The sequence below is a fragment of the Panicum hallii genome, chromosome 1 (assembly GCF_002211085.1).
Source record: "Panicum hallii strain FIL2 chromosome 1, PHallii_v3.1, whole genome shotgun sequence".
NCBI classification, from domain to species: domain Eukaryota; kingdom Viridiplantae; phylum Streptophyta; class Magnoliopsida; order Poales; family Poaceae; genus Panicum; species Panicum hallii.
In genome coordinates, this window is record NC_038042.1 from 37,146,414 (window position 1) to 37,218,306 (window position 71,893).

At 48.2% G+C, this 71,893-nt stretch overlaps 1 protein-coding gene and 1 non-coding gene across 2 annotated transcripts; one reads left to right on the plus strand and one right to left on the minus strand.

The window, feature by feature from the left end:
- The first annotated feature begins 32,753 nt into the window (after positions 1–32,753).
- Positions 32,754–32,861, plus strand: LOC112879191. The gene has a single exon (XR_003226013.1). It is a non-coding gene; the product is annotated as a small nucleolar RNA R71 (small nucleolar RNA).
- Positions 32,862–36,717: 3,856 nt separating this feature from the next.
- LOC112873243 (protein MAK16 homolog) lies at positions 36,718–40,873 on the minus strand. Its single transcript, XM_025936547.1, has 9 exons — positions 40,419–40,873; positions 40,226–40,335; positions 39,163–39,281; positions 38,981–39,078; positions 38,004–38,091; positions 37,788–37,922; positions 37,608–37,695; positions 37,390–37,502; positions 36,718–37,020 (listed from the first exon to the last, which is right to left on the minus strand). Exons 1-9 carry the CDS (start codon positions 40,475–40,477, stop codon positions 36,973–36,975), a joined length of 858 nt encoding a protein of 285 aa, XP_025792332.1. The 5' UTR covers positions 40,478–40,873; the 3' UTR covers positions 36,718–36,972.
- Positions 40,874–71,893: the final 31,020 nt, after the last annotated feature.

Consider the following 71,893-nt stretch of genomic DNA (forward strand, 5'->3'; position numbering starts at 1 on the left):
CCGCATCGCCCAGCTACCCCCGTACCCCTGCGCCGCCGTGCCGCCGCTCGACCCGAGGGAAACGCCGCCGTCGACCGAGTTCCTGCACCACCAGAACACCACCCCGGCGCCGCCAATCTTCGGCCCCTAACCGTCGTCGCAGCACCCCGGTGTGGTAAGGAGCATGCCGCGCCCGTTTCCTGTCCCCTTCCCCCTCTGCGTGAGTGCATCCCCCTCGTTACCATGACCCCGTGCCGCCCTCCGCCGTGGGGAGCCCTGACCCGAGCCCTAATTATCTTTCTTGAGCGCCTAGAAGTGTTCACCGCGTCGTGCTCTACCTCTAGGGCCAGACCCCGTCCAGAATGGAGGCCGGACGGCCGAGATCGGCCAACGCCGGCGAAGCGCCACCGCGGGAGCCGAGCTCCGGCGACCCCCCGCCGCTCCAAGCGCCGTTGACCCGAGCCGTGGAATCCGAGCCGCCCGATCGTGATCCAGCGTTTCTAAATAAAACGTACCGGTTCGGCCTTGCCTTTTTGCTAAAGAACCCCTGCGCTTTTCAAGAATCAACCCGCAGTCCTATGCCATTCAAAAGTATTTACGTTTTGGTCCTGTTTCTTCTGTTCAGCCCCCTGTAGTTTTTCAAAATCAAACCCGCCGTCCAGCCCTAAGGTTTTAGCGTGTTAGACCCTACGTCTAACCTTTAATTACGCTTAGGCCCCTGGTTTTTGTGCAGAACCCCTTAGAACTTTCTGTTTTCTCGCAGAAAGGCCCCTGGACCTTGATTTAGCCCTAGATTTCGCGTCTTAGCTCCGTTTTAGGCGATTTTCACGCTCACGCGATCATTGTAATGCGTAGAATAGTATAGGCTAGTTTTGTGTGCTGTTCTATTGTATTGGTGTACTGTTTTCTTATAGTTTGCTTTTGTTTGTGCATGTGTGTATGTGTGGACCATGCTTGATGATCGTGAGTAGACGTCGAGCCTTCGGAGCAGTACCAGGAGCAGCCATCTTCCGAGCAGTTCGAGCAGCAGCCGGGGGAGTACGAGGAAGGCAAGTATAACATGAATATCCTATCACTTTTAAATACAATTTCATACTGCATTTTAATACTGTATGCCTATAAGGACTTTCTAGCCACCTTATCCTTTATATAAATACCTTGGGTTGCATTTTGGTTAGTTGTGCAAGGTGCTGCGCTCTCACACCCCTCGGTCCTTTTTAATTAATTGGATTAATGGTTATATGCAACTTAATTCTGAGAGTGGCCCTCTGTGCTGTGTGCTTAAGCGGCTCAAGTCTCCTTAAAAGATGTTTTTGTTAGGAACATGGTTTAGGGGGCTAGCACGGTGCTTAGTGCTTGGTTGGCCACTCTCCATAAGGACCGGTTCATAGAGCGACAACCTGGGATAACTGCGCAACCACAAGACTGGAATGGGATGGTCTTGACTTACTAATTAGGTCATTTTGGTTCGGGAGTAGCTTACCAGCGTGGGCAAGAGGGGTGGCAAGCTTCAATGGTCCCTGCTCCTCCGGCTTGGTCTGTGCTGTGTGTCTTGTACCCCCGGAGGTGGGCCCCATCATCGCTGATCCAGAATCCTTAGCGGTTACACCTTACCAATGTGATCCTTTGTAACGGTCTCATAGTGGGCTTGCTAGCCATCTCACCTAAGGAAGTGTGATGAACAACTAGCGTAGCTCACGACTTGTGGGTAAAGTTGTGCAACCTCTCGAGAGTGTAAAACTGATATACCAGCTGTGCTTACAGTCATGAGCGATCCAGATCCTCCGTCTGATTAGTGGGTTGTACCTTGGTGGTGTTGGCTTGGTTTTCAGTAGTCTCATGATTAATTTTGATTGATTATTATGTAACTTGGGTTATGGTAATTCACCCACTTGTAGTAATTAGCTTTAATAAAAATTTGCCAAGATTAAAAGCTAATGCAGTTGAGTCAGCTAACCTTAGAGCCTCATAATTTGTGTTATACTTGTTGAGTACAAGTTGTGTACTCACACTTGCCTTCTCTATTCTTCTGTTCTCTCTTGGATATCTTCGACTGCTGCTCAGTACCAGGCGACGTGGAGAACTACATCAGCGGACTCGACGATTTCTAGGCGTTGTCTCCCAATTGACGTCCCTGTGGCGCCCTGCTCTTCATGTATTCATTTTACGCTTCCGCATTCCTTGAACCGATTCTTGATTCAGTTGTAATAAGATATTCATTTTATAATTTATACATTTTTATTCATGACATGTGTTGTGATATCTTGATAATCTGTTGTATATATGCGTGACTTGATCCTGGCGCATATATGAGGTCTCGATTTATGTTCTTATAAATCGGGTGTGACAGATTGGTATCAGAGCCGTGTCGACTGTAGGACGAAGTCTAGATAGAAAAGGTCGAGTTTACGGATTTCCGTTCGCCGCCTTGCTTCCGCAAAACCCAAACATCCGTTTCTGCTTCTATTCCTTGAGCTCTAAACCTCAAGTTTGCCGATCCTCTCTGCATTTTCTGAGAATTAGTCTGATAAATTCAGTAGACGTGCCCTGTAATTTTCTGTCTGTCCTCATAAGTCTAGGATGCCTTTGCAAAAAATACGCTAGAGCGTCTGTTTGTTTTAGTCGAGTGGAGTGATAAACTCGGCTAACGTTTGAATATTGAATGTTTGTGATTGTGCAAAATGTTTGATTTGGATTTTTGGTTGATTGCATAGTTTAGAAGTTAAACTTGCTCATGCAAATTGACTTTAATACAAACCTAAACTAAGTAATCAAAATTGAGTTAGAACGTTGGGGGTAAAACAATACACTCTTTTCTCCCTATTTTATCCTATCAGAGTTTTCCTTCCGGAAGTTGTACAATATCTATCTCTTATGAATTTTGCTCTGCTGCAAACAGATGGTGAACACAAGGAGCACCGGCACCGGTTCTAGCCAGCAGGGGCAGAACAACCAGAGTACTGACCAGCCGCTGCCGATGCCTCCACCTCTGACTCCGGAGCAGTTCTTCCAGCTCCAGATGCAGATGATGGCCACTCTGAACAACACTGTTCAGACGCTGCAGCAGATCCACGCTCAGCCGCCACCGCCTCCACCGCAGCAGCCCCGCGACAGGCGCGCGGACTTTCTGAGGGGTCACCCGCCGACGTTCGCTCATGCGGCTGATCCACTCCAGGCTGACGACTGGCTTCGTTCAGTGGAACGCCAGTTGGATGTTGCTCAGTGCGACGACAGGGAGCGAGTCATATACGCAGCAGGGCAGCTGCGAGGCTCGGCTCTTGAGTGTACCCAGCTCGGGATCGTGACGCTTTCACTTGGGTCCAGTTCCGGGAGCGTTTCCGGCACCACCACATCCTTGCTGGAGTGAAGAAGATGAAGCACAAGGAGTTCCTTGCGCTCAAGCAGGTAAATTAGAGTAAAATCTTTCCGCAATTTCTTTTTGAGCTCAAACCCACCCTTGTTATAAGAAATGCTGAGTAAATTCCATCCTCTTTTCCGGTGATTATCGTTTCAGGGAGCTATGACAGTGACGAGTACCGTGATCGTTTCCTCCAGCTCGCTCGCTACACCCCCGCTGAGGTCGCCCATGATGGCGATAAGCAGGAGCGCTTCAGGGATGAAGCGTCCCCCCATCAGGGTAGACTTAAAAGTGATGCTTTATCAGTCCCAGGAGGCTGATAACACTTTTATTACATCAGATGGTACATCACTGTACAGCTCTACGCGGTAATGGGCAGTGAAGCGCCACTATCGCGAGGATTACAACTAAAACCCACACTACTACACTAGCTACGAAAAGAGGGTCATCAGAGTCTTGTGCCATGCGGAACTCCAGCGGTGGCCCTAACCACAGGCAAGACTGGGTGCAGGACGAAACCCTACTCGACATCTTCGGGGATGTAGTCTGGATCTTCCACTATAAAAGTAAGAATGGGGTGAGTACAAACGTACTCAGCAAGTCCAATCACACCCACGGAAGGGGTATAACAGAATTAAATGCACAGGATAATCCAAGGATAAAGTTATGGTTTATTTGCGGAAAACTCGGGTGTATGCAAGGGTTCGTTTAAAACATTTCCAAAACAAGTTTTCTAGTACCAAGGAGCACATGATGTTGATCCACACAGGATCCAAGTTTTAAGCTGCTACCGGACTCCCCGTCCGCCGTAGCACACGGCACAACTGCCGGACTCTTTCCAAACAACTCACACCAGCCCAACCATTCCCTGAGAGAAACACTAGTTATGTGACCACACCATAACTTGCCCAATACCGTGGGCACGGCTATTCGAATAGATTTTGACTCTGCAGAGGTGTGCAACTTTACGCACAGGTGGGGTACCACAGCACGATCACCTTAGTGTCGGTGCAGATCCCAACAAAGCCATTACCCACCTTAGCTAGACCTGACTAGCCACCACGGGATCCATCAAGGGTTCATTTGACCTGTCTCCGAGGTTTAACCGAGGCATAAGTCACACAGAGCTTTATCCCTTCTCCTTGATCACCCGTTGCTCTCAGCTCTCCTGATGGCTATCAGACTAACTAGTGGGATTTATGCTAAGCCGTTGCCCATACAACGGTCAAGTGGTTTGCATGATAGGAAGCTAGGTGAGATGACACATCAACTCGGTCCTTAGGGGTGACAAGATGGATATCTCCCTTCCTCGCTCAACCACCTAGGTACGAGCACACCAACGGCAAGTCACACAGAAATGCCATCCATCCCGTCTAACTCATCTTTCAAAACTACATTTTATCCCTTCCCACACACACACATTTTCTTTATAAAACCAGGTGGTCAAGGTATGGTTATCACAAACAAGGGTGGCTATCCTACCATGTTTTCAGCAAGCAAAACCATGTAATTTTATAAAACAGGCCACTAGGTTGTGTTTATAAAAACTAGGACAGAAACATGCATCAAAGGGCGGGATTGAACTTGCCATCATCAAATCCTTGCGGGAGGTCCTGACCGAAGCACTGTCCCTCGGGTTCGGGGTCACAGAACTGGTCCTCGTTTGCTTGGTCATAGTCGGGACCTTCCTCGTTCACTCCGTGTCCTACGACGCAAACAACCAGGCACACAATCAAGCGAAAGAACTAAAAGCTTTTATCGTTGAGCTTGAATCGGAAATAATTTAGTTATGGAGATAGGAGTAATATTTTTGGGTGGTTTCTTAATGGCTTGGTTAGAACTATACTAAAAAGGGCATGGTAAAGTTTCGGGTCGATCGGAGGTCGTTTGGCGCATAAAATGATGAGTTAAAAAGGGGTTCAGGGGTTAAACAAGGGTCCAGGGGCTCATTTGTAAATGGTTATGGGACGGAAAAGGACTTGGTTATAAATTTTAGAAACATTTGGGGCATAACAGAAAGGTGCAAGGGTTTATTTGATATTAGATTTGTATGGCGAAGGGTGTATTTCGGATTATCAGACAGGATAGGGTTTCTTTTGCAAAAGGATGTAAAGGGGTGGAAGGGCTCTTGAGGGAATAGAGGAAAGGGGAGGGCCTAGGGGCAAATTTCCCCTTTCTTCTTCCTCCATCGGCAGAAAATAGAGGGGGGGTGGAGGTCCAGCGCCCGGCCGATTCCAGCGGCCCGGGGTGCGGCGGCAGCCGGGGTTAAGGGCAAAAGGGAGAGAGGGGGAAGGGGATTCCATCCCCGGCCTCACCTTGGACCGAGGTGGACCGAGGGGGCGTGCCCACGGGAGCAGTAGGCGGCGGCACTAGGCGGCTCGGCGTGGCGGCGTTGGGGCTAGGAAGGCGGCGGGCAGTGGCGGTGGAGGCTGTGGGGGAAGGGTGAGCGGGGCGGGGGCCTATTTATAGGCGGGATGAGGCGGTGGGGAGGCTGGGGGTAGGTGGAGGCCGGCGAGCGGCGCGGAGCGCCATTAATGGCGCTCGGCCGTTCGCTTGCGTCGTGACGCGGCGTGCGGTGAGGGCGTGGGCGTCGAGGCATCGTCGAGCACGTGGGGGAGGGACGCGGTGCGAGCTCAGGGCAGGACGCAGCAGGGGGAACTGCGGCGGGCGGCGCGGCTAGCGACGGGCGGTGCGGCCTTGTGCGGGGAAGGGCGCGCGAGTGCGCGCATGGCGCGGCGAGGCGCGGGCCAGAGCGGGGGTGCGAGCGGCGGGCGGCACGGCGCGGTGCACGCGCGGGGCGTGCGCGTGGGTGCGGGCAGCCGGGCACAGGGGCTCGTGTGCGCGCGCGAGGGGGGGTGTTCGGGAGCAGAGGAAGGGGAGAGGAGAAGGGAGGAGAAGGGAGGAGGAAAAAGGAAAGAAAAGGGAGGGAAAGAAATGGAAGAAGAAAAGGGGAGGAAAAGAGAAGGAGAAAGAAAAGAAAATGGGGAAAAAGAAAAGGGGAGATAAAAGGGAAAGAAAAGGTGACGCGCGTCGGCGATTTTCGCGGCGGCGACCGCGGCTGGTCGGCCACGTGCGCGCGACATTCGCGCACTGCGCGAGGAGAAAAAGAATCGCGTCGACGCTGATCGCGGAAAGGCGGTCGCGCGTGGTCGTCGGACCGCCGAGCGATGCGGGGTGGGACAGTGGTCAAGCTCGGTGTTGGTCGGAAGGGGTTAGGTCTAGGGTTTTGACGACAAACAGTTTTTAAACGAAACACTCTAGCGCGTGATTTAATTTGGTGAATTTTCAGGGCGTCACAAACCTACCCCACTTAAAATGAATCTCGTCCTCGAGATTCGACTGGTTCCTAAATAGATGGGGAAACTCCTTCTTTAGAGCCTCCTCGCGTTCCCAAGTTGCTTCCTCTACTCCGTGTCTGCTCCATTGAACCCTGCATATCCGTACTTCGGAGTTTCTTGTCCTCCTAGTGACAGTGTTCAGAATTTTGATTGGTACTTCCTGGTATCGCAGATCCGGCTGTAGATCTATTGTTTCCACCGGCACGTGTTCTTCCTCAGGTACTCTTGAACACCTTCTTAATTGCGAGACATGAAACACTAGGTGTATATCCGACATTTCTTCTGGTAACTCCAGTCGGTATGCTACTGCTCCGACTCTCTTCAGAACCCGATACGGTCCAATGTATCGAGGGGCCAATTTTCCTTGTACTTGAAATCTTCGCGTCCCTCGAATGGGTGAGACCTTGAGATAAACAAAATTTCCTGGGTTGAAACCCATCTCCCACCTCTTCTTGTCGGCGTAGCTCTTTTGCCGGGACTGAGCTGCTTTCAATTTCTCGCGGATCTCCGCTACTTTTTCTTCTGCTTCCTTTATAAGTGCGGGTCCTACTAGTGCACGTTCCCCAACTTCTGACCACATCAGGGGGGTTTTGCACTTCCTTCCATAGAGAGCTTCGAATGGCGACATGCCCAAGCTGTCTTGGTAACTATTGTTGTACGAGAATTCCGCATAAGGCAGACTCTGCTCCCAATCCTTTCCATAGGTCAGGACGCATGCCCTCAGCATATCTTCCATAATCTGATTTACCCTTTCGGTTTGACCATCCGTCTGTGGGTGATATGCAGAGCTGAAATCTAATTTGGTGCCCATGGCTTGATGCAAGCTTTTCCAAAACCTAGAGGTGAATTGGGTTCCTCTATCTGAGACAATTCTGCTAGGCACTCCATGTAACTTTACTATGTTTTCCATATAAAGCTTTGCCAGCTTCTCTCCACCGTAATTAGTTCGTACGGGTATGAAATGAGCCGATTTAGTGAGTCGGTCCACTATTACCCATATGGAATCATGTCCCTTCTGTGTTCTTGGTAGGCCTACTACAAAGTCCATTCCTATCTCATCCCATTTCCAAACCGGAATGGGTAGGGGTTGCAATAATCCTGCTGGCTTTTGATGTTCAGCCTTGATCCTTTGACAAGTATCACAATGAGCCACAAATCATGCGATGTCCGCCTTCATTCCATTCCACCAATATCTTTGCCTTATGTCCATATACATTTTGGTGGATCCTGGGTGGATGGAGTAGGCCGAGTTATGGGCTTCGTCCATAATTATCTGCCGGAAGTCTCCATTCTGGGGTACACAAATCCTATCCTCGTACCACAGCGTTCCCTTATCATCCACTCTAAAACCCGGTGCTTTGTTTTCTCCAGTTTGTTTGCAGATCTTTATTAACTCCTGGTCCGAGCGTTGAGCCTCTCTAATTCCATTCTCTAGGGTTGATTGGATGTTCAGCACATGGCTGGAACCTCGAGGAACAATGTGCACATTTAATCGTGCCATTTCCTCCCGCAGATGGTCTTGGGTCCATAGGATTTCCAGCTTAAGGCATCGGCTACCACGTTCGCTTTTCCGGGGTGATAATGGATTTCCAAATTATAGTCCTTAACCAACTCCAACCATCTTCTCTGCCTTAAGTTCAAATCCGGCTGGGTGAAGATATACTTCAGACTCTTATGGTCGGTGTAAATCTCACACTTATTTCCAATCAAGTAGTGTCTCCAAATCTTAAGGGCATGTACTACGGCCGCAAATTCCAAATCATGGGTCGGATAGTTCTGTTCATGAGTCCTGAGTTGGCGGGAAGCATATGCAACGACTTTCCCATCTTGCATCAGCACACATCCTAATCCTTGTCGGGATGCGTCACAATAAACGACAAAATCCCAATGAATGTCCGGCAGGGTCAGCACTGGGGCGGTTGTCAACCTTTGCTTCAATTCTTGAAAACTTCTTTCACAAGATTCCGTCCAGGCGAACTTCTTCTCCTTCTTAAGAAGTTCCGTCATGGGTCGGGCTATCTTGGAGAATCCCTCAATAAATCTCCGATAGTACCCAGCCAATCCAAGAAAACTTCTGATTTCACTAACATTAGTCGGTCGCTGCCAGTTGGAAACTGCTTCGACCTTCTCTGGGTCCACTGCCACGCCTTCCATGGTCAGAATGTGACCAAGGAAAGCTACTCTCTCCAGCCAGAATTCACACTTGCTAAACTTGGCATATAGCCTATGTATTCTCAGCTTCTCCAATACTACCCGCAGGTGTTGCTCATGTTTCTGAATACTCTTGGAGTAGACGAGTATATCGTCGATGAAGACTACGACAAACTTATCCAGCTCGTCCATGAATACTTTATTCATGAGGTTCATAAAATAGGCAGGGGCATTGGTTAGTCCGAAGGACATTACGGTGAACTCAAACTGCCCGTAACGGGTGACAAAAGCTGTCTTAGGGATGTCACTTTCTCTAATCTTGAGCTGAAAATATCCTAACCTTAGATCGATCTTGGAAAAGTACTTGGCTCCTTTTAGCTGATCGAAAAGGTCATCAATCCTAGGGAGGTGGTACTTATTCTTAATGGTAACCTCGTTCAGTGCCCGGTAATCTACACACAACCTCATACTCCCATCTTTCTTCTTAACAAACAGAACTGGGGCTCTCCAGGGCGACGAGCTTGGTCTGATGAAGCCAATTTGTTGCAGTTCTTCTAGTTGCTTCTTTAATTCCGTCAATTCAGAGGCCGCCATCCTATAGGGTCTCTTGGCTATAGGGGAGGTCCCAGGGATAAGGTCAATGACGAACTCTATGTCCCTGTCCGGTGGCATGCCGGGAAGTTCTTCGGGGAAGACATCTGGGTATTCGTTTACTACCGGGACTTCTTCTAAGGGCTTGGCTTCCATGCTAAACACCATTGGGTTAAACTCACTTTCCCGGGTATGGCAGATTACTTGTACTCCTTCGGGGTTTGTTAGGCGTACCACTCTGTCAGTACAGCCGATGAGGCCATGGTGTTGGCTTAACCAATCCATTCCAAGGATCACGTCTATTCCCCTAGACTTAAGTACTACCAAGTCTGCTAGAAATTCTACCCCACTTAGGTTGATCCTTACCCGGGGACAACCTAGTTGGCATTTGATGTCGCCTCCAGGCGTCCGGGTTAATAGGGGTGTTTTTAGTAGTACTGTAGGTATTTTGTGTTCTTCCACAAAACTTGAGGATATGAACGAGTGCGATGCTCCAGAATCAAATAATACTGTTGCCAGAGCTGAGTTGACTAGGTACTCACCGAGCACTACGCCCTGAGCTCCTTGAGCCTCCTGCACGTCAATGTGATTGACGCGGGCTCATCCAAACGATTGCTGGGGCTGCTTCATCTGCTGACTGTTGTCGTTGCTGCGGATGGGTACTCGGTTGGCACCGGTCAGGGCTGGTCTGGGTCCATTCACCGTGTTGGAGAAGGCTGACGTAGCCGGCTTATTCTTGGCATAAGGGCAATTGGCAATGAAATGCCCTGTCTCACGGCAGTTGAAACAGGCATTAACATTGTTGTTGTCGGAGGCGACCAGGCTTGCATTGCTCTGCGGGGCCCTCATGATATTCTGGCTCCCAAGCTGTGTGTGTATGGGCCCGTGGTCCCGTCACTTGAGACTGAGTCCTATACTGCATTGGGGCCTGAGATCTCGGTGCAGTGTAGCTGAAGTTCCTTGGCTTTTGGAAACGGTTCTGTTGGCGGGCCTTACTTTCCAGGAATTTGCATTTGTTATCCTTCCTCTCTTCGGTTTTGGCCCTTTCCGTAAGGATAGCCTTGTTCATTAGTGTATTGAAGTCAGGATAGATCTGTGGGGTAAGCAAGGTCCGGAGTTCTGGGTTTAGTCCCTTCTTGAACATGTCTTGTTTCTTGTCATCGTCGTTCACTTCCTCCGGTGCATATCGGGCCAACTCTATGAACCGGTGAGTGTACTCTTCCACCGTCATGCTTCCTTGCTGCAGTGCGCGGAATTCATCCGCCTTGCGCTTTATGGTGGCCGAAGGGATGTGATAACGGCGGAACTCCTTCACGAATTCCTCCCAAGTGATGGTAGAGGCATCCTCGGCTGCAGCACAATAATTTTCCCACCAGGCTAATGCTGTTCCGGTGAGTTGGTGGGCTGCCAGAAGGACTTTATCTCGGTCCTGGCATTCAAACGGTTCGAGTTTCCTCTGAATTACTTGTAACCAGTCGTCTGCATCCAAAGGGTTGCAGGATCCGGCAAAGGTGGGCGGCTTGGTCCTCAGAAAAGTTGTCAGCTTGTCATTCATGTTCTGCCCTCGTGGCTGCCGGTTAACGAGGGCGTTGGCCAGTGTTTCCAGTATGAGGGTCTGGTTGTGGATTATCTGTGCCAGGTCTCCGAGGGGTGGGGGTGGTGGTAGTTGCTCTCCTCATTGATTTTCTCCTTGGTTCTGGCATACTTCCTGTTCTCCCTGAGGAAGATTTTGTCCAACAGGCTGCGCTTCGGCACCAGCGGGTGCGGGGTTCCGGCTACGGGAGGCCCTCGCGACGTTCCGGGGAGCCATCTGTTGATTGGGTAGAGTGGAGTTATGATTATGTGATGTTTAAGTTGTTTAATTTGTATATAAGGCAGAATCTACCTTCTGCCAGTAGTCACATAAACAAGCAGCACACAACAAACCAGCACACAGCATCACAAACAACAAGCACAAACAACTTCATTACTGCAAGGGGGTACAGCTTGGGGGTAAGACTAGGTCTCGTACTACTCGTCCGGGGTTATGCCTAAGGGCATGACTTAAGCAAAAGAGGCTGGGGGTACATCACTAGGGTGGCGTAGGTTACTTTACTCGCGGGGCGTGCCTTCTTCTGGGGCGGGGAGTGTGAGTAATCCTTGCTCGCCGTTCTCTGGATTCCCATCTGTCAAGGGTTGCGCTGCAGCACCCCTTTCAACAGCGGTAGCAGAACTTTCAGGGTTCTCGGGTGGGGCTTGTGTGTTTCCAAAGAGAGGTCCCCATCCTATGACGGGTGTCCCGAGTAAAACATGGTCTTCTCCAATTGCCGGGACTGGTGTTCCACTTTGGGTCCATTCTTGCATACGCCGGTCTCGGGCCTGCCTCAGGCTCTCTTGGGCGACTGCTTCGCTGCTGACCGCGGCTGCGGCCCTTGCTCGGCTTGGGCGGCTCGGATCTGCTGCAGTCTCATTGCGAGCTCTGCTTGCTCGGCTCGATGGGTCTGTTCTCTCAGAAGGTTGGCTTGCTCATCAAAGAGTTGGTCCAAGGCGGCTAGATAAGTAGCCACTTGGTATAGAGGGCCTTCTTCATGGCGACATCGTTCCAGACTTCTCATGCGTGCTTCCCAAACTAGGGTTCTGACGGCCGGTGGGAAGAACCTCACTGGTGCAGCGGCGAGGTGTCCTTCAAAAATCCGGCATAAATAACGGAGTGCTTTTCTAACGGTCAAAGGGTAGGTGTCCTGGTGCCTAAACCCTGTGGCAGTCACTCGCCACGGCTGGATGTCGGGGTAGCGGTTGCTCCTGGCGATGACCAGGATCACCCTGCAGCGGAGGGTACCATGGTGTTCGTACTCTCTGCTGTAGTACCTTGGGCGTTCCGTAACGCCAAGGCTTTCCAGGGCGTTGATCAAAAGGCTGGGAAAGCCAGGTGCTGCTTGGCAATCGCCCTGGTCCATCCTTCCTCAGCCATCTAAAATAAGGACAGGGTAAACAATCTAGCACAGGTACAAAAGGAAGTAGATAACATTTATTATTGCAACATGGGGGTACAGTTTCCATGGATACATGGTTATTAGGGTAGGGTTCTGGCTTGGAGTGCTACTCCTATCATGGGGATTCTTCCCCGATTCTGATAGGGCGCTTCTTTATTGGGAGGCACCGATCCATCACCTCATCTTCGGTCTGAGTACCTTTATCCCAATGGGTTTCCTCGGGTTCCTCTTCTTCCTCTATCCATCCACTTATTTCTCTACGATTTTCGTATTCCTGCATCTGGGCTTGGAGGGCGGCTAAGGAATACTCAGCGCGTGCGGCTCTTATCTATTGTTCTTCCAGTTCGTGGGTTGCCTTTTCTGCCCTATGGATTAGCTGCTTCAGTTGTGCCGCCTGTTCGCGGTAGAGTTCATCCAAGCCGGTAAGGTAGATGGATAGGTGGGAGACCGTATCTTCTAGGTCTTCTTCTTCTCTTCCGAGTCCTCTCATCCGGGCAATCCAAGTGCGTCCTCTTCCTTCAGTAGGTGGGAAAAATCCCATAGGGGTCCACTGAAGATGGTGCTTGTAGATCACACGCAGTCGTCGCAGGGCTTTACGGGCGGCCTTTCGGTAGGTGTCAGGGAAGCGAAAGCCAGAGGTGGAGATGAATCAGGGGTCCACATCAGGGTAGCGGGTGCTTTTTCCCACAAAGATCATCATGTCGCACTGAAGGGTGCCCTTGGAGGTGTATTCTCGGTAGGCATACTCTGGTGGTTCCATAACTCCGATGCGTTCCAGGCTGAGTATTAATAGCTTAGGAAGGCCGGGCTCTGCGTGGCAGATTCCGTCAACCCATCCATTGGCAGCCATCTGGAACAGGGCAAGGACCAGTGGTGAGTGTTTGTGCAAGAAAAGAGCTATGTTAGAACAAGTCCTAGGCCTAAAAAGGGGTCTCGCTCCTAGGGTCACGTCCTACGGCCAGCCTACGGCTCTGATACCACCTGAACCGTCCCCCCATCAGGGTAGACTTAAAAGTGATGCTTTATCAGTCCCAAAGGCTGATAACACTTTTATTACATCAGATGGTACATCACCGTACAGCTCTACGTGGTAATGGGCAGTGAAGCGCCACTATCGCGAGGATTACAACTAAAACCCACACTACTACACTAGCTACGAAAAGAGGGTCATCAGAGTCTTGTGCCATGCGGAACTCCAGCGGTGGCCCTAACCACAGGCAAGACTGGGTGGAGGACGAAACCCTACTCGACGTCTTCGGGGATGTAGTCTGGATCTTCCACTGTAAAAGTAAGAATGGGGTGAGTACAAACGTACTCAGCAAGTCCAATCACACCCACGGAGGGGGTATAACAGAATTAAATGCACAGGATAATCCAAGGATAAAGTTATGGTTTATTTGCGGAAAACTCGGGTGTATGCAAGGGTTCGTTTAAAACATTTCCAAAACAAGTTTTCTAGTACCAAGGAGCACATGATGTTGATCCACACAGGATCCAAGTTTTAAGCTGCTACCGGACTCCCCGTCCGCCGTAGCACACGGCACAACTGCCGGACTCTTTCCAAACAACTCAAACCAGCCCAACCATTCCCTGAGAGAAACACTAGTTATGTGACCACACCATAACTTGCCCAATACCGTGGGCACGGCTATTCGAATAGATTTTGACTCTGCAGAGGTGTGCAACTTTACCCACAGGTGGGGTACCACAGCACGATCACCTTAGTGTCGGTGCAGATCCCAACAAAGTCATCACCCACCTTAGCTAGACCTGACTAGCCACCACGGGATCCATCAAGGGGTCATTCGACCTATCTCCGAGGTTTAAGCGGGGCATAAGTCACACAGAGCTTTATCCCTTCTCCTTGATCACCCGTTGCTCTCAGCTCTCCTGATGGCTATCAGACTAACTAGTGGGATTTATGCTAAGCCGTTGCCCATACAACGGTCAAGTGGTTTGCACGATAGGAAGCTAGGTGAGATGACACATCAACTCGGTCCTTAGGGGTGACAAGATGGATATCTCCCTTCCTCGCTCAACCACCTAGGTACGAGCACACCAACGGCAAGTCACACAGAAATGCCATCCATCCCGTCTGACTCATCTGTCAAAACTACATTTTATCCCTTCCCACACACACACATTTTCTTTATAAAACCAGGTGGTCAAGGTATGGTTATCACAAACAAAGGTGGCTATCCTACCATGTTTTTAGCAAGCAAAACCATGTAATTTTATAAAACAGGCCACTAGGTTGTGTTTATAAAACTAGGACAGAAACATGCATCAAAGGGCGGGATTGAACTTGCCATCATCAAATCCTTGCGGGAGGTCCTGACCGAAGCACTGTCCCTCGGGTTCGGGGTCACAGAACTGGTCCTCGTTCGCTTGGTCACAGTCGGGACCTTCCTCGTTCACTCCGTGTCCTACGACGCAAACAACCAGGCACACAATCAAGCGAAAGAACTAAAAGCTTTTATCGTTGAGCTTGAATCGGAAATAATTTAGTTATGGAGATAGGAGTAATATTTTTGGGTGGTTTCTTAATGGCTTGGTTAGAACTATACTAAAAAGGGCATGGTAAAGTTTCGGGTCGATCGGAGGTCGTTTGGCGCATAAAATGATGAGTTAAAAAGGGGTTCAGGGGTTAAACAAGGGTCCAGGGGCTCATTTGTAAATGGTTATGGGACGGAAAAGGACTTGGTTATAAATTTCAGAAACATTTGGGGCATAACAGAAAGGTGCAAGGGTTTATTTGATATTAGATTTGTATGGCGAAGGGTGTATTTCAGATTATCAGACAGGACAGGGTTTCTTTTGCAAAAGGATGTAAAGGGGTGGAAGGGCTCTTGAGGGAATAGAGGAAAGGGGAGGTCCTAGGGGCAAATTTCCCCTTTCTTCTTCCTCCATCGGCAGAAAATAGAGGGGGGGTGGAGGTCCGGCGCCCGGCCGATTCCGGCGGCCCGGGGTTAAGGGCAAAAGGGAGAGAGAGGGAAGGGGATTCCATCCCCGGCCTCACCTTGGACCGAGGTGGACCGAGGGGGCGTGCCCACGGGAGCAGGAGGCGGCGGCGCTAGGCGGCTCGGCGTGGCGGCGTTGGGGCTAGGAAGGCGGCGGGCGGTGGCTGTGGAGGCCGTGGGGGAAGGGTGAGCAGGGCGGGGGCCTATTTATAGGCGGGATGAGGCGGTGGGGAGGCCGGGGGTAGGTGGAGGCCGGCGAGCGGCACGGAGCGCCATTAATGGCACTCGGCCGTTCGCTTGCGTCGTGACGCGGCGTGCGGCGAGGGCGTGGGCGTCGAGGCGTCGTCGAGCACGTGGGGGAGGGACGCGGTGCGAGCTCAGGGCGGGACGCAGCAGGGGGAACAGTGGCGGGCGGCGCGGCCTTGCGCGAGGAAGGGCGCGCGCGTGCGCGCACGGCGCAGCGAGGCGCGGGCCAGAGCGGGGGTGCGAGCGGCGGGCGGCACGGCGCGGCGCGCGGTGCACGCGCGGGGCGTGCGCGTGGGTGCGGGCAGCCGGGCACAGGGGCGCGTGTGCGCGCGAGGGGGGGGTGTTCGGGAGCAGAGGAAGGGGAGAGGAGAAGGGAGGAGGAAAAAGGAAAGAAAAGGGAGGGAAAGAAATGGAAAAAGAAAAGGGGAGGAAAAGAGAAGGAGAAAGAAAAGAAAATGGGGAAAAAGAAAAGGGGAGCAAAAAGGGAAAGAAAAGGTGACGCGCGTCGGCGATTTTCGCGGCGGTGACCGCGGCTGGTCGGCCACGTGCGCGCGACATTCGCGCACTGCGCGAGGAGAAAAAGAATCGCGTCGACGCTGATCGCGGAAAGGCGGTCGCGCGTGGTCGTCGGACCGCCGAGCGATGCGGGGTGGGACAGTGGTCAAGCTCGGTGTCGGTCGGATGGGGTTAGGGCTTGGGTTTTGATGACGAACAGTTTTTAAATGAAACACTCTAGCGCGTGATTTAATTTGGTGAATTTTCAGGGCGTCACAAGGGAGGGACTTGATGACCACCTGGAGTACGCGCTCATGAACCACCGCTTCGACAACTTCAACCAGCTGGTTGACGTTGCCCTCAACACCGAGCGCAAGCGCCGGGAGATTGAGGACAAGAAGAGGAAGATGGCTCCTGCTGCGTTGGGTAGCAACACCTGGCCTCGGTATCAGTACCCGCAGCAGCAGCAGCAGCACCAGAGGCAGGTCCAGTAGTACCAGCAGCGCCAGCAGCAGTACCCGCCTCGTACTCAGCAGCAGCAGCAGGCGGGACAGGGCCAGAGGCTTCCAGCGCCTCCGGCACCCTCTGCTCCACCAGCTCCGCGGCAGGGAGTGCCCACTCCTCCTGCCGGGTAGCAGGCTCCAGCACTCCCACGGGTGTGCTTCCACTGTGGCGAGCCGGGACACTACGCCAATGTCTGTCCTCGGAAGGCGCAGGCAGGACAGCAGGGGCGCCCAGCTCAGCCCAAGGCCCCATCCCAGGGCAGGGTGAACCACGTGATGGCTGAGTCAGCGGCTGAGGCTCCCAACGTGGTTATTGGTACGTTCATGGTCAATACTCACCCTGCTACAGTGCTTTTCAATACTGGTACTACGCATTCCTTCATTACTCGGTCTTTCGTTGAGCATCATGGCATTCATACTAGCACATTAAAGAGGGACATGTTAGTATCTTCACCGGGAGGGCAGTTGAGGTCTCATATCTTTTGTCCCAGAGTCAGTGTTGTCATAAGGGGGGTAGAGTTCAGTGCCAATCTCATGGTGCTAGACACCAAGGGTATCGATGTGATCTTGGGAATGGAAACCCTTGTTAGATGGGGTGTCAAGATTGATTGTGCTCAGAGGACTGTCCACTTGTCAGCCCCAGATGGACAGGAGGTCACAGTCAGTGCTTCGGAGCCTTCTGGAATTCTTTGTCAGATGGAGGCTAGACCCACGGATGGTATTCGCGTGGTGTCTGAATTCCCGGAGGTCTTTCCGGATGACTTGCCAGGTATGCCGCCTGATCGTGACATTGAGTTTTCTATTGATCTCTTGCCTGGCACAGCTCCGATTGCTAAGCGGCCCTACCGTATGGCACTCGTTGAGCATGAGGAAGTTAAGAAGACCATCGACGAGTTGCTAGCCAAGGGCTATATCCGTTGTAGCTTCTCTCCATGGGCTTTTCCTGTGTTGCTTGCAGAGAAGAAGGATGGTGCGAAGAGAATGTGCGTCGATTATCGGGATCTGAATGCAGTCACCATCAAGAACAAGCATCCGTTGCCTCGCATCGAGGATCTTTTTGATCAGCTTCAGGGTGCTTGTGTGTTCTCGAAGATTGATCTGCGTTCGGATTATCACCAGCTGAAGATTCGCCCTGAGGATATCCAGAAGACGGCATTCACCTGCAAGTATGGGCTATATGAGTATACGGTCATGTCCTTTGGCTTGACCAATGCTCCGGCTTTCTTCATGCATCTGATGAACAAGGTTTTCATGGATTATCTGGACACCTTTGTGGTGATATTTATTGATGATATCCTGATATATTCCAAGTCAGAAGCAGAGCATGAGAAGCATCTGAGGCTCGTGTTGCAGAGGCTCAGAGAGCACAAGCTGTATGCCAAGCTCAGCAAGTGCGAATTCTGGATTGACGAGGTTCCATTCCTCGGTCATGTCATCTCCAAGGGAGATATTGCTGTGGACCCCGGAAAGGTGAAGGATGTGCTTGATTGGGTGGTACCGCAGACAGTGAAGGAAGTCCGCTCTTTTCTGGGCTTAGCAGGTTATTATCGGAGGTTCATTGAGAATTTCTCCAAGATTGCGAAGCCTTTGACTTCCTTGCTAGAGAAGGGTGTGGATTTCTACTGGACTGATGAGCGTCAGAAGGCCTTCGAGGAGCTAAAGAAGATGTTGACTACGGCGCCAATCCTTACTCTGCCAGACCAGAGCAAGAGGTTCACAGTGTATTGTGATGCTTCGAGGGATGGTCTTGGTTGCGTTCTGATGCAGGAAGGCAGAGTGATAGCTTATGCGTCACGGCAGTTACGCCGGCATGAGCTAAATTATCCCACTCATGATCTAGAGTTAGCCGCAGTTGTGCATGCCCTGAAGATATGGAGGCATTACTTGTTTGGGCAAAGGTGTGACATTTACACCGATCACAAGAGCCTCAAGTATATTTTCACTCAGAGAGAGCTGAACATGTGGCAGAGAAGATGGTTAGAGCTAGTCAAGGATTATGACCTGGAGATTCACTATCATCCGGGTAAGGCCAATGCTGTAGCAGATGCTTTGAGTAGGAAGAGCTATGTTAACATGGCCGTGGCTTTCCAGATGCCTCAGGAGTTATGCGAGGAGTTTGAGCAGTTGAGTCTGGATTTCTTGCATCACACCTCGGGTACATCATTCGAGGCGGAACCCACTCTAGAGGCGGAGATCAGGCAGCATCAGAAAGATGATAAGAAGCTGCAGGAGATTCGTGAGCTGCTTAAGATTGGTAAAGCCCCTCATTTCAGAGAGGATGATCAGGGTACCTTGTGGTACAAGGGTTGGATATGTGTACCGGATGTAGGAGATCTCAAGAAGCTGATCTTAAGTGAGGCTCATGATACGGCGTATTCCATTCATCCGGGCAGCATAAAGATGTATTATGACCTGAAGGAACAATTCTGGTGGTATGGGATGAAGCGTTCCATTGTGGAGTACGTGGCTATCTGTGACACTTGTCAGCGTGTCAAGGCAGAGCATCAGAGGCCAGCAGGGTTATTGCAGCCGTTGAAGATTCCAGAGTGGAAATGGGAAGAGATCACCATGGACTTCATTGTGGGATTGTCTCGTACTCAGAAAGGGTACAACTCTATATGGGTGGTAGTGGACCGGTTGACGAAGGTTGCCCACTTCATTCCGGTGAACACTACTTACTCCGGCGCGAGACTCGCAGAGTTGTACATCTCCAGGATCGTCTGTCTGCATGGAGTTCCGAAGAAGATCATATCTGACAGAGGATCTCAGTTCACTTCACGGTTCTGGGAGCAGCTGCATGATTCGTTGGATACGAAGCTGCGCTTCAGTACCACCTACCATCCTCAGACAGATGGGCAAACAGAGAGAACCAACCAAGTGTTGGAGGATATGCTTCGAGCTTGTGCTATTCAGTATGGTACCAGCTGTGATAAGTGTCTGCCTTATGCAGAGTTTTCGTATAACAACAGTTATTAGGCCAGTCTGAAGAAGTCTCCTTTCGAGGCTTTGTACGGTCGGAAGTGCAGGACTCCGCTGTATTGGGATCAGATTGGTGAGAGGCAGGTATTTGGTCCGGATATTGTTGAGGAGGCAGAATAGCTGGTACAGCAGGTGCGAGAGAACCTGAGGGTTGCACAGACTCGTCAGAAGAGCTATGCGGATGTGCGTCGTCAAGATCTGACCTTTGAGGTGGGTGACCATGTGTACCTGAAGGTCTCACCGATGAGAGGAATCCGCAGGTTTAACATGAGAGGGAAGCTAGCCCCTCGATACATCGGTCCGTTCAGGGTTTTGGAACGGAAAGGAGAGGTGGCTTATCGTTTGGAGTTACCTCCCAGTCTCTCAGGAGTGCACGATGTGTTCCACGTGTCTTAGCTGAAGAAGTGTTTGAGGGTGCTAGGAGAGCAAGCACCGTTAGAAGGGTTGGGTGTACAGGAAGATCTGACCTACACCGAGCATCCGGTGAAGATTCTGGAGGCGTCTGAAAGAGTTACCAGAAACAAGAAGATCAAGATGTGCTATGTTCAGTGGAGTCATCACACAGAGGATGAGGCTACTTGGGAGCGAGAAGATGAGCTGAGGAAGACATATCCCGATCTCTTTGCTAGTTAGCCTATTCGAATCTCGGGACGAGATTCCTGTAAAGGGGGTAGGTTTGTAACACCCTAATGTAACTTTCCTCAATTGTAATGAATTTATTTGGGCTTAAATAAAATTTCCAGGGTTGTCTCTAATTTATCTTGCATTTAAAGTAATTTTATCACACAAGAAAATAAAATTTACTATAGGATCAACTTGTTTGTGCACTCATGCTGGAGCATTGCTTTATTTGTGTTGAGTGTATAGGGTTTGAATTCAAATTTATTTGAATTCAAATAGATTTGTTTGAATAGTTTGAGTGTAGAAAAGAAAAAGAAAAGAAGAAAAGGGAAGAAAAGGGAAAAGCAGCCCAAACTCTCCCTCTCTTCCCTTGGGCCAGCTCTCTCCCAGCAGCCCACTCCCCTCCCCTCTCCTCTCTTCTCTTTCTCTTGGGCCCTTTTCCCTCTCTCCCCTTTCTCCCCGTGTGGGCCAGCCCGAGGCCCAGCTCCTTCCCAGCCCGAGCTCCTTTCTCTCTTCCTTTCCCCTCTCTCGCGCCCACGTGCGCCCCCTCTTCCCCTTCTCTCCGACACCTGGGGCCCGCACGTCAGCTCCTCCCCTCTCCTCCCCTTTCCCCTCCCCTGTTTCTTCCCCGACGGCCGGCCGCCCGCCACTGCCCGTGGTCCCGCCCCGCCACGCCTCTGGGCCCTCCTTCCCGAGCCGCACGCTGGGCCCATCCCCCGCCTGAACCCTTCTAGAAGCTCAGCCGCGATCGGATGTGGTCAAGCCGCAACGCATCCGCGGGAGGCGCGGGGGCCGTTGCGTAAACGACCCGCACGCCGAGGACCGCCCCACCCTTCTTAGCCCGCAGCTCTTTCACGCTCTCCCTCATCCGCTACCGCATCGCCCAGCTACCCCCGTACCCCTGCGCCGCCGTGCCGCCGCTCGACCCAAGGGCAACGCCGCCGTCGACCGAGCTCCTGCGCCACCGCAACACCACCCCGGCGCCGCCAATCTTCGGCACCTAACCGTCATCGCAGCACCCCGGTGTGGTAAGGAGCACGCCGCGCCCATTTCCTGTCCCCTTCCCCCTCTGCGTGAGCACGTCCCCCTCATTACCGTGACCCCGTGCCGCCCTCCGCCGTGGGGAGCCCTGACCCGAGCCCTAATTAGCTTTCTTGAGCGCCTAGAAGTGTTCACCGCGTCGTGCTCTACCTCTAGGGCCAGACCCCGTCCAGAATGGAGGCCAGACGGCCGAGATCGGCCAACGCCGGCGAAGCGCCGCCGCGGGAGCCGAGCTCCGGCGACCCCCCGCCGCTCCAAGCGCCGTTGACCCGAGCCGTGGAATCCGAGCTGCCCGATCGGGATCCAGCGTTTCTAAATAAAACGTACCAGTTCGGCCTTGCCTTTTTGCTAAAGAACCCCTGCGCTTTTCAAGAATCAACCCACAGTCCTATGCCATTCAAAAGTATTTACGTTTTGATCCTGTTTCTTCTGTTCAGCCCCCTGTAGTTTTTCAAAATCAAACCCGCCGTCCAGCCCTAAGGTTTTAGCGTGTTAGACCCTACGTCTAACCTTTAATTACGCTTAGGCCCCTGGTTTTTGTGCAGAACCTCTTAGAACTTTTTGTTTTCTCGCAGAAAGGCCCCTGGACCTTGTTTTAGCCCTAGATTTCGCGTCTTCGCTCCGTTTTAGGCGATTTTCACGCTCACGCGATCGTTGTAATGCGTAGAATAGCTCTAGGCTAGTTTTGTGTGTTGTTCTATTGTATTGGTGTACTGTTTTCTTATAGTTTGCTTTTGTTTGTGCATGTGTGTAAGTGTGGACCATGCTTGATGATCGTGAGTAGACATCGAGCCTTCGGAGCAGTACCAGGAGCAGCCATCTTCCGAGCAGTTCGAGCAGCAGCCGGGGAGTACGAGGAAGGCAAGTATAATATGAATATCCTATCACTTTTAAATACAATTTCATACTGCATTTTAATATTGTATGCCTATAAGGACTTCCTAGCCACCTTATCCTTGATATAAATACCTTGGGTTGCATTTTGGTTAGTTGTGCTAGGTGCTGCGCTCTCACACCCCTCGGTCCTTTTTAATTAATTGGATTAATGGTTAGATGCAACTTAATTCTGAGAGTGGCCCTCTGTGCTGTGTGCTTGAGCGGCTCACGTCTCCTTAAAAGATGTTTTTGTTAGAAACATGGTTTAGGGGGCTAGCACGGTGCTTAGTGCTTGGTTGGCCACTCTCCATAAGGACCGGTTCATAGAGCGACAACCTGGGATAACCGCGCAACCACAAGACTGGAATGGGACAGTCTTGACTTACTAATTAGGTCATTTTGGTTCGGGAGTAACTTACCTGCGTGGGCAAGAGGGGTGGCAAGCTTCAATGGTCCCTGCTCCTCCGGCTTGGTCTGTGCTGTGTGTCTTGTACCCCCGGAGGTGGGCCCCATCGTCGCTGATCCAGAATCCTTAGCGGTTACACCTTACCAATGTGATCCTTTGTAACGGTCTCGTAGTGGGCTTACTAGCCATCTCACCTAAGGAAGTGTGATGAACAACTAGCATAGCTCACGACTTGTGGGTAAAGTTGTGCAACCTCTCGAGAGTGTAAAACTGATATACCAGCTGTGCTCACAGTCATGAGCGACCCAGATCCTCCGTCTGATTAGTGGGTTGTACCTTGGTTGTGTTGGCTTGGTTTTCAGTATTCTCATGATTAATTTTGATTAATTATTATGTAACTTGGGTTATGGTAATTCACCCACTTGTAGTAATTAGCTTTAATAAAAATTTGCCAAGATTAAAAGCTAATGCAGTTGAGTCAGCTAACCTTAGAGCCTCATAATTTGTGTTATACTTGTTGAGTACAAGTTGTGTACTCACACTTGCCATCTCTATTCTTCTGTTCTCTCTTGGATATCTTCGACTGCTGCTCAGTACCAGGCAACGTGGAGAACTACATCAGCGGACTCGACGATTTCTAGGCGTTGTCTCCCAGTTGACGTGTGGCGCCCTGCTCTTCATGTATTCATTTTACGCTTCCGCATTCCTTGAACCGATTCTTGATTCAGTTGTAATAAGATATTCATTTTATAATTTATACATTTTTATTCCTGACATGTGTTGTGATATCTTGATAATCTGTTGTATATATGCGTTACTTGATCTTGGCGCATATATGATTGCTCGATTTATGTTCTTATAAATCAGGTGTGACATGGTCGCACTCAGGGTAGTTTTGTTTCTGCCAAAAGCACGGCAGACCCGCGGCGATGCCCGCACTTGTTCCCAACAAGACCAATCCGTCCGTCCGGATCCTACCTAACTTGTGGAGCGTGCTCATATGAGGAGCAACTTCGAGTACTTCCAGAGTCGTTGCACTCGGAGTAATCTCGTTTTCCTACCTTAAGCATGGCAATTCCGCGACAATGCTCGCATTCTTTCCTAACAATTTTAGACCCGCCTGATCGGGTTGTGGATAACTTGTTAGATGAGTTCTTACTTGGAGCCATGGCTACCTTCAGGGTCGTTGCGCCCAGGGTAGTGTCTACTACTTAGCCTTCTTAGCCTGGATTCCAATTCAGCTAAGGCACACATACAAGTAGAGACATCATTGCAGTATTTATACAAGGGAATGATTACTTGTTCTTTACACCCTAATCCTGCATTACATTTTGAACTATACATTCTGATATAGGTTGGGCCTCTAGGAGGTATCTGTCAAACTGATTCTCGGTGCAGTCCGCCGCCATTCCTTGAGCAAATATTTCCAGCTGCGCGTTTGGCAGGAAGGACTTCACAATCGCGAGGGCGTTGTTGACGCATGTGACAGGAGCCTCGGAGAGGAATTGGAATATCTTCTTCGGGGCCTCGCGGAGCCGCTCTAGCAAGGGCCGAGGGTTTGCTTCGCCTTCCTCCGGTGGATCCACCATGTCCACCAGCTCCCGGGTGGCCCCCTTGAGGTCTTCGAGTTCTTCGCCCAGCATCTTGATTCGCTGAAGGCCGTCGACGAACTGTCGCTCAGTGTCGCCGATCACCTTCTGCAGCCTCTCAACGTCATCTGTACGGTGATAGAGCAGGTTCTTCACATCAGTAAGTAGCTCTTCTTTACTCATTAAGATTCTCCTAAGCTCTGTGGTGGAAAGCTTTTCAGAATCCATGATGAGTCGTACAGTGCAAGTACTCGAGGGAAGCAATGGCTCACCTTGGTGCGCTTTCTTTTGCTCCTTGAGCTGCTCCTGGTGCGCGTGCTTTTGTGCCTCGAGCTCCTTCTTCTATTCCTCGAGTTGTCGCTGGAGCTCGATGTTGACTTTCTCGAGATGCAAGTTCTCCGTCCTCTCATCGTCAACACGTCTTTTCAGGCCAGCAAGTTCTTCGCGGTCACTCACAAGGGTCTTCAGTTTTTCTGATTGTTTTTGGGAGTGGGCGATCACATCCTGCATAAGGAGGGAAATTCAGATAAGCAACTCGACATGGTCACCAGCAGAAAAGTACTCGGGTCTTACCATGGCAAAGTCATACGCCTTCTTGAAGTTCTCTATGTTGTCGTCTGTCAGCAGCGGGTCACTCGCCAGGTCGGCGGCAACAGCATCTCGATAAACCGACCCGAACAGGAGCAGCTCAACGGGTCTCTCTGAGGTTCCCACGGACTCTTTAGAAGGCGACCGCTGCGCACCTGCAATCACAAATATTCTCAGCACACAGCACGCGGGTCCCGGCAGCCAGCCGAGGCGGTCAGATGCTCACCTGTGCCATCCGTAGGAGCGGCATCGAGCGCCTCAACTTGTTCCCCGCCACCAGCTCCGGTTTTGACTTGTTGGAGCTCGGGAGGAGGCAAGTCGGGCAGCGTCGCGTCCGCCTCGGGGGCTGGCTCCACGAGCGTCAACTCTTCGGGGGCCGACGGCTCGGGGGCTGAAGCTGCCGTGATTGGCCCGCGCTTGAAGATTCTTCTCGGGTCGCTGACCCGAGGGCTAGGGTAGTCGAGGCCGGTGTTAACTAGAGGTCCGCGGCGCTTGCAGCTCTAACGACGTCGAATTCAGTCAATGCACAAGTCGAAAGATCAAATTATTTATTGTGCAACCAGAGGCAGACTTACAGTATAGATTCTTCTTGATGGCCCTTTTCATCCGCACGGCCTGTCGCGGTATTTCCGTTGCGGGCGGCGGGGTTTCACTAGCCAACGGTGCGATCCCCGCCACGGCAATGGTGACGGCTGCGGCGGCCGATGGAGCTATTTCTTCTTCTTCAGGCTCGGCCCGGGAGGAGGAGGCGGAAGGACTACAGGAGGACATTGTAAGCACGACACAATATCAACATATAGCAATACAACAAAGCAGTAAGTTCTTACTCGGCAGACTCGAGTTCCTGCACCTTTCGCTTGCGCACCAACCGACGGCCTTGCGGCACCAGCGGCAAAGCGCCGGTCAACTCCACGCCTAGCTCGGAGGAGTTGTCCTGACGCGCCTCTCCTTCAGCTCCCTCCTCCGCCTGGGAGCTCACATCCTCGGCGGACTCGCTGCTGCGCTGAGCTGCGGCAATGCGAGCCCTTTTTGCCTCAACAGCAACACTGGGGAGGAGGTGGTCCGGCCGGGGGATGTCGGGTCGCGGCGGATAGCTGCGGTACAGCTTGTGTGTCCCTGCAGAAGGTTCTCCAGTCAGCAATGGAGTAATAGAGGCTGATTTCAACAAAAAGTAGTCGAGTACTTACTGGTTTGGGCGGATTCCGCCCGGAGAATAATTTGGGCACGTAAGGCATGGCGTCCATGTCCAGCAACACCCACAGGGCTCGCTGGAGTGCGGCTTCGTCTGATAGTTCCTCTGCGCACATGCAAGAAGGAGCAGTGGAGCCTGTGTACTCGAATCCAAGCCGGTGGCGTTGTTGGATCGGCTGGACGCGGCGTTTGAAAAAGGAGAACATGACGGAAGCACCGGTCACTCCCTTCACCTTTTGTGCCTCTATGATGTCTAGCAATTCCCTGACTTGATCCATGTCTCCACTGGAAGGTTCAAGATTCCACTCCGGCCTCACTACAGGCTGTCTGTTTGATTTCGCTGGGAGTTGGGGAGCATGGTTCTCGATATAAAACCAGTGATTTTTCCACCCAGGAAGGTTGGAGGGGAATTTGTATGATAGATATTTGTCGCCGGCTTGCTGACGTAGTTGGATGCTAGCGCCCCCTGCAACGGAAAGGTTTTTTGATGTGGGCTGTGGTTTGATACGGAAGAGGAAGCGGAAAAGATCCCAGTGGGGTTCGATTCCGAGGAAAGCTTCGCAGAAATAGATAAAAATTGAAATGTGGCAGATGGAATTTGGGTTGAGGTGATGGAGCTCAAGCCCGTAGTAATACAGAAGGCCACGGAAGAAAGAACAAGAGGGGAGGGCCAATCCCCGTTCGGCAAAATGGAGAAATATGATGATTTCGTCAATATTTTCCATGGGGAAAGGTTCACGGTAAGAGGGGCGCCAGTTGACAAGGTTCTTCTCTTGCAGCAACCCCTCAGAAACTAGCTTCTTTAGATCGTTGAGGGAGCACTTACTGTGTATCCACTCCGCGGTCGACGGCTGCGCCTCCTTCTTCTTCCCTTCGATATCTGACTTCTTGGGCGCCATCTCCGATTCGCTTGCAACGAGATGCTCGGGGGCTGCGGGGAGAGGGGTGGGGAGATCGGATCGGGGGGATTTCTTTGGGGGGATGGCGGCGGCGCTTGGCTCTGATTGGGGATTTTGGTGGCTCTTGGCAAAATGCAAATTGAAAGCACAGTTTTTCTCACTGTTGCTGCTGGGTTAAATAACCAGCGGGGTGGGGAAAGTTATTGTTCCGAAGTTCAAGAGTTGTTTTTTGGGAATATTCCGAAGATGAGGGGTCATTTGGTGGACTGTTTGGATTAAGTATTCGATTAATCATTTTTTTAGGGCTAATTAGCCTGAAAAAAGGGGTTTTCCGGATTCATGATCTAATTTCCATCATTTGTATCATCATTTTGGTAATTTCTCAAGTTAGCCTGCATGCCACGGTTTTCGGATCCTTGTCTCCAAATTTGTGGGATTTTGGCTTCAAGGCACGGGGGCTGTGGGATACGTGGCATCGACTACTTATTTTTCAAATTTCTTTGAAGGATAAGGAGGATTACAGACTAATGGGACCCTCAGCCTGATTCTCCGATTCAACCTAAGGCTCGGGGGCTACTCCATATGGAGTGTGATTTTTCAAATCGCACATCGTGTTAAAAATAAAATTCGGGGCATGAGCACCTCATAGCTTCGATGCAGCCAAGCAAGTACTCGAAGAAGGACTTCAAGACGAAGCTTCAGAAGAAGTCGAAGACTGCTTCGAAAGTACTCGATAAGACTGTAGTACTCAGCTACGAAGAGCTCGGGGGCTTGTCAGACCCGGGGCCACGGGACTGGGTACATAACGTAGTTTAAAGAGGTCTAAGAGATTAATTCCATCTTATCTCTTATTCATCTTGTTTATCTCTTATTTATTCCGTTTAAATAGGAGATAAGGTTAACCGATACAGGGGGAATCTACTCGAGATATGTTCCGGTACGGTTCCTTAGCCGGTGTTGGTTAGTATCTTTGTAACCCTGCCCTCTCGGATATATAAGGGAGGACAGGGACCCCCCTCAAAACAGAAGATCTCCAGATCATTCTACATCAAAGGAATACAAACCACCATACAGGACGTAGGGTATTACGCACCTTGCGGCCCGAACCTGTCTAAATCTTGTGTTCCTTGCACCTTCGAGTTCTTAATCTCGGCGTCTCCTCACCCAAAACTTACCACCTTGGGTATATCCTTCGGTGGGCAGCCGGTTAAACACCGACAGAGACATGCGCCTAGTACTCCTCGAAATCTTCAGAGAACTCTGGACAATTATCTTATTCTGAGCAGCATTGGTTTTAATAAAGCAAGTTTGAGTACACTTATGCTTGGTACTCAGGAAGTGGACCAAATTATATGACATGCAAGGTCAAAATCAAGGAAAAGCTAACATGGTTTGACTGCGATAAGCATTTTTAGTTGATCAAGTTTTATTTAGCAAGCATTAACTAAATGTAAGTATATACCAACCCTTAAATAAATAAAAGATATAAGATAACAACAATAAATAAAGAACATCAATTTAGATCATCTTTAAGTTCAATTATCATGTGAGGGTCCAAGCCGCTATTAACCGTGAGCACGGCTGATATATCAGTTTTCACTGTGCAGAGGTTGTACACTTTACCCACAACTCGTGTTTCCCTTAATGCTTGGGTTTGCAAAGCCCTTAAACACTTTCAAGGTGAGTGGCAGGGATTCACTACGAGGCCTTTACAAAGATTCCCTAACCTACAACGGTCCGCGAAGGTTTCAAGCCGCAGTGGTCAAAACCCTCCCTAATGAGGAAGATGCCTTAACCAGGATCATATCTACGCCTCAAGAGGACCGAGCTATACCCCATCAACGCACTCCCCTCTTGCCCTTTCGGTAAGACCATTACAAGCTAAAGTTTCTAATTTATTAGCTAAGACCAGAGCCATGTAGTATTACGGTTGCACTGTCTTCCTGGATGGTTCTCCATGTTCCAATTAATGCAATGATCTTAATTATCACCATAAAGGTATTCCAGAACATGAGTACAACTATTGTAGCATGATTTTCAGGTTATCCAACCAAAGTCTAAGTAAAAGCAACTAGCGTAGCTACAACATAAATATAATAACCTAGGTTTAATCAAGGAAGTTCAAAAGAAACTAGGCACATCCTTAGTTTGGGATCCATCATATTCTAGAAACATGCATGCATATAAAGTAAATATGTGTATTTAGAAAGTTATTAGGACCGGAATATGATCAAGGACCACTTGCCTTCGTCAAAGTATTGCTGCTGCTTAGGAACGTCTTCACAGCCTTGCTCTTGCGGACCCTCGAACTGTGCATCGTCTATCGTAACACACAAGTACATACAAATAAACAAGTACAATAAATAAGGAACAGTACACCAAATAATATAAACAGAGCAAAATAACATTATAAATATACTGTATACGTCATAAGGGTCGCGTGAGCGCGAGAATCGATGAAAATGGAGTTAAAACGGAGAAGTTATGGTTAAAACATGATTCCAGGGGCTTATTTGTAAAAGATTTGAATCTAGAAGGGCTCTGAACAAAGAAACCGAGTGCTAGAATATAATTAAACCTTAAATCTAGGGTTTAGATTAAAAAATACAGGGGCTAGGGATGGAAGGCTCTATTTTAGAAAAGGATAGGGGCCTAATCAGAAGAAAAAAGATCTATTCATGAATACTTTTGAACTGCCGTGGACTATGGGTTGATTTTGATAGAACTCAGGGGCTAAAGTGCAAAATATCCTAGGATTGACCGGTATCAGGTTATTTGACCCCGGTCTAGATCTAATCTAGACCGTCGGATCTGGATCGGATGCCCAGGAAACGGCTAGCGGCTCGGGCGGCGGCGCCGGACGCCGGCGGCGAGGGCTACCACGGCGAGCGGCGGCGGACTCGTCGGGAAATCGCGTATACGCGACTCCGGCCACGATTTTGGCTCGTTTTTGGCCTGGGAGAAAGAGAGCAAGGAGGGGGCTTGGAACGAGGCGCCGGGGGCGGGGAAGGTGGACGAAGGCAAGGCGCGGCACGGTGGCGATGGCGAGCAAGCGTCACGGCTGGAGGGGGAGAGGAAAAGGGGAAGCAGGCCGGCGAGGACCCTTACCCCAAGGCCGAACTCCGGCGGTGGCTCACGGCAACAGAGGAGCGGCGAGGTGGCAACAGCGACAGCGGCCGGGGTGCGGCAGTGAAGGCGGCAGCGCGGGATAGGGTTTGCGAGGCGAGGCGGCGGCGGCTACGGATTTTGCGGGACCGAGGGTGCAGGGCGGCAGCTTTATAGGGCGGCCGAGGGGCCTCGGTGTGTAGGCCCAGGGCAGCACGTGGCGCGCCGCATCTCGGTCATACTCAGGATCGAACCCGAGTCTGGCTCGAGGTAGGGGATGACCCCGACGGACGGGGCCTGCCTGGCAGTGAGAGAGAGAAGGGAGAGGAGAGGGGGCGGCTGGACTCGGCCGGCTGGGCCGCGCGGGGAGAGAAAAAAAAGAAAGGCCGGTTGGGCTGGGCCATGTGGGAGGAAAAGGGGAGAGGGGAAAAAGAAAGAGAGAGTGGGCCGGGCTAAAACGAGAAAAAGAGGGCAAAAAAGAAATGCATTCAAATGCATTTGAATTTGAATTGGAAATTTAAATACAAATGGAAGACAAGCAATAAAACAATGCAATACGGCATGAAATGCACAAGACCTATATTTCCTTATATTTCTTTTTATGGTTAAGTAAATTACTGTTAATTCACGGTAAATGCTCTAAAATCAAAATAATTTGAATAAAATCCTTATGGGTTCTGAAAAGAATCTAGCAAAATTTATTTACGCTCCTAATTTAAAAATTAGGGTGTTACAGTAGCGGCGAGGGAGAGGCCGGCCGGAGATGACATGTGGGGCCGGCCGACCTAGCTGGGGCCGGCCAGCTTGCAAACTAGCTGAAAATTTTTCTTGTTTTTCATGTAGTGTAGTTAAAACAAAAGTTTGAAATTCAAACATGCACTTTGCAGAAATTTAAACATGCTATGACGAAGTTAGAAAGATTATGAAAGGAAATAAATTATCCTATATGCAAATGCTAAGAATGGATAACTAACATGTTACCTCATGGCGAGAGCTCGGGTTTTGAGTCCTGAGCAGGACTCTTCGTACCTTGGGTTCCATTTTCGTGACCGGATGGAGATGTCATTGGTGATGACACTTTCTTCTGCCACATCTTTCTCGTGGACTTACTTGCTTCGATCTCTTTTCGCTCGAGCTCTAGAAAATTCTTATGCTGGATTCTTTGCATCGTATTCCGTTGGTTATGCACCTTAATCTCCTCTCAAATTCGAAGACTCTCTACGAATTCGATGAGGGCTTCAATGGATGGGGTAGATGGCTTCTCTGGCTCTTTCTCAGATTTCTTCCGATTGAATGTTTTGACCTGTGAGCATTTTTCGACCTTTGCTCTGAAGGCGAACCTCACCTTCTGCCCATTGATGTTGAGCTGGATTTATTCGGCTCCCACATCAATGTATGCATTTGTCGTACTCAAGAATGGCCTTTCCAATATGAGAGGGGTCATGGTGTCGACTTCCATGTCGAGAACGACAAAATCAATGGGGACGAAGAAATTCATATTTTTACCAGAATATTCTCGGCAATTCCCGTGGATAACGAACCGATTGGTCTGCTAGCTGCAAGCACATGGCAGTAGGAGCAAGAATATAATGGTTAAGTTTATCATAAACTACCTTTGGCAGGACATTGACGCTTGCCCCCAGATCACAAAGAGCGTTCTTAAAGTGTTGAGCTCCAATTGAACATGTGATGGTGGGGCATCTTGGGTCCTTCTTCTTCTCCGGGAGAGGATCAAGTATAGCTGCGCTACACTCCTCTGTAAGCTGCACGACCTTGGTGGTCGGCAGGGACCTCTTGTTTCTAGGGATATCCTTGATATACTTGGCATACGTGGGAACCTGCATAGCATCAAGAAGCGGTATATTGACATAAAGCCTCTTAATTACCTCAACAAACTTGTCGAATTGCTCGTCGGCCAGTGGCCTCCTTCTCCGTTCCGAAAATGGTAAGGCAGTTGTATCGTGGTACTCTCAGGAGGCCCTTGGGACTTCCTCATTTTCTCCCTAGGTAGCAGTGGTGTTGGACTCTTCGGCCTCCTCCTTCTCCTCGTCTTCAGCATCGGTATCCCTGTCAGTTATGGTCTTCCACTGTGTACCTGCATCCTGTGGATAGGGTGGATCCTGCGTGGACATTTCAGCCTACGTAGTCACCGCATTCACACTTTCCTTCGGGTTCACTTCTGGTTGCCTGGGTAGCTTTCCCATGTTATGGTTAGGGCAAGATGAGGCCAGCTGAGCTACTTGAGTTTCTATCATTTTATTGAAACTTAGCTGATTTTTAATAACTGAGTTGAAGCTCTCCATTTGTGCGGCCAGAGACTCTAAAATTTTATCATTAGTTTGAAACTTCTTACTAATGTTATCATTAATTTGTTTCTAGCCATACACTAAGTCCTTAAGAGAGGGCTGAAAACTGTTATTAAAGTTGTTACCTTGCTGTTGGCCAAAGGGGAGGTTGGGCTTCGAGTTCCAACCTTGCTAAGGACAGTATCCTAAGTTATTGGGATTGCCATTCCTAATGAAATTCACGTCCTCTTGAGTCGACGGACAAGTGTTGCCACATGTCTCACATGTAATCCGAGACTCCATGATCTGGTTGACCTCCTAGTGTGGAGATTCTAGCATTTTTATGAGAAGATCCATCTTGGCTGCCAGCATATCTACACCATCGATCTGGTGTACTCCTTTAGCACGGGCCGGCTGCCTATCTACCTTCCAACTCTTATTGGAGGCAATCTTGTCAACGAGCACCTTGGCTCTTGCAACGTCGAGAGAGAGGAATGCTCCTCCCGCTGCTGCGTTTATGTAGTCTTGCGCTCGCTATCTTAGGCCATGGAAGAAGTTCTGAATGATCAGCCACTCTTCCATGCCATGGTGTGGGCATGTTGCAATGTATTCCTGGAGACGTTCCCAGGCTTCCGAGATTGTCTTATCTGGAGTTGTTGAAAACTGGAAATCGTGTTCCGTAGGGCATTGGTCTTGCCCACTGGAAAGTACTTGGCCAGGAAGGCAATGGAACAGGCATCCCAAGTGGTGAATGCATCCATGTTGGTGTAGAACCATGTTCTTGCTTTCCCAAGCAAAGAGAATGGGAGCAGTCAAAGACGAATGTTGTCCATTGTAGTGCCTCTAGGGTTGATTGTACTGCTCACATCCAGAAAATTCTGAAGATGGGCGTTGGCATCCTCCAATGCCTTACTACAGAAGGGACTTACATGGACCATGTTGACAAGTCCATTCTTCAGCTCAAAGCCTTCATTGCCTTGGTAGGTGTTCAATCCAGTAGGGATATGGCCGCTAGACGGGGATGAGAACTGACGCAGTGTCTTCTGAGCCATGGGTGATGAAGCTGGTGTTGTCGAACCTTGGCCTAATGAAAGTTTCTTCTGAGGTGGGACGACTCTGCGTCAGATAATTCTCCCAATTCTTTCTGGATTTGGGTTGAAGTTTTGTGTTAGATCGAAACTGGTCATGCACTGCTCTGCATATATCACAAAGACAACGAGAGCAATGGTAAGCCCGCTAAAATTAGCGGCGATAATCAGACAAATTTTATCAAACTATTCAACGATATCTAGGAGATTCTAAACCTTAGCAGTAAGTAGCTGGGAGGATAACGAATGAGAAAGACTCCTAAAACACTTCTAAACTAACGAGCTAGCCTCACTAGACTAAACCTTGCTTCTAACTAGTTATTGGGTACCTAGAGCTTACTTCGGCGGCAAAAGAGAGGAAGGACTGCACAAAGGAGTGAGAGGGAAGTCCAACGGCAAACAGCAACTCCTGCTATGAAAACACCCGAATACGATAGACTACACGGGACAGATAGGACTGTCACCACCTGCTGCCTACCACACTGTTCCATGGGCTGGAACACACCTCCAAGCTAACACCAAGCCAGACACCACACTACATCTACACTTGTGCTAGGATTTCTCTTGAGGCCTTCAAGAGAATTGAGCCCCCTAGTCCAGGCAAGAAAACCCGCAAGGTAAGATACCAATAAACAAGAGATATAACAAAGCCTAAGCAAGAGGAAAGGACTTCCGCACATAAGCTGGATGACTTGGAAAGATAAATAAATGTGGAAAATAACACTGACTCAAAAAGTAAAGAAGATAAATTATATTGATAAATGTCAAAGGGAAAGATACAAGAGCTGTACCAGACTTCCAATGACGACTCCGGAATCCTGAGACAAGCTCGACTCGACTCTAACTCCTAGACTACTAAACTAAGCTATAGAAACTGAAATGAGTGAAGAGAACTCCTTGTTGTGTGTGTGTTACAAGCTGATGTGCACCCCTATAGTGTAGGAGGGCTGAGGATGAAGTCAGTGAAGTAGTTGTGGAATTTGCGTCAGTCCTAGGCCGGCCGGCCTCATCCAGGCCGACCATCCTAGGATGGTGGCCACGTGTCACCACCTTTCTCCTAGATGTTCCTTATGCTCTCCTGGTGTCGGTGGAGGTGGCGTCTGTCTGAAGCAGAGGATTTGGAGGCCGGCCGGCCTGGTCAAGGCTTGATGATCAACGCTTGCATGTCATCCAGGGAGGCGGTTCTCAGGTTTTTGCCCGAGTCTTGCATGCAGGTGGGCCCTTCAATCCATGGGTGAAGCCTTTTGGGTCATTGGATCAAACTGACTTCAAGTGCACGGCTCAGGAGCAAGGTAAGTGCGTTTTCTCGCCACTGGATCAGTGACATGGCAATCCAAGGAGGTGCCAGGCCGGCCGGCTGGCCTAGGATTTTTCCCATTTTGCATCATTTTTGGTTCACTTGTTCCTACAATCACAACTCATCCAAAACTTGTGGAACTTGTTAGAAATAAATAAAATATTTATGGAAAGCTCTATTTACTGCCGAGAAGTTGATGGTCACAATGTGTTTCAATGGCCATTAATACCTACCCACGCAGATGCACGCGTTCCATAAATTGTACATGGAACGTTCGAAGGCCGGCCAGTATATGTTTGGAGCTAAGTATCGCCATCATAATTTCTTCCATGGGGATGATGACTTCTAGATTGACTTTGAAGATGTGCATGCAATATACTATCGAGACGCCCTCGACATCTCTCTCGTGTCTTGCTGGATTCTGTAAGTGTTCAGCAATCTCTACATTGTTATGTTTTATTAGTCAACACTCTATTTTTTTGTGTAGAATCTAATTTATATTGTATCGTGTAGAAAAATATTTACATTGCTTCCATGCTTATCAATCAAAAAAATTTACTGGATGACTATAAGCAAACGTGTACAAACATGTACCAAGCCTTAATGTAACAATATTACAAACCCTATATATTCATACCCTACAACTATAAGTAAGTTCTTATCCACTCGTAACTCTTTTCTATTCCTAAATAAATATTAACTTTAATGATGTATATCTCTATATGCTTGTATATCTATATATCTATATGCGCAGCTTCCATTAGATTTTGCTCGTATTCTAGTAGAGTTATAGTGTATGACTCCAAGCGGTAAAAAAGAAGAAAATCAAACACTTCTTAGACCCATTAAACATTATTTTCCACAAAACACAACTATTTTGGGATCGATTAAGCTTTGAACATTTACGTTTCATTCTTATGCGAAGGGTGTGGAGAGCTTTTGTGAAAAAGCAAAATGATGATTTTAAGAATGAATTGGATGTTAGAATGGACTTCCCGGTTTGTGGGCTCGCTACTCATTGCATATCTCATTTACTATTTCGTATACGGATGCAATTATAACTAATTTATTTCTTTTTTAGTGTTCGAGACAAAACATAGGAAATAATTGATGTGGATTCTACGTATGTGATTACATGCACACTCTATCCCATTTTGGAAGGGCTACGACCGATGACCTAAGAGTATGTACAAATTATTCATAAATATGTTTCTAATTGTACTGTCGCGAGGAATTGATATATCGAGCTTTTTTATAAAATGATAGATGATGCGAATAAAGGATGAAGTTCTCCATTTGGATAGGATCATAACCATGTCGGAGCAGCTCATAGATGATGCGAATCAAGGATGAAGTTCTCCATATGGATAGGATGATGGCCGTGCCGGAGCACCTCATAGGATTCATTTTGAAGGAGATCATTGATCCTGAAGGCGAGTTATACGACGATGGCCATCCGGTTCCTAAATCATCCGCATCGACGTCGTGAGGGGCTTAGAACTTGTAGTCAAGATAAAAATGATTGCTCGTTACAATAATTTCCAATGTTTGTAATCATGACATTTGTATATTTATAAATATTATTATGTGTAGATAACTTAATTACATGATTGTCAACAATATTTAGTGATTTTCATACACTATTTTCACACGAACGCGACTAAAGTACAGTAGTGTATAGCTCAAGTACGCGTAGCAATTCTACAAACATAAACAATAATAAACAATTAAAATAAAATAGAATTTGGAAAAAAAATAAAAAAAACCTTGGTTGGAAAGTCCAACCGGTATCAAAGGGGTCTTATGCACCAAGTAAAATACCCGGTATCCTACACCATGACTTTCCATCTCAGTTCCGTGGCACCGATTGAAGAACCAGGACCAAAACCGCTTTTCAACCAGTACTAAACCGCTTTTCAACCGGTACTATGGGCCTGTTTTCCAGCACAGAAGAGTACAACTAGGCCTAGCCCTGGGGGAAATTTGCCAGCGGAGGTCTGCCGACAGTGACAAAAGAAAAATGAAAAAGAATTCTGCATATGCGAAAAAAAACGTCCAAGAAATTGGTCCGAACGCTATCCCAACGAGAACAGCTCAGTTACGGAGGTTCGCCTTTAAAACTTATATATATATATATAAAAGACAGGCCGACTATAAAAAGAGGAAAAGGGCAATCCATCCAGTGACTCCCAAGACTTCAGGATTAAGATTTGCTGCATCAGTTGCGTAGACATTGCAGGCAAATTTTTTTGTTAGCCTCATCACAGAACATGAATAAGTATTGATCGCCTCTCCACAGGAACCCAGGTGAATTTTACGCATTAAAATAAAGAAGGCAAATAAAATGATCTAACATAAAACAAAAGTGACCCACTGGCACCTAGCAGCACGTACTGAAGTTACCCTTGCAGAATTCACATTCGCATCCTTTGCCTGGAATTTGTCTCTTCGTCTTGTTCCACCTGTCACAGGTAGGCAACAAAAAAATTATAAGTTTGTAAGATCACAACATTGACTTCATTCCTGAATAAATGGTAAAACCTGATAGCAAGAGCATACTGATGAGGACATCACTAGCATGGATATCCATGCTAGTGATGTCCTCATCACATACTTTCAAGAAACTTCATCACAGATAATTTGATCTGAGAAATTTAGAACATCATTATAATCAAGAATATTGGGCAGTACTTCCTACTAGCAACTCAACCTTTTGACTATGATAACATGGATATGTGACAAATAACGATGGTTATTGAATTACTTCATGGGAAAACTAAATGTATCAGCAAAGGAAAATACTGAGAGTATTGCGATCTTACTATATTTACCTCAGTCATAACCTTCCTAGACCTTTTCCCAGCATTTTGCTTCAAATTAGAACCCGATCCCTTAGGTTTCTTTGGTACTTGGTCATCCAAATGATCATCTCCGTTTGTGCCTCCTGCGACCAATTAACATTTTTTAAAGAAAATTACATTAGCAACAATTCTCATGTTAAAGTGTCACAACTTGCAGACTCATGGAAGTTTCAGCAAAGCTACTTTACCATCACTGAGGCCTTCAAAATCTTCCATATCATCCATGTGATCCATCTCTTCCATGTCATCACCTTCGACATATTCTACCATGCCTTCCTATATTTTCAAGCAAACACAAATGACAAAGCTGGTGAACACTGAGAAGATAGAAACAAACTGGGCTTGCAGGTATTCAGTACAATGCTTACTTCTTCATCCTCTTCTTCAAGAACCACTTCATCTCTTTCCATGTCAAGAACTTCATCAAACTCTTTGAAGGGAACGTTATAGATATCACCATAAACACCTTTCTTCAGGCGTTCCTTCAATTCACTTTCAATGTTCTGCATGACAACATATATATGTTACTATGTGTCCATGGATACAGTACTGCATAAAGAAAAAACTATGTAACAAACAATAACCTTTTCTAGTTGAGCAGCCTTTTCAGCTTTCTCCAGTCTCCTAAGATCGCGCTGTGTTTGCTTCCTGGGCATTGTCATAACCTTCTCCCTAAAAGAACGGAGGCATATGTCAAACAAATTTTCATGGTCCAGAAGTTCAAATTACAATTCATCACAAGATGAACCATTTTTTGATGAAACTTGGTTACAGATAAATGGCACATTGATCAGAGCAAAGAACAATCCACCTCAAGACAGCCAAATAAAATGAGTACCATTATTTTCATTATCCAGATTACTGATTGTAGTAACATTTAGCCATTTCTCCTTAGAGTTAGTTTTGTAATTATGAACTAGGCCCAATCATTTAGCTGATCCGGTTACCACCCTTCCTATCACAAGGGATTTGGTCTAATATTTGTCAACAAGTCTGTAACACACAAAATCTGGTTGACTTAGACTCCACCAGTCAATAGAATGGGATTCCAAAACAGAACAGAGATTTTGATCATTCAAACAATCACAGAGACCTGGAATTTGGAGAATCAAACAAAAACTATGGTAGGTTATTGCTACTGCTGCAACAGAATTGTGTAGACAGAAGGCACTCGTTGCAATAATTCTTTCCTTCGGATCCTGCAATATAAGTTCGTGAGCTACACATACTAACTACTTCCACATGGGCATACTGTTTTTTACACTTAAGTGAACATTGTTGGTATCTGTAAAATTTGGAGGCTCTCTTGTCATGAAGATATATTCAAGAAAATAATTAAAAATGAACATAAGGATTACAATGCCTTCTTGCCTGTCCTTTTTGAGCAAATCAATATAAAACATGGTGATGCCAAGCGAACAGAATCACATGTTAATTTGTTATAACACTACCCTTGAAACATATGCTACAGCATTTAAATTGTACTATTTGGACTCATGGATATAAATTTATTTTCAACAAAAATAATATATCCTACAGCAATTAACATAGAAATTCCTACCTCACTTTCAGTTGAAGTTTCCTCATTCTTATACGATATTGAGTCATTTTTGTCAGCCGCTGTTTGATCTTGTGCACAAGTAACTTAGGCCAAAATTCCTTCACAACAAAGTAAGCCAAGCAATGAGAATAACTACTCTAAATTAGATGGGGTGACAATGTACATTAGCTAGAGATGCATACAAGATGCTTGTTAATGACATCCATTGCTTTCTCATAATTCCTTGGCAGTTTGACTCTCTCCCATAATGTTTTTGGCAGATGAGCTCTTTCAGCAGTTTTCATGTACAGGTAGAAGACACCTGCATAACCATTTAAGGAGGAAAAACAGCAAAATAAAATCAGCAGAAGATTTAGGTGACCAATAAGCATATATTCCTTTCAAGATTTTTAGTTGAGAGCATGGAAAAGGTGCATAAAAGGAACTGGCAGATTGTTAGGCACAACATAAAAATCTGCACCCTTGGACAAAAAAGCACCATAAGGTAGAACAATTTGTTCTCGCAGAAAGCAAAACCAAACTTAAAGATCCAAAGTGTAGTGATCTTGACTCTTGATTGATATACACATGCATCCTTGACCAAATTATCAAGAATAACAAAACGATCATCTTAATTGTGATTAGGCCAACCGCCATAATCACAAATGACTAATTCCATGGAAAGATTAATCATCTCTTAACAGATCATACAAAAAGCTAACATAATGTTTCTTCAATTTAGTTTTAAAAAGGCAAGTGCAGCATCCAAACACACAGAGCTAAAAAGTAAAAAATTTCCAAGTCCGTAATCCCCATTTCTTCATCTTATTTTCTAATATTTTTTTGTATCCAAGGATAGATGTCTCTCAAGTCTCAAGTACAATTTTTTAACCTCCATGAGCTATAAGGTTTTCATTCCAAATCCAACCAGGGTCCACAAATCCTTACCAACCATGCATATAGCATGTCAGATAAATCAAAAACTACCTGACCTCATTGAACCCTAGGTCTAGTGATGGGTGATCAAATCATGTGAGGCCAGGGTAAGAGATTTGAGTAATCCTTTTGATATTATAGGCTTTGAATTTGATTAGTTTGCAACTTGCAATATGCCATACTTGTGGTCCAGTGCAGAGTCTGTAATTGAGTGGCCATGGAGGGAAGGAGCTTAGGAGCGTGGTGTATGTTTTGCAGCTGATTCAAATGGTGATAGTGCTATCCATGTGCATGATTCAGACAAAAGAGGTTAAGTATCGTAGTGATCACCGTCATGATCCCGGATGGTGGCATAACGACTGTTGGCAAGAGGGCAGGAGCTCCGGTTGCATATGCCCGTCGCGTTGTAGGGATTCCGGCAGAATATCCCTGTCGTAATCCTGCGAAACACGGGTGCCGCCGTAAGAACCAAGTAACTGAAACAACAGTGGGGTGGGGGGAGGAGGACGGGTGGTGGCAATACTTGGCCATGAAGCTGCAGTGGTTGTGGCGGATGCAGTGCCATATCACGTCGTCGCTCATTTTGGATCCCGCTAACTCGGCCGGTTCCTCCTCTGCTTGCGGGCTGCGGCGTCGCCGCCGAGTTCCTGGGGATCTCCCCGCTTCTGATTGCTAGTGCTGGCTCCGCCTCCCGTTACCAGGAGGAGTGGGCGGAGGGCGACCGGCCCTGAGTAAGGGTGAGCAACGGCGAGCCCTGGCCGGGGAGGCAGCAATCGGGCCCCCGCGAGCCTGTCGCGAGGAGTCGAGGACAACCAGCGGCGAGGAGACTGCCGTCGCGGCGAGAGTCGACGTAAGGATGTATATATATTTGAAAGATTGATGGAATGGCCGCAACGAGGGCGTCTCAGTGTCCGGTGTCTGCCGTGGTGAGGACGGAGGAGTGGCGGCCGCCGCCGCAGGCCGTTGCGCAGCGAGGGTTTAGGGTTGCTGCTGGATGGTTGACTGTATATACTGAGGGGCGCTATTGGGCTCCATTGGGCTGCAATCTCTCGGCGGCCTCGCCCCAGTGCGCCGCCTCCGCGGGGAAAATCAGGCCCGTCGGGTCCCCGATGGGAATCTGGCCGCACTGAACCGATGAGAGGGATAGGATTTGCACGAATTTTTTTGAAAAGAAGGTTAAAAAAATTAAATTCGAAAAAGAGGTGCCGTTTTGGAAATTTTTGAAAAATAGGTACCTCCCGCCCGATCAACGGGTGGGAGGCGTGGGGCCGGAAACCTCCCGCCCAGCTAACGGGCGGAGGTGCCAAATTTTTTCCTAGACCCTCCCGAGGGTCTTTTCGCGAATAAGAAATTTTTCTTATTTCACAAAGAGGCCCCTAAGGCATCCCGCCCGACCAGCGGGCGGGAGGTTAAGGCATCCCGCCCGGCCAACGGGCGGGAGGTGCCCTCTTTATTTTCTTTTTTTGTTCGAATTTATGTTTTTGAAACTATTTAAAATTCATACTTTTTTCAAATACAAGATTTATTCGCCGTACTCTTTTTTATACTTAAAAAATTTTAGTTCAATTTTACGAAGAAGATTATTGTATCTAAACTCGTATGAAGATGGTTAAGCGATAACATTTTGCAACGTAGAATCCAAATATTAAGATAATACGATACATCAAGCCATTAAAAATAAAATAGTATGATAAAAAACAATTTAAATATACAGAGTCCACCGAATCACGAGTATCTACTCCGCTTGTCCCGGTCCTCGCGCTCTCTTGGTCCTTCCCCCTAGTCCTAGGCCGTCGGCGTATGTGCCCCTCCGAGTACGTGAGTGCATCTGGAGCATGGGGAGGATGAGGCGGAGGAGGCGCTGGCGTGAACGGGTCATCCTGGGGCTGTGGAGGTGGAGCGTCATACGTCTGGGAGGGGCCAATGATGACTGGCCCGGCGCCGCCGCCCTCCAACTCCGACAAACTGACGCTGCTGCCATCCCAGTCCGGCACACCGAACATACCACCGTGTGCAAGAGCTCCCATCGACCACGCATGCTGAGTATAGCCCTGAGAATACAAAGCAGCTGGCGTCGAACCCGACGGGAGAGATGTTCCTGGAGCATAGGCGTTAAACATCTGAAGCTCCATTCTTGTAGGAGGAGGCCCCATTGCCGTCGAGTGCATGACTATAAAAATAAATGAAATTAGTCGTGTAAATAAAAGTTGATCGAAGTGGCAATTATAAAGGACTTACAGCTCGAACTGGCGGCAGTACCGCTGGACGCTGCGTGTGGTGCTGCAGAGGTCGATGGGCCAGCTGTGTACACGTGGGCGGACGCATGAGATGAACTGGAGGCCCCCACGTCGTCTTTGCTGCAACACGTCAATGCACTTGGCGCTTGCGTCAAGTTGTCATGAATCCGACGAAAGCTCTCTTTGTACTGTGCCTCCGGTACACGTACTCCACGCTCAAACAACGTGATCTGAGATGCAGTTTCGACCTCCGTGCAGTTGATCAGATCAATCTGCATGAGTAATGGGAAGCAGAGTAATATTGTTATCGATTTTTTAAAAAAAGATTTAATAATTAAAGTTGCGAAAGACGTATCGCGCCACGCTGCGCCTGATCACGGTACAAGGGATACGTGTCCGAGATGGTTGGCGGGTGCTGATGCTCCGCGTCATCAATACGTGAAAGAGTGACGTATGAACGCGTGCGAGTGAGGTACCAGCGGAGGTATGCGCCGTAAGACGCCTCTGTGTGTGGATGCAGCTCGTCCCACACAATGTCAGATGCGTCTAGCCACCCTCCTACGTACTCCTGCAGCTTGACAACCCAGTTGGCTTCGTTGGCATGATATCCTCTACACGAATATCTATTGCAAACATTTGGAAGACAATATTATTTCATGATAACGGTTACATAATTAATAGAAAACGAGTTATCACAAACTTACTAGTGTACGCTGCGCGGCATGGCCTGGAACGCTCGGGGTAGGAGAGGGAAGTGCTGTCGTCGCTCGAACTGCCTCATCACTCGCTCGACGCAGTACGGCTCCACGACAATATTGAACACTAGGTTGGCCTTTGTGAGCCAGTACGCCTCATCACGCGTGCACAGGGAGGACAACCCGTACGGCGCACGTGTCTGGACAGCCGCAGCGGTGTACGGGGTGCAGATGACATCCTGTGGCCGCAACCGATCAAATTCGGATACGAACTGCGGGTATGCTTTTCGGACCTGCCGATGTGCCCAGCTCATCTGCAAAATTACACAACTGTGTCGGTACTTTGCGTATACAAGGACATCTGAAGTGTTGTCTATCCCAAGTACCATCTTGCTTTGCTCTTTGAGACATTCTTAGAGATGAGTATCTTAACATCCATCTGATTTCCAGCCTTCGCTGTTATCAGAATCTGTTGTCTCATTCCATTTACCTTGTGAGTTCTCAGCAGGGTAAATGCAATCCAGCCATTCCATACTTTTGACTCACCTTTATTTGTGCAGTCATTTCAACCATTTTGTTGAAAACCTGCAATTTCACCATCTAAATTCTTGTTTCAGATGGCGGCTCCTTCAAACGTCTTTTGGGATCACGCAGGGCATCTCCATACCAATGCCTTGCACTGGGAGGGTTTTCCCCGTCTCTCGTGGGAGTCACTTAGGTTATTCTTCTACACCGAGCCCCCACAGTATAATGGAGTGGAATATGGGGAGGAAGGTGTTCCTCGGTGCAGAGTTAAGATGACCATTCCTCAGCACCCTTTTCACTCTTAATGGCAGCCCATCGAGGTCGATGTGGTTGGCTATCGTCTCATCGACACCTTTGAGACCGCAGCTCTTGAGGCCATCCATACTTTCTGTGACCAGCAACCCGCAGAAGTTGCCGGGCATCCTATCGGTCTATTCCCTACAATAGATTCCAGTGATCCCGAGTGGAATTTCCGGATAGCTCATTATGGCCATATGCTGGGAGATTTAGCTAAAGAGACGCTCCGTGGTACCATCAGGTTCATGAATGCCCAGCACCACTATCAGATCTTGCTGCACCGCGGTATGAGTCTGTTGACTGGTATAGCTCAAGGTCACTACAGAAATGCTGATCGTCGGGTCACTCAGATAGAAGAGCTTCAAGCATTGGTCACGGAAAAGGAGGAAATTATCGTAGAACGAGATGAGACCATTGTCCACCGGGAGGATCAGATCAATGAGAGTGATGCAATAATCACTCCACGTAACACGATTATCGAGTTCCTCCAGGAGCAGGTCCACTGTGGTAGAAACAACCTGAATTACACCGGCTCAAGTACGCAAGTCCTCTTTTAAGGGCTCCAACGTACTTCAAACAGTGTAATACCTTGGCCTGTCGGGTAACATCCCGATAAACCATTGAATGCAGGATCAAACAAGGTACCTCGCACGAAGGCGAGTCCAGAGATACAATCACCGTCATATTTTACATCACAGGCATTTATATTTCATGAGTTGTCAAAAGTAATATTAGTTTCAACTGACAGGATTTATTACAAACCGGTTCAATTTTTCAAGTTTACAGCAGCGGAATTTAAACCACAACCACTGTACACGTTGCCGGTACGGATATCATGCTAAGCCCTGGCATGATATCACTCGGTAGGATCAGTGTTGGCCGGGGACGGGTCCCACTCCACGGACCAACCATCGAGCAGAATATAAGGCCATGGCATAGGCAGAACAGAGTCCTCAGGGGGATTACCTGAATAAAAAGTCACATTGCAAGACTGAGTATTCTAATACTCAGCAAGGCTTACCCGTTTCATGGTATACTTTAGCCATGTAACTAGATTTATGAAGGTTTTAATGGTTGTGGGTAAAGTTTTCAGCTGAAAAGCAACAAAGAGTAGATCCTTAATTTCAATTTTAGCTTTCAAGTTCTATGTGATCATTTATTCTAGGTAAGCACCTATAACTACTCAAGAATGGTAGAATCTTTAGGCAAACATCATCTTTGATAACCATAAAGTTGCTCTTGTTACTCTATGTGGCAAAGGGATCAAGCAGTCTCAATCTCCGCGAGAAACGGACGATTCCTGAATCGAATTTCAGCCTTGCAAGGGTAAACCTAACTCACACGCTTGGAATATGTAACACCCTAATGTAATTTCCCTAATTTTAATGAATTTATTTGGGCTTAAATAAATTTTCCAGGCTTTTCTTTAATTTTTGTGGCATTTAAAGCAATTTATAACGTAAGAAAATAAAATTTATCATAGGATTAAAATGTTTGTGCATTCATGCTGCAGCATTGTTTTATTTGTGTTGAGTTTATAGAGTTTGAATTCAAATTCATTTGAATTCAATTGGATTTGTTTGAATTAGTGGAGTGTAGAAAAAGAAAAGGAATGGAAAGGAGCCCAGCCCAGCCGGCCCAAACCCCTCTCCCTCTCCCTCTTTCTCTTCCCACGGCCCAAAGCCGCCCGAGGCCCAGCTCTCTCCCCTCTTTTCCCTCTTCCCTCGCGTGGACCGCGCTCGGCCCACTTCCTCCCTCGGCCTAGCTCTCCCGCGCGCAGCAGCCACGTGCGCTCGCTCTCTCCGCGCCCTCCCCTCGCTCTCCCGCTGCCAGGCCGGCCCCACTGGTCATCCCCCTCCTACCCTTCTTCTTCCCCGGGCACAACGGCCCGAGATCCCCGGCGACCCCCCCTGCTCCGGACCCGCACGCCAGTGAGGCTCCGCCGCCCTACAAAGAGCAGCCCCGACCCCACCCATCTGGACCCTAACCCTAGCCGCCACCGAGGACCTCCAACGCCGCCGCTCCTTTTTCCCCGCCGCGCGAGCTCCCTCGGCCTCGCCGTCGATCGGCCGACCCGCTGCACCCCTGACCACCACATCACCCGCAGGAGCTCCGCCTCGCCGCCAGGGAGCTTCCCAAAGCTTCTTCCCCCGACCTTCACCCACGGGCACGCCGGAATTTAACTCGAACGTCGTATCGGGTAAGCTCGCCGCCGTGGCAATTGCTTGCCGCCGGTGCCGCTCCGGCCCCACTGACCCCTCCACCGGCTTCGCAGGAGCACCGCGCGTCGATCCGTGAAGTCCAGGAGCCTGGAGCGCCCCGGCATCCTCTTCCTCCGCGAGGACCGTGCTCTACCGCCGCCGGTCGTCGTCGTCGTCCTTCCTCCGTTGCACCGTCGATCCCCGCGTCCCCTCGGTGAGCTTTGCTCCATCACCCTGGTCCTTTTGCACCGGATGCAGTAGCCCTTAGCCGCCCGTAGCGCCCAGAACACGCGCGCTGCCGTTGCGCCGTCGCCCCGAGCCGCTCTCACCGCTGTTCCGCCCTAGTCGTGCCCAAATCCTCCACCACAACTGCCCAGATGGACTACCCGTGCCCCCAGCAACCTTCAGGGCTTGACCTCGTCTCAGATGGAGCCCGGACGGCCAAGATCGGCCTACGCCGGTGATGCACCGCCGCGGAGGCGAGCTCCGGTGACCATCCCACCGCCGGCCACGCTCCTATAAACCCCAGCCACCCGATCTGCAACCAAGGGCGGAGATTAGATCGTGCACACTTAGATCCGAACCGTGAGATCGAGATCCAAGGGATCTAAATCGTGCGTACCGGTTCGGGGTAGGGATGAATCGGAGCCGTCAGATCTGGATTAGGTGGTCTAGATTAGATCCGTTTAAGTATAGGCCAGGAGCGTTGGATGCAGATCCAACGGCTGTTAAGCGCGCGTACCCCTTCGCGTTTAAGTTTAAATCCGAGCCGTAGAGATTAGATCCAATGGCTCAGAACCGCGCGTACCGGTCAGCGCCGGTAGTTTTGCTGAAGAGTCCCTGCGTTTTCCTGCAATCAACCCGCCGTCCAGCCTTAGTTAAAAAGTATTTACAGAAGAGTCCTTTTATTTCCGTTTGACCCCCTGAGCTTCCTGAATTTTGAACCCGCGGTCCAAGCCTCGTGTTTTCACGCGCTAGCCCCTGTGTCTATCCTTTAATTACGTTTAGGTCCTCAGCTTTTGCACAGAAACCCCTGGAAGTCCAGTTTTTCTCGCAGATAGGTCCCTGGAGCTTGTTTTAAGCGTAGTTTTCGCGTTTTAGCTCCGTTTTAGGTGTTCTTTATATCCACGCGATTGTTATAACGCGTAGAATAGCTTTAGACTAGTTTTAAGTGCTGTTTCTATGTAATGTTGTACTGTTTTTTTATATTTTGTTATTGTTTGCATGTGTGTGCATGTGTGGCCCATGTGTGGTTGTTACGATCATGAGTAGACGCGGAGCCTTTGGACCAGCACCAGGAGCAGCCGTCTTCCGAGCAGTTCGAGCAGCAGCCGGGAGAGTACGAGGAAGGCAAGTATAACATAAACATCCTATCACTTCTTAAATACAATTTCATACTGCATTTTAATACTGTATACCTATAAGGATTTCCTAGCCACTTTATATCCTTTATATACATATCCTTTGGGTTGCATTTTGGTTAGTTGTGCTAGGTTGCTGCGCTATAACAAACTTGGTCCTTTTTAATTAAAGTTGATTAATGGTTATATGCAACTTAACTCTGAGAGTGGCCCTCTGTGCTGTGTGCTTGAGTGGCTCACGTCTCCTTAAAAGATGTTTTGATAGAAACATGGTTTAGGGGGCCAGCACGGTGCTTAGTGCTTGGTTGGCCACTCTCCCTAAGGACCGGTTCATAGAGCGACAACCTGGGACAACCGCGCAACCACAAGACTGGAATGGGATGGTCTTGACTTACTAATTAGGTCGTGTTGGTTCGGGAGTAACTTACCTGCGTGGGCAAGAGGGGTGGTAAGCTTCAATGGTCCCTGCTCCTCCGGCTTGGTCTGTGCTGTGTGTCTTGTACCCCCGGAGGTGGGCCCCATCGTCGCTGATCCAGAATCCTTAGCGGTTACACCTTACCAATGTGATCCTTTGTAACGGTCTCGTAGTGTGCTTGCTAGCCATCTCACCTAAGGAAGTGTGATGAATAACTAGCGTAGCTCACGACTTGTGGGTAAAGTTGTGCAACCTCTCGAGAGTGTAAAACTGATATATCAGCTGTGCTCACAGTCATGAGCGGCCCAGATCCTCCTTTTGATTAGTGGGGTTATCAACCTTTGACGAGGGAGATTCCCCGGGTGGTTTTGGTTCGGATGGTTCCCAGTAGTTCTTAATTAATACTGATTAATTTCTTATGCAATTTGGGTTATGGTAACTTATCCACTTGTAGTAATTAGCTTTAATAAAATTTGCCAAGACTAAAAGCTAACGCAGTTGAGCCAGCTAGCCTAGAGCCTCATAGTTTGTGTTATACTTGTTGAGTACGAGTTGGTACTCACACTTGCCTCTCTACTCTTCTGTTCTATTTCGGATATCTTCGACTGCTGCTCAGTGCCCGGCAACGTGGAGGACTACGTTAGCGGCTTCGACGACTTCTAGGCGTTTGTCTCCCAGTCGACGTCCCTGTGGCGCCCAGCTCTTCATGTATTCATTTTACGCTTCCGCATTCCTTGAACTGATTCTTGATTCAGTTGTAATAAAGATATTCATTTTATAATTTATACGCTTTTATTCGTAACATGTGTTGTGATATCTTAATAATCTGTTGTATATGTGCGTGACTTGATCCTGGCGCATATATGATTGCTCGATTTATGTTCTTATAAATCGGGTGTGACAGATTGGTATCAGAGCCGTGTTGACTGTAGGACGAAGCCTAGATAGAACTGGTCGAGTTTAGGACTTCTTTTCGCTTGCCTTGCTTCCGCAAATCTTCAACCATCATTTTTCTGCTTCTATTCGTTGAGTCTTAAGCCCTCGATTTGCTATCTCTCCTGTCCTTTCTGAGAAATAGCTTGAGTTTTCCGTAGACGTTGGCCTAAATTCGTTTAACCCTATAAGTTTAGGCTATCCTGATAAAGGGCGCTAGAACGAGTGTGTTGGTCGAGTAGTGTGATAAACTCGACTAAGTTGTGAATATTGACTGTTTGTTATTGTGCAAATGTTTGATTTGGATTTTTGGTTGATTGCATAGATTCGAAGTAAATCTCTTGATGCAAATCGATCTTAACGCAAACTTGAATTGAGTAATAAAATTGAGTTAGATCGTGGGGGTAAAACCGTACATTCCTTTTCCCTATTTTATCCTGTCAGAGTTTTCCTTCCCGAAGTTATACCCTATCATTTCTTATGAAATTTTGTTGTTGCAATCAGATGGTGAACACCAGGCGTACCGGTTCCGGTTCTGACCAGCAGGAGCAGAACAACCAGGGTACTGGTCAGCCGTTACCGATGCCACCACCACTGACCCCGGAGCAGTTCTTCCAGCTCCAGATGCAGATGATGGCGACCCTGAACAATACTGTTCAGGCTCTGCAGCAGATTCACGCCCAGCCACCACCTCCACCGCCGCCTCAGCCTCGTGACAGGCATGCGGATTTCCTGAGAGGTCATCCTCCGACCTTCTCTCACGCCACGGACCCACTCCAGGCGGACGACTGGCTTCGTTCGGTGGAGCGCCAGTTGGTTGTTGCTCAGTGCGACGACCGTGAGCGAGTTCTGTACACAGCAGGGCAGCTGCGAGGCTCCGCTCTCGACTGGTGGGAGTCCTACCCGGCTCGGGACCGTGACGCTCTCACGTGGGACCAGTTCCGTGAGCGTTTCAGGAACCATCACATTCCTGAGGGCATTATGAAGATGAAGCAGAAGGAGTTCCGTGCCCTTAAGCAGGTAAATTTGAATGGAATTCTTTACAAATTCTTTCGAGCTTGATCTATCCTTGATTTCTTTCGTAAACCTGACCAAATTGAGCGATTTCTGCCCTTGTTATCTATGTCCGTTATTTCAGGGATCGATGACGGTGACGGAGTATCGTGACCGTTTCCTTCAGCTTGCCCGCTATGCCCCTGCCGACGTCGCTCGTGATAGCGATAAGCAGGAGTACTTCAAGGAGGGACCGGATGATCACATCCAGTATGCGCTGCTGAACCACCGCTTCGACAACTTCAACCAGCTGGTTGATGCGGCTCTCAACACCGAGCGCAAGCGCCGGGAGATTGAGGATAAGAAGAGGAAGTTGGCTCCATCCTCTTCGGGCAGCAACACTCGTCCCCGCTATCAGCATCCACCACAGCAGCAGCAGAGGCCGCCCCAGTAGTACCAGCAGCGGCAGCAGTTTCCGCCTCGTCCTCAGCAGCAGCAGCAGGCGGGACAGGGTCAGAGGCTTCCAGCGCCTCCGGCTCCACCAGCTCAGAGGCAGGGAGCGCCCACTCCTCCTGCCGGGCAGCAGGCCGCTGCACTTCCTCGAGTGTGCTTCCACTGCGGCGAGCCGGGGCACTACGCCAACGTCTGTCCCCGGAAGACGCAGGCAGGACAGCAGGGGTGTGCAGCACCACCCAAGGCCCCAGCTCAGGGCAGGGTGAACCACGTGACGGCCGAGTCAGCGGCCGAGGCTCCTAACGTGGTTATTGGTACGTTCATGGTCAACACCCATCCTGCTACAGTGCTTTTTGATACTGGTGCTACGCATTCTTTCATCACCCAGTCTTTCGTTGAGCATCATGGCATTCCTACTAGCACATTAAAGAGATGCATGTTAGTATCTTCACCGGGAGGGCAGTTGAGGTCTCATGTCTTCTGTCCCAGAGTCAGTGTGGCCATAAGGGGTGTAGATTTCAGTGCTAATCTGATGGTGCTAGACACCAAGGGTATTGATGTGATCCTCGGGATGGAGACTCTTGCTAAGTGGGGAGTCCGGATAGATTGTGCTCAGAGGACTGTTCTTCTATCAGCACCGGATGGTCAGGAGGTCACTGTTGGAGCCACAGAGCCTTCTGGATTTCTTCATCAGATGAAGGCTAGACCCACGGATGGTATTCGCGTGGTGTCTGAATTCCCGGATGTCTTTCCGGATGATTTGTCAAGTATGCCGCCTGATCGCGACATTGAGTTTTCTATTGATCTCTTGCCTGGCACAGCTCCTATTGCTAAGCGGCCCTATCGTATGGCACCTGTCGAGCATGAGGAGGTTAAGAAGACTGTCGACGAGTTGCTAGCTAAGGGTTATATCCGTCGGAGTTTCTCTCCTTGGGCTTTTCCTGTTTTGCTCGTAGAGAAGAAGGATGGCGCGAAGAGAATGTGCGTCGATTATCGGGATCTAAATGCAGTCACTATCAAGAACAAGCATCCATTGCCCCGTATTGAGGATCTTTTTGATCAGCTTCAGGGTGCTTGTGTATTCTCGAAGATTGATCTGCGTTCTGGGTATCATCAGCTGAAGATTCGTCCTGAGGATATTCAGAAGACGGCATTCACTTGCAAGTATGGGCTATACGAGTATACGGTCATGTCCTTTGGCTTGACTAATGCTCCGGCTTTCTTCATGCATCTGATGAACAAGGTTTTCATGGATTATCTGGACACCTTTGTGGTGATATTCATTGATGATATCCTGATATATTCCAAGTCAGAAGCAGAGCATGAAAAGCATCTGAGGCTTGTGTTGCAGAGGCTCAGAGAGCATAAGCTGTATGCCAAGCTCAGCAAGTGCGAGTTCTGGATTGACGAGGTTCCATTCCTCGGTCATGTTATCTCCAAGGGGGGTATTGCTGTGGATCCCGGGAAGGTGAAGGATGTGCTTGACTGGGTTGTACCGCAGACAGTGAAGGAAGTCCGCTCCTTTCTGGGCTTAGCTGGATATTATCGGAGGTTCATCGAGAACTTCTCTAAGATTGCGAAGCCTTTGACTTCCTTGCTAGAGAAGGGTGTGGATTTCACTTGGACTGATGAGCGTCAGAAGGCCTTCGAGGAGCTGAAGAAGAGGTTGACTACGGCGCCAGTCCTTACTCTGCCAGACCAGAGCAAGAGGTTCACAGTGTATTGTGATGCTTCGAGGGATGGTCTTGGTTGCGTTCTGATGCAGGAAGGCAGAGTGATAGCTTATGCTTCGCGGCAGTTGCGCCGGCACGAGCTGAATTATCCCACTCATGATCTGGAGTTAGCCGCAGTTGTGCATGCTCTGAAGATATGGAGGCATTACTTGTTTGGGCAGAGGTGTGATATTTACACCGATCACAAGAGCCTCAAGTACATTTTCACTCAGAGCGAGCTGAATATGCGGCAGAGAAGATGGCTGGAGTTGGTCAAGGATTATGATCTGGAGATTCACTATCATCCGGGCAAGGCTAATGTTGTAGCAGACGCTCTGAGCAGGAAGAGCTATGTTAACATGGCCGTGGCTTTTCAGATGCCTCAGGAGTTGTGCGAGGAGTTTGAGCAGTTGAGTCTGGGTTTCCTGCATCATACCTCGGGTACATCGTTCGAGGCGGAACCCACTCTCGAGGCTGAGATCAGGCAGCATTAGAAGGAAGATCAGAAGCTGCAGGAGATTCGTGAGTTGCTCAAGATTGGCAAGGCACCTCATTTCAGAGAGGATGAGCAGGGTACCTTGTGGTACAAGGGTCGTATATGTGTGCCGGATGTGGCAGATCTCAGGAAGCTGATTCTGAGTGAGGCTCATGATACAGCATATTCTATCCATCCAGGCAGCACGAAGATGTATTACGACCTGAAGGAACGATTCTGGTGGTATGGAATGAAGCGTTCCGTTGTGGAGTACGTGGCTATCTGTGACACTTGTCAGCATGTCAAGGCAGAGCATCAGAGGCCAGCAGGTTTATTGCAGCCGCTGAAGATTCCAGAGTGGAAATGGGAGGAAATCACCATGGACTTCATTGTTGGCTTGCCTCGTACTCAGAAGGGGTACAACTCCATATGGGTAGTAGTGGATCGGTTGACGAAGGTTGCCCACTTCATTCCGGTGAACACTACTTACTCCGGTGCTAGACTCGCGGAGTTGTACATCTCCAGGATTGTATGTCTGCATGGCGTTCCGAAGAAGATCATATCTGACCGAGGATCTCAGTTCACTTCACGGTTCTGGGAGCAGTTGCATGATTCGTTGGATACGAAGCTGCGCTTCAGTACCGCTTATCATCCTCAGACAGATGGGCAGACAGAAAGAACCAACCAAGTGTTGGAGGATATGCTTCGAGCCTGTGCTATTCAGTATGGTACCAGCTGGGATAAATGCCTGCCGTATGCAGAGTTTTCTTATAATAACAGCTATCAGGCCAGTCTGAAGAAGTCTCCTTTCGAGGCACTGTATGGTCGGAAGTGCAGGACTCCGCTGTATTGGGATCAGATTGGCGAGAGGCAGGTGTTTGGTCCGGATATTGTTGAGGAGGCTGAACAGCTGGTGCAGCAGGTGCGAGAGAATCTGAGGGTCGCTCAGACTCGTCAGAAGAGCTATGCGGATGTTCGTCGCCGAGATTTGACCTTCGCAGTGGGTGATCATGTATACCTGAAGGTCTCGCCGATGAGAGGAATCCGCAGGTTTAATGTAAGAGGGAAGCTAGCCCCTCGATACATTGGTCTGTTCCAGGTGTTGGAACGGAAAGGTGAGGTGGCATATCGTTTGGAGTTACCTCCGAGTCTCTCAGGAGTGCACGATGTGTTTCACGTGTCTCAGTTAAAGAAGTGCTTGAGGGTGCTAGAAGAGCAAGCACCGATAGAAGGGTTGGATGTGCAGGAGGATCTGACCTATATCGAGCATCCGGTGAAGATTCTGGAGATATCTGAGAGAGTGACTAGAAACAAGAAGATCAAGATGTGCCGAGTTCAGTGGAGTCATCACACGGAGGATGAGGCGACTTGGGAGCGAGAAGATGAGCTACGGAAGACATATCCCGATCTCTTTGCTAGCTAGCCTGTTCGAATCTCGGGACGAGATTCCTGTAAGGAGGGTAGGTTTGTAACACCCTAATGTAATTTCCCTAATTTTAATGAATTTATTTGGGCTTAAATAAATTTTCCAGGCTTTTCTTTAATTTTTGTGGCATTTAAAGCAATTTATAACGCAAGAAAATAAAATTTATCATAGGATTAAAATGTTTGTGCATTCATGCTGCAGCATTGTTTTATTTGTGTTGAGTTTATAGAGTTTGAATTCAAATTCATTTGAATTCAATTGGATTTGTTTGAATTAGTGGAGTGTAGAAAAAGAAAAGGAATGGAAAGGAGCCCAGCCCAGCCGGCCCAAACCCCTCTCCCTCTCCCTCTTTCTCTTCCCACGGCCCAAAGCCGCCCGAGGCCCAGCTCTCTCCCCTCTTTTCCCTCTTCCCTCGCGTGGACCGCGCCCGGCCCACTTCCTCCCTCGGCCTAGCTCTCCCGCGCGCAGCAGCCACGTGCGCTCGCTCTCTCCGCGCCCTCCCCTCGCTCTCCCGCTGCCAGGCCGGCCCCACTGGTCATCCCCTCCTACCCTTCTTCTTCCCCGGGCACAACGGCCCGAGATCCCCGGCGACCCCCCCTGCTCCGGACCCGCACGCCAGTGAGGCTCCGCCGCCCTACAAAGAGCAGCCCCGACCCCACCCATCTGGACCCTAACCCTAGCCGCCACCGAGGACCTCCAACGCCGCCGCTCCTTTTTCCCCGCCGCGCGAGCTCCCTCGGCCTCGCCGTCGATCGGCCGACCCGCTGCACCCCTGACCACCACATCACCCGCAGGAGCTCCGCCTCGCCGCCAGGGAGCTTCCCAAAGCTTCTTCCCCCGACCTTCACCCACGGGCACGCCGAAATTTAACTCGAACGTCGTATCGGGTAAGCTCGCCGCCGTGGCAATTGCTTGCCGCCGGTGCCGCTCCGGCCCCACTGACCCCTCCACCGGCTTCGCAGGAGCACCGCGCGTCGATCCGTGAAGTCCAGGAGCCTGGAGCGCCCCGGCATCCTCTTCCTCCGCGAGGACCGTGCTCTACCGCCGCCGGTCGTCGTCGTCGTCCTTCCTCCGTTGCACCGTCGATCCCCGCGTCCCCTCGGTGAGCTTTGCTCCATCACCCTGGTCCTTTTGCACCGGATGCAGTAGCCCTTAGCCGCCCGTAGCGCCCAGAACACGCGCGCTGCCGTTGCGCCGTCGCCCCGAGCCGCTCTCACCGCTGTTCCGCCCTAGTCGTGCCCAAATCCTCCACCACAACTGCCCAGATGGACTACCCGTGCCCCCAGCAACCTTCAGGGCTTGACCTCGTCTCAGATGGAGCCCGGACGGCCAAGATCGGCCTACGCCAGTGATGCACCGCCGCGGAGGCGAGCTCCGGTGACCATCCCACCGCCGGCCGCGCTCCTATAAACCCCAGCCACCCGATCTGCAACCAAGGGCGGAGATTAGATCGTGCACACTTAGATCTGAACCGTGAGATCGAGATCCAAGGGATCTAAATCGTGCGTACCGGTTCGGGGTAGGGATGAATCGGAGCCGTCAGATCTGGATTAGGTGGTCTAGATTAGATCCGTTTAAGTATAGGCCAGGAGCGTTGGATGCAGATCCAACGGCTGTTAAGCGCGCGTACCCCTTCGCGTTTAAGTTTAAATCCGAGCCGTAGAGATTAGATCCAATGGCTCAGAACCGCGCGTACCGGTCAGCGCTGGTAGTTTTGCTGAAGAGTCCCTGCGTTTTCCTGCAATCAACCCGCCGTCCAGCCTTAGTTAAAAAGTATTTACAGAAGAGTCCTTTTATTTCCGTTTGACCCCCTGAGCTTCCTGAATTTTGAACCCGCGGTCCAAGCCTCGTGTTTTCACGTGCTAGCCCCTGTGTCTATCCTTTAATTACGTTTAGGTCCTCAGCTTTTGCACAGAAACCCCTGGAAGTCCAGTTTTTCTCGCAGATAGGTCCCTGGAGCTTGTTTTAAGCGTAGTTTTCGCGTTTTAGCTCCGTTTTAGGTGTTCTTTATATCCACGCGATTGTTATAACGCGTAGAATAGCTTTAGACTAGTTTTAAGTGCTGTTTCTATGTAATGTTGTACTGTTTTCTTATATTTTGTTATTGTTTGCATGTGTGTGCATGTGTGGCCCATGTGTGGTTGTTACGATCATGAGTAGACGCGGAGCCTTTGGACCAGCACCAGGAGCAGCCGTCTTCCGAGCAGTTCGAGCAGCAGCCGGGAGAGTACGAGGAAGGCAAGTATAACATGAACATCCTATCACTTCTTAAATACAATTTCATACTGCATTTTAATACTGTATACCTATAAGGATTTCCTAGCCACTTTATATCCTTTATATACATATCCTTTGGGTTGCATTTTGGTTAGTTGTGCTAGGTTGCTGCGCTATAACAAACTTGGTCCTTTTTAATTAAAGTTGATTAATGGTTATATGCAACTTAACTCTGAGAGTGGCCCTCTGTGCTGTGTGCTTGAGTGGCTCACGTCTCCTTAAAAGATGTTTTGATAGAAACATGGTTTAGGGGGCCAGCACGGTGCTTAGTGCTTGGTTGGCCACTCTCCCTAAGGACCGGTTCATAGAGCGACAACCTGGGACAACCGCGCAATCACAAGACTGGAATGGGATGGTCTTGACTTACTAATTAGGTCGTGTTGGTTCGGGAGTAACTTACCTGCGTGGGCAAGAGGGGTGGTAAGCTTCAATGGTCCCTGCTCCTCCGGCTTGGTCTGTGCTGTGTGTCTTGTACCCCCGGAGGTGGGCCCCATCGTCGCTGATCCAGAATCCTTAGCGGTTACACCTTACCAATGTGATCCTTTGTAACGGTCTCATAGTGTGCTTGCTAGCCATCTCACCTAAGGAAGTGTGATGAATAACTAGCGTAGCTCACGACTTGTGGGTAAAGTTGTGCAACCTCTCGAGAGTGTAAAACTGATATATCAGCTGTGCTCACAGTCATGAGCGGCCCAGATCCTCCTTTTGATTAGTGGGGTTATCAACCTTTGACGAGGGAGATTCCCCGAGTGGTTTTGGTTCGGATGGTTCCCAGTAGTTCTTAATTAATACTGATTAATTTCTTATGCAATTTGGGTTATGGTAACTTATCCACTTGTAGTAATTAGCTTTAATAAAATTTGCCAAGACTAAAAGCTAACGCAGTTGAGCCAGCTAGCCTAGAGCCTCATAGTTTGTGTTATACTTGTTGAGTACGAGTTGGTACTCACACTTGCCTCTCTACTCTTCTGTTCTATTTCGGATATCTTCGACTGCTGCTCAGTGCCCGGCAACGTGGAGGACTACGTTAGCGGCTTCGACGACTTCTAGGCGTTTGTCTCCCAGTCGACGTCCCTGTGGCGCCCAGCTCTTCATGTATTCATTTTACGCTTCCGCATTCCTTGAACTGATTCTTGATTCAGTTGTAATAAAGATATTCATTTTATAATTTATACGCTTTTATTCGTAACATGTGTTGTGATATCTTGATAATCTGTTGTATATGTGCGTGACTTGATCCTGGCGCATATATGATTGCTCGATTTATGTTCTTATAAATCGGGTGTGACAGAATATCCAGAGATTATTCCGAAGCAACCGTTTGCCTTTCATTCCGATTCGTGGATCAAATCCACAACAAGCGACTGCAGGACCATACGTACATCCAATATGCAGGACGTACGTCTGTAGTGCGACTACATGACCGTACTCCTGGTTGCCCTGCAACACGTATTCCCACACGTCGAATCGAGTAACCGGAAAAACCAAATACGAGTGGTGGGAGGTATGTCCACTCCTCGGGCCGATTGGTTACTAGGCTTACCGCTTACCATATTTCACGCATGTGGCTAGTACTTTCAAACGCTTAACCACCGCTACCACACACTGCGACCTTAGCCAAATTTACCAACACAGACGGGGCACCATCTCCTCCATGATATCTCACACAAATCCCGTCCGTCATCCCTATAGTGATTACAGGAATGTAAACATTGCAATTCCTATATCGCGTAGTGACAAGAAATCACCCGACTTCTACTGATCCTATTAGTGTAGCAGCTATTTGAACTCAAGTTCTAGTATTCAGTACATTGGTTCCTAGGAAAATGCAACTAGAGTTTCCCATACAACTCCTAAGAACTTAATGCATAGATAGGTATAAATAAATATAGAGTGCAGTGTAAATAAAGTAGTAGGTTACGTCCGGGGCTTGCCTTCTTGAGTGGGGTTGGGGGCAGGAGTGTCAAAGTTTTCCGAACTTTGGTTCGGAGCTTCAGTTAGACTTCCGACGACATTCCCGGGGCCTTCAGAAATTTCCACTTCTTGTTCCAGGATCAGTTCGTAGTCTCCGTCGGCGAGAGTAGTTGAGTCTATATGATATGCAAAGATATAGCTTAAGGAATGCATACATTTCATTTTATTTCACAATAAAGTTGCAATCCAATGAAAATACAGTTTATTTATCACATATATCATTTACTCTTTTACTGGGCAGTCATTTATCGGGTATAAACTAACTTAGTTAGCTTCTTTAGACAACATTTTTTTGCAAAAATTAAGTCACAAGGATAAATAACAATAGCACTTAACATATTAAGTAGTATTTATAACTATACATACACACAAGATTTAGTTCTAGATTTTTGTGCATAGGTTATACTACTCAAGAGCAATACTTCAAAATATTTTCATAATTTTTAAGCATCTAGATATGCAGATATTAAATACACAAGATTAAATAGGTATTATCATGATTAAACTCATTCATTATAAAAATACTATACAACAGTAGGTCAATTATTTTTCCTAAGTACTACATGTCAAAGCAAAACTAACTCAATTGGTTTTACATTTTTACCATTTTTCTATTATTTACTAAGCATTTTCATTGCTTACAACTACCTAAACTTAATATTTAAATTAGAGTAGAAACTACTTAGAAATTGAAAGTCAACCTATAAGGAAAGTTGTAGATCTTAGAATAAGGAATCCAACAAATTTTAGTTTGCATTTTTGTGATTTTTCCTTGAATTGCTATGGAATTTCAAAGTCTGCAGCAAAAATAATACACGGGGGTCCCTATAGCACTATTCATATGAGTCATATGCTTTGCAGATAGCCCCCTGGGCTTTTGTATCTTTCAACCCGAGGCCCTTGGCCGTGGTCAGAGAGGGGGCGCGAGTTTGACCGGCCAAATCCGGCGACGGCGATCGCCGACGGCGAGGGTGGAGGGGTGGGAAGCATCACTGAATCCTTGCGCACCTGCAGCCGCTCGGGATCGGGGTGGGACAGCCTGTAGCGGCGGCGCGACGCAGGCAGGCGGCCGGCGGCGGCGGCGCTCCGGCGGTCATGAGTGGCGAGGAAGGGGTTGGTGAGCTTTAGGGCGATGTGGGGAAGCCAGTGGTAGAGTCAATTGGAGTCGAGGAGGGTCGGGAAGGGGTGCTCCACGGTGAGAGGAGGCGGCGGCGGGCGGCGGTCGTCGGCAATGGTGCTCCGGCCGAAATTTGACGGTGTTTAGGGGCTGGTGAGCACGAGCAGGGGTGGAGGAAGCTTGCCAGGGGGTCGATGGGGACAATGGGTGGTCGAGGGTGGCTGTCCACGGCGGCCCGTAGTTCACCGGAAGGGAGGAGCGGGCGGTGGTGGTGATCGGGGTCTGGGGTTGGGGACACGACAGAAGAATCAGGGGAATGGGTTGCGGGGGCTCTTGTAGTGCTAATGCGTGTGAAAGATAAGGCCCTGGGGTTCTGCAGCGAGCTCTCCACGGTGGTGGCGAGGTGGTGACCGGCGGAGGCGCGGGTGGTCATGGCGCACGCGAAATAGGACAGCAGGGGAGGGCTAGGGCGGCGGCCGACGTCCAAGCGACACGTGGGGAGGGCGGCAGCAGGAGGTGGAGCGGCAGCGGCCTGCACAACGGCGGTGGCGAGGTGCTCTGCACCGGCGGCAGTGAGGGGCAGGGGAGCAGAGGGGTGCCAGAGGAAGAAGAAAGGAGGGGGGTCCGAAGGGTCTTTGTGGAAATATCAAAAATCTCAGGGACCCTACTGTAAAGTAAAATTTCCTATTGATCTAAAACCCTAATGAGGAAATGCCCAAAATAGAAGTTGGAGAGTTTTTCAAACCCTACAACATTGATTTAGGGTTCAAGTTCAAAAACCCAAAGTATATAGCTTTACATTTTAAATTTTGAACAAAAGTGGTATTTGAATAGATTTTGTTCTTACTGAGGTAGATTTCATGTAATTTTGGACACAATTGCAAGTTTTCGTGCAATGTCATGAGGACTTGCATTCTTACATTTTGGCCCTAAGTAAACTTTGAAATTTACTTTTATACTTCAATAATTTTGCATAAAAGGACCCATACTTTTGCATTAATCACATCTAGGTCCTTATTTCCACATAAACCCCCAAATTTCATAGAATTTAACATAACTATTATAATTTCTTTCCTATTGTGATACATATTTGACACTTAGTGTCACACTCTTTCTATGTTTTGATTCTACCTCCCATTCTTACCCAATTAACACTAAAGGGCCCACATTTTTCAAAATTACATAAATACCCTTTTTTTCCCTTTGCACTTAAATTTGAGACTACATACACAATAGCAATAGCAAACATACACACTTTTACACTAAAATCTAGGGTTTATAGTTCTAAATACCTGAATGTTACATCCACGACCTCATCCTTGAGGTTGATGATGCCCTCGCTCACATCGACGAACTTCAGCAGCAGCCAGCATCTCCTGCTGTACCTAAAGCACCTAAAGGCGAAGAAGAAGAACCGAAGGAAATCGAAGGAGTTTCTAATCTCGACTCCGAGCACGGAAACCCAGAGCCTAACCCTTAGCCAGATCACTCCTCTTCCGGCAGCTAGTCCTCCGTAGGCGACCTCGACGATTTCTAGTCCATCCAAATCGTCGATCTTTCAGATGTAACTAGTGTAGAATGTTGTGACATAGGTAGTGAGTAGTCTACCTGGACCCAGGGCCATTTGCTGTAATATATGTGGCATGTGTACGAATGGCTTGACCCGTAGCAATCGGACCACCCTGATGTAATATGTTAAGGATAACCAGTTTCTGCTTTAAATCTAAGCTTTGAGTTCTGTTGTTCATATCGATATCCTTGCCCTTGGAATGAGTTGGTTAAATAGAATATGTGAATTACATATCTGTTTAGCGGTGGTTGATCTTCTGAAAATGGGATCAAGAACATGTTGTTAATAATGGATATCTCTTCCCGAGCCGTGGAGATAGATTCACCCGATCATGAAACTACTATTCTCTATCTTCCACAACAGGAGTGCAACAACTCTTGTGCCTATGCTATAGAAGGGATCAAGTTAAAGGACATCCCTATTGTTTGCGAATACTCAGATATTTTTTCAGATGATTTGCCTGGAATGCCCCCGGACAGGGATATTGAGTTTATCATAGAACTACAACCCGGCACAGGCCCCATCTCTAAGAGGCCCTATCGTATGCCACCCAATGAGTTGGCAGAGTTAAAAATCCAACTCCAGGACCTCCTTGATAAGGGTTTCATTCGTCCGAGTGCTTCACCATGGGGTTGTCCAGCCCTATTCATGAATAAAAAGGACAATAGCTTAAGGCTATGTGTAGATTATCGTCCCCTCAATGCGGTAACCATCAAAAACAAGTATCCTCTGCCCCGTATTGACATTCTGTTCAATCAGTTAGCCGGAGCCCAGGTATTCTCTAAGATTGACCTCCGCTCCGGATATGATCAAATCAAGATCAGGCCGAGTGACATGCCAAAAACAGCCTTTTCCACCAGATATGGACTCTATGAATATCTGGTCATGTCGTTTGGTCTTACCAATGCACCAGCATACTTCATGTATCTCATAAACTCTGTCTTCATACAAGAACTCGACAAAATTGTAGTGGTCTTCATTGATGACATTATGATTTATTCCAAAAATCCGAAAGATCATGCGAAACATCTCCATGTTGTTCTTCAGAGATTGAGAGACCACCACTTGTATGCCAAATTCTCGAAATGTGAATTTTGGCTGGATACCGTTAAATTTCTAGGACATACCATCTCCAGTGACGGTATATCCGTTGATCCAAGTAGAGTCCAAGAAGTGCTGGACTGGAAACCTCCTACGTCAGTCCATCAGATTCGCAGATTTCTTGGTTTAGCTGGCTATTATCGTCGTTTCATTCCTAACTTCTCAAGAATAGCCAAGCCTAAGACCGAATTACTGAAGAAAGGAGTTAAATTCTTCTGGGATCAGAAATATGAAGATGCATTCCACACCCTCAGAGCACATCTCACTACTACCCCAGTTTTGGATCAATCAGATGTTTCCAAACCTTTTGACATCTATTGTGATGCTTCGGGAATTAGACTTGGTTGTGTGCTTATGCAAGACAATCGAGTGATTGCTTATGCATCGCGAACACTCAGGACTCATGAACAGAACTATCCTACACATGATCTTGAACTCGCAGCCGTTATCCATGCACTGAAGATTTGGAGACATCATCTGATGGGTACAAAGTGCCATATCTATACTAACCATAATAGCCTCAAGTACTTCTTCACGCAAGCAGATCTAAAAATGAGGCAAAGATGTTGGCTAAAACTTATCAAGGATTATGATCTAGAAGTACACTATCATCCAGGCAAGGCCAACGTCGTTGCGGATGCACTTAGCCGCAAGGCACATTGCTCTTGCTTGTCAGTAGAGGCTTTCAATGAGACTCTTTGTTGGGAGATGAGGAAGCTCAATCTAGAGATCATTCCTCAAGGTAGCTTGAACCATCTCTCAGTTAAAACTACACTTAGGGATAACATCGTCCTGGCACAACAGCATGACAAAAGGGTCAGAATCATCAAGCAGAAGTTAGCACAAGGAGAAGAAAAGTACAAGTGCTTTCGAGTAGATCACGAAGGGGTTCTATGGTTCAACGAGCGTATCATTGTACCCAAGGATCATAAGCTTCGTAAACAGATATTGGACGAGGCCCATCTGTCAACATTCTCTATGCACCCCGGCAGTACCAAGATGTACCAAGATTTGAAACAGAACTTTTGGTGGACTCGTATGAAGCGAGAAATTGCAAAGTATATCTCGGAGTGTGATATTTGCCAAAGAGTTAAGGCCAGTCATCTAAAAACTGCTGGTATTCTTCAACCTCTACCCATTCCCTCTTGGAAGTGAGAGGATGTCAGCATGGATTTCATCGTTGGCTTACCCAACACCTCCCAAAGGCATGACTCTATTTGGGTAATCGTTGATCGATTAACCAAGACCACCCATTTCCTTCCCGTGCATACTACTTACAACGCCAAAAAGTATGCTGAGATCTATCTAGATCAAATCATTCGTCTCCATGGAGTCCCTAAGACGATCATTTCTAATCGTGGAGCACAATTCATCGCTCGATTCTGGGAGCAACTTCAATATGCTCTTGGAACTAACTTAATTTGAAGCTCCGCGTATCATCCTCAAACAGACGGGCAAACGGAAAGAATAAATCAGATTTTAGAAGATATGCTTAGAGCCTGTATACTTTAGTATCACAAAAATTAGGACAAATGCTTGTCACTGGCAGAATTTTCCTACAACAACAGTTATCAAACAAGTCTCAAGATGGCTCTGTTCGAAGCATTATACGATCGCCGATGCTGAACTCCTTTGAGTTGGTCACAAACTGGCGAGCGTAAAATCTTTGGACCCGACCTTGTCACTGAAGCAGAGGAAAATGTGAAGACTATTCAGAATAATCTAAAAGCAGCCCAATCTCGATAGAAAAGCTACGCTGACATACGAAGGAGACCATTACAGTTCAAGATTAGAGACTTCGTGTATCTTCGAGTATCTCCTACTTGAGGTATTCAACGGTTCGGCGTAAAAGAAAAACATGCCCCTCGATATGTCGGACCCTTTGAAATCATCGAAGTTTGTGGACCCGTAGCTTATCATCTTCAACTTCCTCCTCAACTAGCGGCCATTCATGATATCTTCCATGTATCTCAACTTAGGAAGTGCGTCAAAATTCCTACCGAGATCATCGATTCCCAATCTAGTGAAATCCAACCGGATCTATCTTATACCGAGCATCCGATCAAAGTACTAGACAACAAAGAGAGAAGTACGAGAAGAGAAACCATCAGGATGTTCAAAATTTAGTGGGACCATCACACTGAAGAAGAAGTGACTTGGAAAACCGAGTCATATCTTCAGTGTAACTTTCCAGACTTCCTTCAAGCCAACTCCCAAATCTAATCGCTCGATTCCATCCTGTTCCGGAATCTCAGGACGAGATTCTTTTTAGGGGGAAAGGCTGTGACATTCAGGTATTTGGGATTAAAACACACTAGATTCTGGTATGAGTTTGTGTGTTTGATCTTTTGTATGTGTGTTAAAAACTTTAATGCAAAGGCAAAAGGGTCTTTTTGTAATTCTGGAAAATTTAGGTCCTTTGGTGCAAAATGTGTGAGAATGGTAGGTAAAATCAAAATATGTAAAGGGTTGTTTTGCAAGAAGCAAGTGCTTACTTTTAAACCACAGATAGAAGTGAAACTACCCTAAGGATTCAATTGGAGTGTAGATTTTAAATAGGATTTCTCCGAAGTTTAAAATTTTGCCAAGTTTTAAAATAGATTCAAATAATTAACTCTTTTGAAACTAAAACTTAAAGCAAAGTTGTAGATATTGTTAAGCTCTACACTTTGACTTTTGGGCACATTTTCATTGGAGCTATGGTTTGAAAGTTAATTTGGTTTTATAGTGGAGTCCCTGCATTTTTGGAAAATTCCAAACCAGTCCTCCTTCGTCAACCTCCAGTCCCTCCTGCTCTGCCTCGTGCCCGTGACGCCGCCGCCTTCGCTGGCCACTTTCCTGAGCCCCAGCTGCCCCGCGCCGCTCTTCTCCGCGCCACGTGCCCCTCCAGCGCCGCACCCGCCGCTCACCCGACCCGCGCTGGCCCTCTCCTTGCCCCTCAACGTCGCGCCGCCGTCGCCCCGAGCCGCCACATATGCCGCCGGCTTGCCAGCACCAGCTCTCACTCACCGTGCCTCCTCCTCGACTTGAAGCACGTCCTTGAGATCCCAGTGAACTCACTCTTGCCTTCACGCACTCACATTTCCAGTGTCTTCCTTCTTCCCGAGCGCTACTCCTCGCCGGAGCTTCGCCGCAGCTCCTGCCCGCCGTCGTCAGCCGCCTCCGCCACCTCCCACCCGTGATCCAGTGCTCCAGTAGCACCGCCGTAACCCACTGAGGCTCACACATTCGTCCAATTTCACTTTCCCGCACCCGAGCAGCCCGGACCACGGCGCCGGTGAGCTCGAGCTCCGCCGCCGCTCGGTCTCGCCGTCGTCCCGACGCTCCACCCCCTCTCAGCCCCTGCCAAGCACACCACCAGCACCACATCACCCCGAGGAAGCTTCCTAGCCAGTTCCCCACCGCCTTCCAGCACTCCGGCCACCAGAACACCGTCGCCACCCCTCAGAGCCCTGCCGCCCGCCTCTATTCACCGTCGACTCGCCACCCCAGCCCCTCTCTTCCTCAACTCCGGCCACCCCCATGACCGTCGTGAGCTCCTGAACCTTTTCCCCCACTTTCCCCTCGCCGCCGGTGAGCCCTCTCGCTGGAATTTGGTTGCCATCGATCGGCTTCTCTGTTTAACCCGGCCAAGGACCCAATTGCAAGGATTCAAATCTTTTCAGGGTCTTTTCTGTGAAAAATCAGTACCCCCATTTCAAATCAGCCAACTTTGAAAATCCATAGGAATTTGTAGAAAAATACAAAAATTGTCAAACCAGTTTTTTTGTACTCCAGAAGTTTAGCTCTACCACTTTGGTTATTAGAGTCTGGTTTGAAACCAAATGCTTTTTGAGTTATTTTAAAGTTTAGCAAAAGGGTATCTTGAGTATAACTTTTGCATGCTAGCTCTATTGCTTGTGATTTTTGGTATGTAGCCTGTTTAGGGTATGAGCGAGCTTGTGTGCAAATTTCACTTGCAGTACTGAACCCTAACTTGAACTCATTTAAAACTTATGCAAATCAAGCTTGAAATGGTTTAAATTTATTCAAGCATGTTACTAAGGTTTTCGTGCTTAGACCTTTTTACCATGTGATGTTCTGTAATTGAGTAGTTCATAGTAAATCTTTCGAGAATTTATGGCACTGTTTTGCTTAAGGTTTGAATTTAAACTTAAAATTTGAACTTAATTCAAATACTTTAGTTTCTATTTTCAGAAATTTATGAAAAATTCATAGTAAGCTCATCTGTTTGAAGTAAGCTTATCCACACAAATTCAAGGCCATACCCTTTGTAGATTTCAAAATAAAAATCAAACTTGTTAACCTAATGCATAACCCCAGCCCCGCTCAAGAAGGCAAGCCCCGATGCATTACCCAGTATTTTAAATTACTACACTTATATAGTTTTGTACTTATATATCTATATTATGCATTAAGTCTAGGAGTTGAAATGGAACCCTAGATGCATGGATCCTAGGAACCTATAAGTTATGCCTGAGTCCTTATCGAATAGATGCTCTGTTAATAGGACCGGTAGAAGTCAAGTGATTTCGTGTCACTCGCGCGATAGAAGAATTGAATGTTTACTATTCTGCAATCACTATTAGGATGATGGACAGGGTCATGTGCAGTATCATGACTTGAAAGGTTACCCCGTATGTGTTGATAAAAGTTGATAAGGTCGCAGTGTGTGGTAGCTGTGGTCAAGTGTTTGGAAGTACTAGCCACATGCCGTAAATATGTTACGCGGTAAGCCTATTACCTGATTTGCCCGGCAAATGGACTTATCCCTAGCACTCGATATATTGGTTTCTGTTGCACACACGCACTGATATGTGGGAGTACGTTCTACACAGCAGAAAGGAGTATGGTCATACAGTCGCGCTGTAGACGTACGTCCTGCACATTGGATGTGCGTACGGTCCTACAATCGCTTGTGGTGGCCCTGATCCATAACCCGGAATATGATGGGAACGGTTGTTCGAAAAGTTAAGTTTGTGGACATGTGAGTTAGGATCCCTTGCAAGGTTATAAAACTCGATTCAGAATCATCCATTTCTCGCGGAGATTGAGACTACTTGCTCCTTCTGCCACATAGAGTAAGAACAGTAACGATTGTTGGAATAATCTTGATGGATGCTAATCTCTACCTTGCTTATCTAGTATAGGTGCTTACCTAGAATGGTCAAAGAAACTAGAATATGGAAGCTAAAACGTGAAAGTAGATCATACTCTTTGTTGTTTTTCAGCAAAAGAAAACCAGAGCCACTCAAACTTTCATGGTCTAGTTATGGGTTAAGTATACCCAATTTTCGGTTAAGCCTTGCTGAGTATTAGCATACTCAGTCTTGCTAGTCTGTCTTTTCAGGTATGGCCTGTGAGAACCAAATGGATAGTCCAGCCTGGCCATTCTCTGTTCCGTTTGGCTGGTCCATGGAATGGGATCCGTCCCTGGCTGGCAATGACCCTCCGGAATGATGCCATGTTACGGGCTGAGCGTGGTGTCAACTTTCGCGGCGTGTGTAGTCGTGTGTTAATTTCTTCCGCTGTGACTCTGAACAAGCTTGCATAGCTTGTGGTCTTAAACAATGTTTATATAAGTTTACTTTAAGTTTGAAATAGATTGTAATAATGTTTAATATTTCTGTGAATTAAAAGTTGGTGAGCTGTTGTGTGATTGTAAACTCGCCTTCGTGCAAGGTAAACCTACCTCAATCCTGTGTAACCGTGGTTGAATCGGGCGGTGACCCGATAGACCAATGGGTTGTTCCGTTTGAAGTGCGTTGAGTTAGTATCGCCTGTATAGTATGACTAGCGCACTTGAGCCGGAATAATTCAAGCAGATTGGTTCTGCCACACGGCGGGTGGCGGGGCACGGCGGCTGGCAGCAGCGCACGGCGGCAGTCTTACCGAACTTGGCTGAAAACGGTTGTCCGGGCTCGATTTCAAGCGCGGGTTGCATGGAAAGAATGAGGGTGCTATGGGGAACGCATCTAGGGGCTCGGGATGGCAAGACGGGGACCGGAGTGGGCAGCCCATGGTGAGGCACGGCAAGGTGGTGACGGCAAGCAATTGCGCGCACGGGAAGACGGGGTGAAGAGGGGAAAAGGGCCAGTGGCGATGGTCACCTCCACATGAAGCTTCGGCAGCAGATGAGGGTGACAGAGCGGTGGCAGAGCGGCAAGACGGCAGCGCTCCCGAGCTTGGCAGCAAAGGCTGTGAGGCGAGTGGCGGCGACTGCGGCTTCGATGGGATCAAGGGCACGGGGGCCGCGCCTTTCATAGGGGCCGAGGGGGAGGCCTCAATGTGCGGGCCTAGGGTGGCGCGGGGGCGGCGTGCTACGACCGAACTCTGGGTCGAACCCAAGTCTGGCTCGAGGTAGGGGGTGAACACGATGGGCAGGGCCCACCTGGCGGTGAGGGAGAGAGGGAGAGAAGAGGAGGGGGAAGCGGACAGAGCCGCTGGGCTAGGAAAAGGAAGCGGAGGAGGCCGGCTGGACTGGGCCTTGCAGGAGGAAGGAAAGGGGAAGGGAAGGGCCAGCCTGGGCCAGGCCGTGTGGGAAAAATGGAAGGGAGGAAGAAAAGGGGAATGAGCCGGGTAAAAGAGAAAGAGAGAGAAAAAGAAAAGAAATGCATTCATATGCATTTGAATTTAAATTCAAATGGAAGACAAGCAATAAAAAAATGCAATACGACATGAAATGCTCAAGACCTATATTTCCTTATATTTCTTTTTATGGCTAAATAAATTATTAGTAATTCACGGTAAATATTCTAAAATCAAAAGAAATTGAATAAAAATCTTATGGGTCCTGCAAAAATCTAGCAAAATTTATTTAGGTTTCGGGTTTGAAAATTAGGGTGCTACAAACCTATCCCCTTAAAAGGAATCTTGTCCTCGAGATTCAACTAGGCTAGCAAAGAGCTGGGAAAATTCTACCTGTAACTCATCCTCTTATTCCCAAGTAGCGTCATCCTCTGCGTGGTAACTCCATTGAATCTTACACATCCGAATCCTCTTGCTTCGGGTGATTCTCTCCAATGTATCGAGGATTTTGACTGGGTACTCTATGTAAGTCAAATCATCCTACACATTCAACTCCTCCAGTGGCAACTATTCCTCTGGTACCCTTGAAGCACTTTTTCAACTATGATATGTGGAACACGTTGTGTAACACCCTAATTTTCAAATTAGAAACCTAAATAAATTTTGCTAGATTTCTTTTAGGACCCATAAGGTTTTTATTCCATTATTTTGATTTAAGAGCATTTATCATGAATTAATAGTAATTTACTTAACCATAAAAAGAAACATAAAGAAATATACATTTTGTGTATTTCATGCCGCATTGCATTGTTTTATTGTTTGTCTTCCATTTGAATTTAAATTTCAAATTCAAATTCAAATGCATTTGAATGCAATTCTTTTTCTCCCTCGTTTTCTCTTTAGGCCGGCCCACTCCCTTTTTTCCTTTTTCCTCTCTCTTTTTCCTCCTTGCTGCCCAGCCCAGCTAGCCCTCTTTCTTTCTTCCCTCCACCGCGCGGCCCAATCCAACAACAGGCCCATGGCCCACCCACGCGCCAGCTCTCCTCTTTCCCTCTCTCTCTCACGATGATAGGCGGGGCCCACCCATCAGGGTTATCCCCGACCTCCAGCATGAGTTCGGCCATGTCTCGGCCTTCCCCAGCTGTGCGGAGCCCCGGGCCTGCACGCCAAGGTCGTGGCCGCCCTATAAAATGCCGCCCCGTGCCCTAGAACCCGCCAAACCCGTAGTCGTCACCTTTTGCTTTGCAAAACCTAGCTCGCGCCACTGCCTTCACCGCCAAGCTCAGGCACATCGCCGTCGCGCTGCTCCGCTGTCACTCCATCGCCCCCACCCGCCACAGAAGCTCCGTGTAGAGGTGGTCATGGTCGCCGGCCTTTTCCCCTCTGCTTCCCGCCCTCCCGAGCGCACGATTGCTCCCCGGAGCTTCGCCTACGCAGCTCACCGTCGCTCGCCTTCCCCAATCATCGGCGCTTCATCTTAACCCCATAGACACGTTCCCCTCCTTGCTCTCTTTCTCCCAGGCCAAACCCGAGTTGAATCTGTGGCAGAACCAACCTCAATTACAGCGGCTCAAGTACGCAAGTCCTCTCTCTCAAGGGCTCCAATCGTACTTCAAACGGTGTAACCCCTTGGCCTGTCGGGTAATGTCCCGATAAACCACCGAAAGCAGGATCAAACAAGGTACCTCGCATGAAGGCGAGTCCAGAGAAACAATCGCCATCATATTTTTCATCACAAGCACTTATATTACAAAAGTTTCCAGAATAGCATAAGTGCTAAACTGATAGGAATTATTACAAACCAGTTTGAAGATTCAAATTGACGGCAGTGGAGTTTAAACTACGTCAACTGTACACGATGCCAGTATGGACATCATGCTAAGCCCTAGCATGACATCACTCGGTATGATCAGTGTTGGCCGGGGACGGGTCCCACTCCATGGACCAACCATCAGGCAAAGCATAGGGCCAAGGCATGGGGAGGGTAGAGTCTTCAGGGACATGACCTGAAATAAAATCATATTGCAAGGCTGAGTACTCTAATACACAGCAAGGCTTACCCGAATTTAGGGTATACGTAGCCCATAACTAGACCATGAAGGCTTTGCAAAGGTTCTGGGTTTAGCTTTTGCTGAAAAGCAACAAAGAGTAGATCCTTAATTTCATATTTTAGCTTTCAGTTTCTAGTTCCTTTAATCATTCTAGGTAAGCACCTATAACTACTCAAGTAAGGTAGAGCCTCTTTAAAGCACACCTCAGTATTACTCATCATAAGATTTCTCTTGTTACTCTATGTGGCAGAAGTATTAAGATGTCTCAATCTCCGCGACAAACGAACGATTCTGAATCAAATTTCAACCCTTGCAAGGTAAACCTAACTCACACACTTGGAACACCAACAGGTCGTTCCGAAGCAACCATTTGTCTTTCATTCCGGTTCGTGGAACAAAGCCACCACAAGCGACTGCAGGACCATACGCACATCCAATGTGCAGGACATACATCTACAGCACGACTGTATGACCGTATTCCTGTCTGCTCTGCAGAACGTACTCCCACATGTCGGTGCGTGTAAACATAAAATAAAAGTCGAGTGGTGGGGGACGAGTCCACTTGCCGGGCCGATTGGTTACTAGGCTTACCACTTATCATATTTCACGGCATGTGGCTGGTACTTTCAAATGCTTAACTGCCACTACCACACACTGCGACCTTAACCAAATTCATCAACACAGATGGGGTATTATTCCTTTTCATAATACTGCACGTAACCCCGTCCGTCATCCTTATAGTGATTACAGGATTGTAAACATCTAATTCCTATATCGCGCGAGTGACCGGAAATCACTCGAATTCTACCGGTCCTATTAGCATGGCACTAGTCGGACTCAGGTTGTAATATTCAGTACATCGGTTCCTAGGAATGTGCAACTATGGTTTCCAGATAACTCCTAAGAACTTAATGCACAAGTATACATATATAAATGTAGATTACAGTGTAAATAAAATAGTGGGTTTATGTCCGGGGCTTGCCTTCACTGGCGAGGCTGGAGTCAGAGATGTTAAGAAATTCTTCCGAACTTGGGTTCGGGGCTTTAGTTAATTCTCCGACGACATTTCCGGGGTCCTCAGAGATTTCCACTTCAGGTTCCGGGAGAATCTGATAGTCTCCGTCAGCGAGAAGCGTCGAGTCTATATGTGATGTAAATAATGCAGTTTAGAAAATGCATGGAATTTTATTCTATTTCACAAAAAGGTTGCAATCCAACTAAATTAACATTTCATACTAGCAAACAACACAATTCCCCTTCACTGGGCAGTCATTTATCGGGTATTAACCAATTTACGTAGTTACATTAAGTAACATGGTTGGTTACGCTAAACATTTAACTAACTGCATGAGGTAACATGTTTGGTGATCTTAAACAATTAAATTAATTACATTTAACACCTTTATTTATTTGACTAGCTAATTATCTTTAATAACCCTAGGTTATTATTTAATATGGATCTACTTATCAGGTTCTATTTATTTTAGTTGTTCTACACCTGATTATGGGTTGAGAATTTGTGGACATGCTACACTACTTAAGAGTAACACCTCAAAATATTCTCATAATTTTTCATGAATAAAAACTAGCATAAATGAATTATCTTTGAAAACAAGCAAAAATCCATAACTTGGTGTATAGCCTACTATTAATCCTA

What these genes read in the sequence shown, in the direction of transcription:
- LOC112873243 (XM_025936547.1), bottom strand. Translation starts at nt 40,477, where the DNA reads ATGAGCGACGACGTGATATGGCACTGCATCCGCCACAACCACTGCAGC. An exon ending in CACTGCAGCTTCATGGCCAA is followed by an intron (nt 40,336 to 40,418) that starts GTATTGCCACCA and finishes CGTGTTTCGCAG; the next exon opens with GATTACGACAGGGATATTCT. An exon ending in ATGTCATTAACAAGCATCTT is followed by an intron (nt 39,079 to 39,162) that starts GTATGCATCTCT and finishes TTTGTTGTGAAG; the next exon opens with GAATTTTGGCCTAAGTTACT.